We start from the raw sequence: 72,089 nt of genomic DNA, 5'->3' as shown, positions 1-72,089 counted from the left end.
CTGGTAAACGTTTCTAAGCTTAGGAAGGATCAGGAAGAAACCCCCATATCCCTTAAAAATAAGACCCTACACTGGTTAATTGCAAATTTCAATTTCCCAATGGAAGGGGCAAGGGAGATTATTCATACCCAGAGAGTGGGATGGGTAGGTCCGTTGAGGAAAAAGTTTGAGGGGGACTGTATTATTGTAAATTTTAAAAACCCCCAATGGGCGGAAAAAACCCTGGCTAGTGCCCCACCACCCTCACCATGGGAATTTAATACCACTCTGCTCCCATTGGGCTATTTTTATAGACATTTGATTCCCCCCAAGCCAAATATGGCAAATAACTCTGTTGTGCGCGCCCGGGACTTAAACTTAAATTTTGGAGCTGGGAACAGGCCCCCACTGTTTTGCCAGAACTTGGACGTTAATCACCTGAAGGGCCCTGTATTGTGCCACCAGGCCCCAATGTTAGCACAGCAACTGCACTATACCCACTCTCCCACAGTGCCCCAGTATGATCATAGGGATAGATCTTACCCTACAATCATTCCCAACCAGTTCATGTATCAAAATGAAGTAAGGCCATTATTTAATATCCCAACCTATAACAGGTTTGAACAGGCCTTCTCAAATCTAGACGACCTGGATTGACTGGTTACTGGGGCAGGTGACAATACTGGAAGTACAGCTATAAGCAATGATTATAAGGGGTGCCACCTAACAGAGGAAGAAATCACTATCCAGGGGAAATTACCTGGTGTCATGGATGTCAATAGTGGTTACACAGCAGTTGGCAACAGCAACGAGGAATGTTTACTCGTATCACTAGGCAATGCAGATCCGGGAACATCATTGCCTGCCCTGGATGTGAATATACGGAGGAACCCTGGGTCCAAGCTTACTAGGCACTGCGGCCAAAGTGGTCTGAAAATCCTTAGCTGGAATGTTGCTGGGCTAGAAGCAAGGCTTTCAGACCCTGAATGGGTCAAGACAATTGATGATATTGACATTGTTATGTTTCAGGAGACTTGGGCTGTTGAAAACCTTTACATCGAGGGATACCACTGTTTCAGTGTAAAAGCGCCCAAACCCAGCCTTGGCCGAGCAGTGGGCGGTTTGTTTATAGGAATTAAGAGACTGGCTGGCGGCACAATCAGAGACTTGTCAAGAGGGAATCCGAACATTCAAATATTGGAATATAAAATAAAGACCAGGATTTATTTAATTAATTGTTACAATAATGATTTTAATTGTGTACCAAACATAAACTTTGAGGCTCTGTCAAAAACCTTATATAATTTGGAATCTAGCCTACAACTGGATGTTGGGACAGGGATCCTGATTGGGGGTGACTTCAATGCGAAGATACCTATAGATTCTGGGATTAAGGACAGAACCTATTCAGACCAAGCAGAACGAAGGGGCACTGAATTAGGGAATATTTTATCTGAGTTCAACCTTGGTGATGCCATGGAAATAGTCTATAACCCAAGTGTTCCCCATGCTCCTACGTTTAGAGGTAGGGACTGCAGTTCCACCATTGATTACATCTTTATGACGCCCCATCTAATAGATTGTGTAGTTAAATCTACAGTGATGGAGACATCGTTTGGGGATCACAACCCACTAATAGTTACCCTAGATGTAGCCCCTAGTTCCGTCTACTCAAATATAAATGGCGCTAGAGATATTACATCCTCGACTGATGGCCTGAGATTAAAATGGAGGGGGGTCGATAGCGGGGCAATTTTGAACACTGTACAAGCTAATCATCCCCACTTGATTAACTCCTGTTTAACCATGGACGGCAATCATCATCATAGGATTATTGCCGACTTTGGCAAATTATGTTTAGTCATAAAAACCCTTCTGTCAGTCCCTCTACCAAGGGTAGATACAGAACCAAGATGGTTCGACTCGGCCTGCTCACAGGCAAATAGGGACTTAAGAAAGGCACTCTCCACCAACCCTAGGTGTACTACGGCTGTTCAAACAGCCAGGAAACAGTATAAACTCACAATAACAGGTAGAAAGGCCGCATTGCTTTCAGAACAGTGGGATTCACTGGTCGCCAGTGCAAATCTGGGGGGCAGTGGGCCCTTCTGGTCCGCAGTTAGGAAAACTAGAGAAATGGGTAAAAAGTTAACACCAATTAGCTGTAACATAACTAGCAGTGTTTGGGAGGCCCATTTTTCAAAAATGTATGCTGCCGCACCTGAGGAGGCGATGACTTACAGCCTAGGACAGGTGAGTGGCCTACAGATTGATGGCCATGAAGTTGAAACAGCTATAAAACAAAGTCTTGGAAATAAGGCCCCAGGCCCTGATGGTCTGCCCATCGATATTATTAAGCATAGTCCAGATTTATGGGCACCAATCCTAGTTAATGTTTTTAACAGTCTGCCAACAGTGCCCATGCCTGCCACCTGGGCAACTAGCACCATCGTCCCAATTTTTTAAAAGGGAGATAGGTCGGACCCAGTTAATTACCGTCCAATCTCCCTTCTGGATAACACCTTAAAAATTTTGGGACGAGTAATTTATAATAGGGTGCTTGAATGGACTGAAAACACAGAGTTACTAGACCCGTGTCAGATGGGATTCAGGGGGTGGGGACAGTAGAGCAATGTTTGAATTTAAAATTGATAATTGATAAGTATAACATTGCTCGATCATCTCCCATTTACCTTGCTTTTATGGATCTCTCTTCCGCTTTCGATCTAGTGAATAGATCAAAACTCTGGACTATCTTATTGAATTACGGCCTAGATGAGACCCTTGTAAACTCCCTGGCTTATTTACATACTGACTTAAAAGCACAGGTCCGGATTGGGACGGGTGGAGATGTCTCTGGAGCCATTGACATTGGCAGGGGGGTGAGACAGGGGTGCGTTTTAGCACCCCTGTTGTTTATCATCTATATCAATGGCCTATCTGGAACCCTCAAACAAGCTACCAGCGATGTACCGACAATTATGGGGAAACCACTCTCAGTTTTATTATACGCGGATGAGGCGGTGCTTATGGCCAGCACATCAAATGCCCTCCGTTTACTTGTTCAAAGTTTTGTTAAACATATGGAGGGACTGGATCTGCGTGTAAATTTCAAAAAGTCTTTTATCATGTCATGTGGCCCTGGGAAGCGGAAGCTCAATACTATATACATAGGAACAGACAAACTTGATTCAGTCCCTGCGTTCCCTTACTTAGGGTTGTTTTTCGCTGCGAACGGCTCGTGGAGTGGGCATTTGGCCCACGCCACGAGCAAGTTCTCGAAAGCCACCAATTCCATTCTGAGCTTGCCCCGCCCGAAGAAAATAGGTGCCACAAGAGCCGTTTTAAAAATATTTAAATTACAGTGCTCGCCAGTAGCTTCTTATGGAGCAGAGGTTTGGGGGTTGGGAGATAGCGCATGCATTCAGCGGGAAGAAAGCCGCTTCTGCAGAAAATTACTGGGTGCCCCAATCTCATCCTCTGATTTTATTTGCCATAATGAACTAAACCTCCCCTATGTATGTGATTTTATCAGAGCTAGACCAGCATTATTTTGGGTTAAGGTCTGGAGGAACAATTCAGCCACTCTCACACAAAATATTATAAAAGATTGCCTAAATTATGATCGTGGCATGAAGATCCCATGGCTCTCAGGAGTTTTTAAAACACTAAATGTCGTGGGCAAAGGTGATCTTTTCTCCGACCCCTCCAAGATCGAGCTTAATGATAAAACAGAGGTTAAACATGCACTGTATGCACTGTTTAAATCGGAAAGGATGGAAAGAGAACTAACTAAATCAACTGTTGCAAAATATATGGGAAATGAACTGTGCAGATACCCACTCCCGCCCTACCTCACTCTACCCATGACCAACTGGGAGAGATCACTTTTGTTTCGTTTAAGAGCGGGCTCGGTGAAATTTCTGTTGTCCTTCCCTCTGGGCTATCGTCATAGCACTGACTTCAAACCATGCCCGTGTGATGGTGTCAGCATACAGAATGATTTACACTTCCTATTCTTCTGCAAATTTTATTTAAGATATATTAATTGGCTTTTAACTCCATATTTTAGGAAACATCGACCCCTCTCGCTGGAAAAGTCTTATTTGATGTTGGTTTCCTTGTACTCAGATGAACTAATCTTCCGCACTAGCACTTTATTGAGATTGTTAACTCGAGTGCGTAAAATGATGGAAAATCCTTGAAATTTGCCTCATTAGAATTGTATCGTACTGTATCATATATATTTTTAAACTTGATAATTTTGTAATAATGTGTTACGTAAATGTTTTGTTGTTTTTATGTGGTACTTTTATGAATTTTATGAAATTCGAATAAAGGTCTTTTGAACTTGAACTTGAGCGTCCTGCCACTGGCATCACGCCATCAGAAGCAGGGACATTTGTAAGGATTCCGGGGGCCCTGGGACAAAAGGTATTTTTAGGGGCCCTGTTCGGAACAGCTTTGAATTAATGACTTCAGTTTCAGCTCTTTCGTGCCTTCTTTGGCCAGTGCAAAAGTACACACTGGTCCACATTGTAAATCTCTTTGCATGTAAAATTCAGGGATTGTGACATTTCAATAAAGTAATGCAGTAGCAGCTCACTAATATTATTGCAAATATTCATTGCAACCCGCTCCTATTTCTCATATGTAGGGTCCTGCTCTAAAACAAGCTTTTTTTTTAGGGATATTGTATGGTCATATCAGTCACATTAAAAATAAATTAAAGGAAAACAGTATTTAAAACCGTCTGTTTAAGAACTGTTCAAGGTCATCAGAGCAAGAGACTCTACAGAAGAGAGCTGGTTCTATCAGCGTCTCCCCCAGAAACGTTAGGGCCCTGGGCCTGGCCCCACTTTGCCCATGCCTTCAAACATCTCTGATCCGAACACCTATGTAAGAGTCAAGTTCCCAGTCCTCTGGTGCACCAAAGAAGCTCATATATACGGTCAGTATGGGCAGCTTCAATCAAACACGTCAAATGAGAAGCATAGCTAAACTGGCCGACCAAGAAAGTCAGACATGTTATGGCAGATCTCTGCCTTTACCTACATCACAATAGAGAGGAGAGAGGTCACAAATCTCACTATTCCTTCAAACCTTATGCAATATGCAGCACACAAATGGTATAGTAAGCATCACATGGTGGTAAGTTTAATAGGAATCTAATGGCACAGAGAGCACTCTGTTTAGGAAAATGAATCCTCACCCACAACTTGTGGTATGCTTCGTCATTGGACTTTTACCACACCCTAAACACATTCATGTTCTCAGTAGGGGCTCAAGCACGTCATTGGAGCTTGTTATATTATAATTAAGGCTCTGTAGTGGTAAGTGTGCATTGCGCGGACACCCGCGTAATGTCTAAATGTTCTTTATTGCTCACGTGCATGCCGCGCACAATGTTCCTTGCTGTATTGTTATTGTTCAAATATGTGGCTCATGCATGGGTCCGTTCAGTGAGGGTTCTAGCGATGACTGGTAATCACCGTTGGGCTTTCTTCTGGAAGCGCGCTCCTTGTAATGGGTGGAGTAATTTCTTAATTAACTTCTACTTGAATTATCCTGGATTTTCTGGATTTCTGCTGAGGAATTGAATACTTTCCACATCCTTCGTCCATGGATAGAGACTTACCACCCCCGTAAACCCGGACGATCTTTATTTCCTCTCTCCACCAAACCGTTCGATGAAGGTGAGTATAAAGCGACTTTGAGCTGTTTAATGTCTAACTCTCTCAGAAACTTACACATTTTTTGAGATATGAAAGGGGTACCATTATCAGTAATGCTTACTTTAGGGGAACCTTCCAAATTAAAAATCTTTCTTAAGAGAGAAATTGTTGAATCAGTGTCAGGGGCTTTTACAAAATCGTAGTACATCCATTTCGAATAATAATCAACCAATAAAATGATATATTTATTTTCTTGATTTAAGATAGAATAGGGACCAGCAAAGTCAAGACCAACTTTCTCCCAGGAAGAATGTGGAAATTCGGTAGGATGTAAAGGAACCCTCAAGGTTTGCCAGTGTTTGTCAGACAACAGGCACGCTGGACAATCATCAATTACTTTTCTCACCTGGTTGTATAATGAAGGCCACCAGTAGTGTTGTTTTATTTTCATAACGGTCTTAGTGACCCCTAAATGACCCTGATGAGCTTCAGTCACAATTGAGGATCGTAAATGAAATGGAGGAACAAATTTGTCACCTCTCCGCACAATTCCATTCTCTACTGGAAGTTCCTCTGAAATTTGAGCAAATCTACGTAAATCACCTTCTAAGCACCTAGGTTCAGGCCACCGATGTGTAGAATAATCAATGCCTTTATGAAGAATGACATCTTTTTCATAAGCCGACTTCCAATCTTTTTCAGAAAGAACTGAACTAAATTCACACACAGCATCCACAACTGTAACACATTCGATATCCTCAGTTGAAATGTCTTCATCATCATCTTTCAACATAGATAACCTAGAAAGGCAGTCTGCCCGAAAATTCTTTCCACCATGGATATACTTCACATCAAAATGAAATTCCTGTAGCTTGGACACTAAACTCATCAACCTGGCTGACATACAAGAAGGATTTACCTTGTCAAAAATATAAATCAGGGGTTTGTGATCAGTAACCATTTCGAATTTCCGACCCCAAATGTACGTTCTAAACTTTTGTACTGCCCAAACGCATGCTAATGCCTCTCTTTTGATTGTGCTGTACTGGCGCTCAAAGGATTTGAGGGACCTTGATGAGAATGCTACAGTTTGTTCATAACCTTTTACTCTTTGTGTAAGCACAGCTCCAAGACCTGACATACTGGCATCAACTGTTATGATAGACGTACAATCGTCCCTGAAAACATGTAGGACTTGGGCGGACACAATCATTTTCTTGACCTCACTGAAAACTTTGTCGAGGTCGGGAGACCAATTGAAACTAATACCTTTCCTTAATAACATGCGTAAAGGTTCAACTACTTGAGAATAAGATGGAACAAACCTTGCATAATACTCGGCCAACCCTAGGAAAGATCTTAAAGGGTCTTTGTCTGTGGGGTGTTTTGCATCCTCAATGGCCCTAATAACTGAAAATTTAGGTTTGATCCCTTGCTTGGAAATTGTGTGCCCCAAATATTCAAGTTCTTGAACTGCAAACTTACATTTATCAGTACGAACGGTCATATTTTTTTTAAATCAAAAGCACACGTTTTAAAATTATATTATGTTCTTCGATGGATTTTGCAAAAACCAAGATATCGTCAAGATAAGCCTGTACGCCCTTGACTTCACGAAAAAGGGAGTCCATGAGTTTTTGAAAGACGCTTCCGGCCGACGCCAGGCCAAACGGAAGACGTAAAAACTTGTATGCCCCAAACGGAGTAATGAAAGTTGTTAATTCTTGAGAATATTTCGATAAAGAAACTAGATGGTACACCGACTTTAAATCGATCAGCGAAAACCATTTAGCACCGCTGAGATTTGCAAGCAACTCATGGATCTTAGGTAGAGGATGGCAGTCTATGATAATATTTTTATTCAAGGCGCGCAAGTCTGCGCAATGCCTAATCTCGCCAGACTTTTTGCGCGCGACAATGATGTGGCCACCCACTGTGAAGAATCGTTAGGTTCTATAATACCTTGGTCGCACAAATTCTTTAAAGTTTCTTTTAATTCACTCCTCACACTTAAAGGCATAGAGCGTACCTTATGTGAAATAGGTTGAGCCCCAGGAATTATTCTGATCTGTTGTTCGAAACCTTTAACACTGCCTACTGTGTCACTGAACACTGGCTTGAATTCAGAAATGATCTGTTTTAGAACTTTAGAATCTGACTCAGACATGCTACATTCAATGTTACACACTGGTAGTTCCCCAACTTTGATTGGATTTTCGTCCCCAGGAACCAAATACAAACCCATGCGAGTAAGGTCTTTCCAGCCCACTATATTCTTTCCTTTCTCCGCAACATAAATTTTAGTCATAGTTTCCCTTCCAAGACATTGAACTAAACCGGTGAAATACCCAATCATGTTTATGTCTTTTGCCCCAAATGCTTTGGGGTTTACATCAGAGTGTGTGTGCATCGCGCGGACATCCGCGCGATGTCTAAATGTTCTTTATTGCGCCTGCCGCGCGCAATCTTCCTTGCTGAATTGTTATTGTTCAAATAAGTGGCTCATGCATGGAGGGTCTGTTCAGTGAGGGTTCTAGCGATGACTGGTAGTCACCGTTGGGCTTTCTGCTGGAAAGGCGCTCTGTGTACTGGGTGGAGTAATTTCTTAATAAACTTCTACTTGAATTCTCTGGGATTTTCTGGATTTTCATCTTTTAACAGGTTCCCTGTTTTCCATTTTTACTGATTTTTGCAGATGAATACAGACAGAAAAAATGCGTTTTCTTTCTGCAATTATTTTTAAAAGTGGATAAATACAGAACAGTGTGCTTTTAAGTGACTCTCCATACTGGCTTTCATGAATTATAGGCCAGCAGCTGAGTAGATGAACAGCATAGGAAATGAAAAAACAGGATGAAATTTCTTTAAATAACGGCATATTTCAACATACATTTATGGTATAATGCTTGTATTTACCAGTGGATGTATTGTTAGGTAATATTTGGGAGCTTAAATAGCTAAAACTCTACAAACATCAAAGTATGAGTGTGCATCTATCAGATATGGAAATGTACAGTTTTACAACTTCATTTATATGAAAAACCAAAATAAATATGGATAAATACAGATAAAATGGCCCAAAAATAAATATGGATAAATACAGACGAAAATGTTAAAAAAAATAAACACCATAAAACAGAGAGCCCTAATAATAAATAATTTGGGATCACAATGTTTCAGGAATATTTTGGTTGAAAGTGGCAAATGCATAAGCCCGCACCTGCAGTTTACTGTGGGCTACCCTTGCAGGGTTAAAAAGAGGAGAAAGTATGTGGGATAAGAGTCATGCAAGTGGGTAAGATCTGTCAAGTATTTATGCTTGGACATCAAATAAATTAAATGAGTTCTGGATTCAAACAATGCTGACCTCAAATTTTTCTGCCAGAAGTAAATAAAAATAACGTAAGTTGATTAGTCAGTTTTTATGTCAATAATAGATTGTCTTATCAAGATAAAGTTTTAACAGATACAATTTGATTGCGAAAGTTAACAAATGTTTTTGTACCCATACGATTAGAAAAATGGTTATTCAAGTTTTTGTACCCATACAATACAGAAAATGGTTATTCAAGTTGTATTTATCTTTTTGGGTTGAGGGGGTGTCCATGGCTTGCCATTCCACACTGCATCGTTCAGAAGAGCAAAACATTAACACATAACCTCCACAGATGACTTACATCTTAGGCTAAGTCTGGTGTTCTGCTGGGACACTGGGACTACTCAAAATAACGCTGCCCATCAGGGCCGGACTGGGAACCCAAAGAAGCCCTGCCAATTTTGTAGGACTAGCCTCCCTGCAGTGCAAGTGTGAAGCACTGCGGCTTTTGTTACTAAGGGCCGATATTGCAAAATCGTCCCCCAGTAACAAAGAAAAATAGCCACCACTTTTGCAAAAGTGGCCCCCACCCTTCCAGGCTCCCAGGAAAACGCCCAATACCCACTATGGCCAGTCTGGTCCTGCAGCCCATGATATCTGAAAGCTTATAATAACCACTTTCCATGTAGTGAAAAAGCTCAGTTTGTGCTTTTCATTTATTGGCTGGTGGCCAGACAGAAAACTGGCGTCCAGTCTGTAAGGACCATCCAAACAGAGCTTCAGAGCACTATTTAATGCTAAGAATCTGACTCAGTCAGCAACCTGCTGCCAAGCAGAGGTCTGGATTCAAAAGGGGAGTCCCCAGGCATTGCCATTCCTACAGTACCCAGCAGCCTGGCAGTCTTCGCTTTGCTTCTGCTTGTCAAGAGCACAGTGTTTGGGGACCTTTGAAGATCTACCTTAAAGACTTACTAGTTTCACTGAAAGTAGAAGATTAAGCACATTGGCCCAGATTTACAAAACTGTCACGCAACGAAGCAGTGAAAAATGCTGTGACATGGAGAGAGCAGGGGAGCACTATATCTACACAGATATGGGACTATTCTCCCCTCACTCTAGCACTGGTGCAGAATTTTTCTGCAGAGCGCCATGTCCACATCTTTGCACCCTAGAGCAAGGGTGTGTAAGTGAGTCTAGCATTGGTCTTGTACTGGAAGGGTTACCTTCGAGCACAAAACGCTTAGACTTCATTTAAAACTTTTCCTACTTTGTGTGCTGTACATTGCAGCACACATGCAGAGTCAGAAAAGATAAGAGAGATTAAAGCTTTTCTACTTTTAATGCCTCCTTTCAAATGGCATTAATTTTTGGTGCAAAACCCTGTCTGCTATTGTTCGCAGATAGGGTTTTGCATAAAAAATCATGGGTGGTTTCATGGAAACGCCAATGCATCACGCATGTAACACCCCCTTGACACTAATGCAGAGCAGTGCTTCATGCTACTTTGCGTTACTTTTATGCTACTTTCCTATGCAAAACAAGTTTTTTTGTTTGCTTTCAAGTTTTGCACTGGAAAGTAAATAGCAAAATAAACAGGTAGTGTTTGTTTGTGTCACCTTTGTGACACAAACACAGTGCAAAAAGTTTGTAACTCTACCCCAATGTTTGCTATGGGAGACTTCTCACCCTGAAGGTTATCTGTAATTGGTTCTTCCATGGACCCAGGTTGCCTAGTCCAGCAATGATGGGACAACAGTCTTCATCTAGGAGGTGCTAGGAAATGTTCCTTCGAACTGCAGCAGTGAACATTAATGTAGTACAACGCCATATGCTTAGAGAGGGGAACCTTCCGTCCTGACCCACTGAACTCATCTTTAGGTGAGAGGAGGACTGGACTGGCAGTAGCAGGCACCGGGCGTTTCCCCTAGGGTGGGGGCCGATTTTGGGCCTCTGGGGCCGTTTTTGTTACAGGGCCATTTTTACAGCATAGCTGCAAAATCGGCCCCCTGTATCAAAATCGGCCGAAACCGGCCCTGGCAAACAGCTCGGCCGCTCCCAGGGGGGACAGTCGAGCTCTTTGCCAGGGCCAGTTTTGGTTTCCAGTCCGGCCCTGGGTGAGAGATATCTGTCACACTAACAGTATGGTAATGAATCAGCTATGGGGCACACCTCACTTCATGTAATAATAGACACTGCTTGCAGTCTTGAACTTTTCACCAACAAATCCCTGATATCAGGTGTGACTGTTTAATGAGGTCAGTGGAAGGAAACCAAGACTACACCCAGAATGCATTAGGCTGACACATAAAAGCACAGGACTGTAAGCTGTGTCCTTAATGACATGCAATGAGGTGGTCACCATAGAATCAAACTTCAGTAAATGGAATGGTGAATCCTGCAGCAGTAGGTCATAGGTTTAATCTCCCACCATTCGTGGCCAACGAGATCCAACAAAAAATGTATCTGCAAAAAAGCCATATACCTACAGGGTCAGGGGAGTGGCAACATTCCCCTTCTAAAAACGGGTGGGTTGCACAGTTGAATAGGTGGTGCACTATTAACCCAATAACTAGGAACTTAAACTTATTTGTTGGACTCAAGTTAGTCTTTTCTCTGTATTTTCTTCAGCTACCCGTTATTCCACTCGGTGAAGGATAACAGCTTTTATGCAGGCTGGCCGTCATTACAGAACTAATCCAGGTCAAGGCTCTATCATCCAATGCATGCTGAGATTTCAGCCATATTGAATGTTCTTACATAGCCTATCAGAGCAGGGGGCACACTGCGAGGATATCAATGCACTAATCAAGGAGCCCCCAACCTCTAGGGCTACAAAAAAGACTTGGAAATGTGATGGGTTTCCCAAGGAACTGATGGGGTGCAGTTTATATTTCTGGGGATTCCTACACGGCTCTGCCCAAGTTCCTCATGCAACTCCCCCTCAGATAAAGTAAGAATTCTGATTCCACACCTTTCCTTCTCTGGATATAACTTTAGAAAGAAACGCTTAGAATGGACCATATAGTTTAACGGAATAAAAAACAGTTCTTATTACCAAGTTCGAAAACAGTCACCAACCATGGGTATTCTAGAATGTTGCTTTGTTTAGTGATGTCTGCTTTGATTTTAGGAAGTATTGTGACGTTAATCACAGAATGGCCCCTTTAAGATTTGGAGAGAACTGCATAATATGAAATACTCTCTCTTAGAAGATGGGAAGTATCTTTGGTTTCAATAACGTCACCTGAGCGGTCCTGGGGCATTTGTCGGGCAGACTGGAGAGCATGAACCCTCACAGAAGCATGAAGCCTCCAGCGACCTCAATCACGCCTCTTCCAAACACTTTAAAGCCCAAACGCCAGTAGGAAATACAGCTCAGTGCATGCTAGAGTAAAAGCCTTATTTAATAGCGGTTGTGTGTATGATCATTGCTGCTATACAGAGTGGTGATGCCGCTATCTGGTAATTATAGAGCAATAGAGAAAATAAACAAAGGACGCTGCTCATTTACACTGGCACCGGTGTCCCCTTCGGCTAAATGAAACAACCGTAAAACACATCTTTAATGTAAATTAATTAGTTTATACAGGGAGGAAATCACTGTTTTCTCTCCCAGCTCCATGAATATTCATGTCCGAATTTGCATATTTATGAGTATAATGGATGTCAGACCATCTTAGCCCCATTCATTAGTTAATACGACCTGGAAACGGTGCTGGCCCGTTTATCTCACACACAGTTGGAGGGCAGCTTGCATATCTGCAGTTTGATGCGCCTTGTCCATGCTTCGCACGAGGAGTCAAGCTCCTTGTAGCAATGACATCTGGTCACTAGGCCAGAATGGTTTAGGGCCTGATTTGCATCCAAAAACAGGACGGAGAATGCCCATGGACATTGTTTCAGCAAAGTGCCAGGAGTAGTGGAAGTTACATCACACACCTTATGCCCTTAATGACGTCACAGAAAGTGATTATATATTGTATTGTATTGTAAATGCATTTATATAGCGCTTACTGCCCCATACGAGGCGTCAAAGTGCTTTTTCGGCGAGTAGCACGCTACTCCAGGACCCATAGAGGATTAGTGTTGAATTAGAATAGTGAAACATGCAAGTACATTTTAGGTGGTGGATAGGTTAGTCAGTTATTTGGATTCGGAAAGATAGCAGAAGGATAGAAGAGATAAAAAAAAGGTTTGTATTTATATAGCGCTTGCTACCCCTGACGGGATGTTGAAGCACGCTACTCTGGAAACCCATAAAAGATTAGTGCTGAATTAGTATGGTGAAATATGAAAGTAATTTGAGTGGTGGATATTAGTCAGTTATTTGGGGTGCAAAGGGTAGTGGAGGTATAAAAGAGAAGAAAGGTTTGCATTCATGTAGCACCTGTTACCTCTGATGGGTGTTGAAGCGCTTTTCTGATGAGTAGGACGCTACTCTGGAACCCATAAAGGATTAGTGTTGAAAATTAGTATAGTGAAGTATGAAGTAATTTGAGTGGTGGATATGTTATTCAGTTATTTGGATAGAGAAGGGTAGGTTGCAGAATAGAAGAGGGAAAAAGAGGTTTGTATTTACATAGCACTTGCTACCCCTTGATGGGGTTTTGAAGCGCTTCATTGGCTAATAGCACACTACTCTGGAACCCATAAAGGATTAGTGGTGAATTAGTATAGTGGAATATGGAAATTAAGAAGTGAACATATTAGTCTGGTATTTTGATTGAAAAGGATAGTGGAGGGACAGTAGAGTGAGATTTAAAAAAAAATGGAGGTCATAGCAGTAGGAGGAGGCTTTTGGGTGAGTAAAAATGGGGTTTTGGAGGGAAAGAGTCAGAGGGTAGAGTTTATAAAGCTTTGTTTTGGAGGATCGGTATAGTACAAAAGAGGTGTAAGATGATGCAAGGAGGGGTAGAGTAGGAGAGAGTCTAGAAAGAGTTATTTTGGAGATCATAGTAGTGGTATGGGGTTTGGGATAAAAAAGAGTGGATGTAGAGGATATATTGATAGATGTATAGGGTGAGAGATAGGGTAATGCATTGGAAAGAGTAGTAGAAAGAAGTTTGAGATGAGTCAGAAGGTTGGGCCAGAGGATATATTGAGAGAAGTATAGGCTGAGAAATAGGGTAGTGCATTTGAAATGCTAAATTAGAAGAAAGTGATAACTATATAGATACATAAGTACATTGAAATTATATAGATGCATAGAGGAGGTAAGTATATATAGATTAAAGGTATTGATAGAGGTACAGGATGAGAAATATGGTAGTGCATTGGATATGCTTTTTCAGGAGAAAGGTAACAGACACGCAGATCCAAGTACATGGAAGGTACATAGATGCACAATGGAAGTAAGTACATGTAGACCAAAGATGATTTTTATTTATTTATTTATTTACAACAACATAATTATTCTACATGTTTATACAAAGCAATACACAAAGATAGGTACATATCTATAGTGAAAATAAATGCTTATATACAGAGGAAAATGCTGTAAATTTCTGTTTGCGTATGGTACTTATGTAGGGAAGAGCCAACTCTTAAGTAGTTTTCTGAAGATAAGGTGGTTGTCAGTGGATCCTATGTTGGGGGTAAAGAGTTCCATAGTTTGGCTGCTTGAACAGAGAAGGATGTGCCACCCATTGTTTTTTTCTTGTATCTTGGGATTTTGAGGCGAGATGCCCCTTTAGAGCGTAGGTTCCTTTGTTGAATGTGTTTGGTGATTTTATTCTTGATGAAGAGGGGTCCCATTCCATGTATTCCTTTGTGGGTGATACAAAGTAGCTTGAACGTGGATCTTATGGCAACCGGTAACCAATGCAGGGCTTTCAAGGCAGGTGAGATATGGTTTCCCGGTTTGATATGCAAGAGTAGTCTGGCAGCCGAGTTCTGAATCTGTTGTAGTCTTTTCATGGTCGTTAAAGGTGATCCGTGGTAGAGGCTATTGGCATAGTCAAGTTTGGACAGAACAAGGGAGATGCTAGCTTGGACCTTGTGTGGAATTCCCAAATGAGTGAAAATTAGTTGCAGCGTTTTTATAGTGACAAAGCTTGATCTTGCTAGTTTGTCCACTTTGGCATTCATCGACAGCTTGGAGTCCATGGTCATTCTGAGGTTTCTTACTTCCCTCGATACTTTATGTGGTGATCCCAGTTCATCAGGCCAGGCGGCAAGCGGGTCGTAATGTTTCCAATCGCCACACGTGAGTATTTACGCTTTTGAAGCATTCAATTTGAGATGGCTCCAAGTCATCCACTGATCCATGGCTCTGAGACAACTGAACATTGGGGATTTTTCAATGTCTTTGGGGCATTCCAGTTGAAGGAGTATTTGCTTGTCATCTGCCTAGTTATAGCATGTGAGGTGGAATTGATCGATCAGTACCGGTAATGACTTCATGTAAATGATTATAAAGCATGGGCGAGATGATAGAACCTTGAGGGACCCCAGCTTTTGTGGAGTATGGTTTGGACGAAAAAGGTGGGGTATGGATGACATTAGTTCTGTTTTAAAGGTAGGACGCGATCCAGTATAGAGCAGTTCCCTCTATGCCGGCTTCATAGAGTCTTTGTTTCAGAGTGTCATGGTCAACTCTGTCAAAGGCAGCCGAGAGGTCCAAAAAGAGTAGAGCAGCAACCCCGCTGCGGTCAACTGTATTCTTCAGGTCATCCAAGATGGCAAGGAGGGCAGATTCAGGGCCTCTTCCCAGATGGAATCCTGTTTGGAAATCTGAGAGCATGTCATTCTCTTCAATGAATTGTGGCATCTGGGCGAATGCTGCTCTTTCTATCAGTTTTCCCAGCAAAGGTCCATTTGTATTGGGTCTGTAGTTGTCAGGGTTCAGCTGGTCCACGTTTGTTTTCTTCAGTAAAGGGCGTATGTGTGATTTTTTGAGTTCTTCTGGAAATATTCCGGTAGTTAAGGAATCGTTAATGATTCTTCTTACTGGAGTAAATTAAGTTACAATGGGGTAACCCAGTATCCCTAAGAACCTGGGCAGTAAGGCAAATCATAAACAATTGGTTCTTTTGGGTGCGCGATATTTCTTATTCCTTTCTTAACATTTTACAAAAAGCATACTCATTCATTTGGAGATGAATTAATCAAAGATAAATCAATTAATGAAAGGAAAAAGAAGGGAATCCAAACCATATGCAATATCATAAATTACTTTATAAATTGTATTCATTTATAAGTACTTATATTGGAATTTCAAACGTCTGTCATCAATATACAATGGCGCATGAAAGTGCAAATGAGTGACATTTGGTGCTCAGTGAGGGTTGTGCAAGTGTAATATATACAATATAAAAACGGCGATTTCAATTGACAGGGAGGGGAATGGAAGGGAAAGAAAGGGGGAAAGACGGTGGCCAGTATGACAATTTCTCTAAGAGTGGTCTGTAGACCACACTAGTTAGTCTCAACACAGAATCCTTAAACAGGGTCCACAGGTTTTTGTTGTCGTCGTTTCAACCCTTTAACAGCGCTCTTGAAGTGTCAGCGCGGGTCTTCATCGCGACTGGGAAGGCAGGGGAGATGAGGGGTATGTGAAGCTGCCTCAAAGCAGGCCCAGCCGGGCTCTCCTTTGATATTCAAGAAGGGGTAAGAGAATCGCTGTGGCCGGGTTCTCAGATTAATTGGTGAAACTGTGGGTATATTCCGATTTTTTCTTCTGGATCTCTTAACCCAATGGTCCGTGTGCATTCGCTGATACGAATTGTCTTGAAAGTGTGTGGTGGACAGGGGTCAGAAGGGATGCCAGCAGGCCTGCTTGCTTTGACCAGGGCCATAAATCATTTGTGTGAGATGTATTGGAAGCAACGGAAGGCTGGGTTAGAGTATTCTTGAATTGTAGTTTGGTACAGGGGTTAGTGCTGGTGCTGTGTTTCTGTTTTCCGTACAAGTCCAATGTGTCTGCTTTGTCCGTGTAATGGTTTGCCAGTTTGTCTGTGAAATCTTGAGTAACAGGATAAGTTCCTTCTAGGCAATTTGGTTTGCAAAATTCATTGTGTATTTTATAGAATTCTTTATTTGCACATTTAGCATTTTGAATTCTGTCTGAATAGTACCTTTTCTTAGCTTCTTTGATAGCTGACTTGTATAATCTGTTAATTTTTTGTAGATGAAGTTTGTCTTGTTTGGCATTTGTTTTGAGCCAGGTACGTTGCAGCTTTCTAATTTGTTGTTTTATGTCTTTTATTTCTAAGTTTTTCCAAGGCGCTTTTTTAGGTCTCGCACTGCGAACCGGATCGCGAAAGCGATCCGTCGCTGCGAGACTTATTGTGATCATTTCATCTTTCAAGGGCTCAAGGGGAACAGACAGCGGACAAGCAATGTGAACGCGCAGCTCCTTGACTGGGATTAGGTCGCGCGCGTCAACTAAACAGCATGTCAGTTTCAGTTTTTACACGCGACCCGTCAAGTTACGGCTGTGTTCTAGAGGTAAAAACCTTAAACTACAAACATAGGAGTTACTTATTCTCACGAGACCGTTGCCTGAATGTCTCTTAAAGTGTTGTATCTAACGGAACAAAACGTGACAGTTTTCGCTTCACTTTTCCATTTTCCAACTCTGTCAGATTCACTCGGCACTCAAACACTCTGACACACAGTCACTCCGGGGGTCCAACTCTGCTACTGCCCGCACTTACCTGCCCGTCGGAGGTACCGGCACGGTGGTAATACCAGCATTTTAAGCTCTTTCTCCGACCTAGGCGCCAAGTTCCGGTCGCGTGTGATGCGACACTAGCCTGCGCCATTGCGGGGCTTGTGGGTAATGTAGTTCTCTCACTTTTCGACCCCTAAATCTCCCTAATATGTGTGATATTGTATGTAACATGTTGGCTTAGTACTCGATGAGACACTACTTTCTCTTCTGTGTTGCCTCCTGCCACAGGAGTGAGCTAAAATAGACGACGAGTATTAATTCTGATACACTGTGTGTTTTTTTTACACGGACTGTGACGTGTACCCACTATTTTGCTTCAAAAAAACTTTATTGAATTGCACACTCTATTCCGAGCTCGTGTTAGTCGAGCGTTATGACGATTTACAACGCAAGACGTACAATACCGTGATATTTAAAAAGAGTAAAATCCGCATATTCTTACATTGATTAATTCTCGAATATTACAACAAACATGACTGTGTTCGTGAAAAAAGGTGTTTTTCAGGTGTACTTTAGATTTTCTTAACCCTTCTTATTATCATCCACTCCTAGTGCATTTAGTATATACAGAAGGACGATCATGTACCTCACTGCACTACGCAGCTACTTGTTCTTTTATTTTGCGTTCTAGTCGTTGTGTTTTTTTTAATATCCGTTCCCAATGTGGTACCCCCCTCAGCGCTGTAATTACTTGCTAGCGCCTCAGGCTGCCTTTTCTAAGCACGGGTGTGTGTTTATGTCTCCCACTTTTAATGGTGATCGCTTTACTGATCCCGGAAGGATGAAAGGTTGAGTCAGCCTTGCACGATTCGAACTCGTGACAGTCCGATCAAGGGTTGTGTCCGAGGCACTGAGCTCTTGTGTATTCTGCGGGCATCACGACACGCGGGTTGTGTCACACGGTGCATGTCCTGGAGCTGTTGTGTCACTGTTGCTTCAGAGCTGCGCCCAGAGGCCGGCAGTTTCGAGGCACTGAGCCCTTTCTGTCCCGGCGGGCTTGCTTGCTCGTTGAAGCCCTGCTTCTGGCCGCTATCTGCACCGATCGCCCGGATTCCAGTCGCGTCATATTTCTCGCCTTGATACGGAAATATGAACTTACCCGATGCGACAAATAGCGCCCAAAATGAGGCATAACATCCATATTTCGGTGCTTTCCACACCGAAAACCGCAGGCCCTAAATTTGCAGGTTATGTTCGCCCCTGCTAAGGTTACTGAAGGCCTGGCCTGCCGAAGTTTACTGGGGTAACTGGAAAGTGGGGTTCTTACTGCACACATTGTCCTTATTCGATGTGTGCAATAACTGGAGATATTGCACGTGTCCTGGAAACAACACAGCCTTCAGAACCGGGACCAACAGGTCTCAAACTTCTATAAATGAATGGACCCGCGTCCAGCCTTCCTTTGTTTTCCTATAACAAGAACTCCTTGTCCCTCTGTCTTGATGGAAGTCTTCACCCCGGCATCAAAGTGTGACTGTAGCGGAGGGCAGGTGCGGGGATGTTCACCCCTCATCCTTTCAGAATAATTTAATTCAATGAAGCACAGGCCTGTGTACCAAAGATGCCATTCGACCAAAGGGGAGGGGTCAGAACGAACCTTTGTTTTACTTTATAGTGCACTCAACTCGTCTTCTGCCCACACAACCCCTGTCTGCTCCCAAGCCCTCCTCCCACCCCCCCCCGCACAGCCTTCGGTGCGCTATGCCAGCCCAGGCACGGACTGTGGCTGCTGACAGGCGCCCACCTTCAACTCTGCGCTTCCAAGGAATAGACCTACAATCTTTGCAGATACACAAGCATGCTGGCGGTGTTGTGTTTCGTTACTGAGCATTTGTAAAGCGTAGTGTTTGGCTTCTTGGCGCTTTCCTTGGGTTTTGGTCGGTAGTGAACTTGGGCTATATTGTAGTGCTTCTACTGGCTTTGCTACTCTAGCGGTGGTGAGGAGCTGGAGGCAGGCAATGGTCTGGCCTTCTGACGTCTTTATTAGGTCTCGCCTGTCGATGCGCATGCGCATCGAGCAAGCGAGACTATAGGGGCTCATCCAGACTTTATCTAACTTGCAAGGAATCGTGGCGATTCCTTGCAGTGCCCGTGACTTTTAAGCTCAATGCGCATGTGCATTGAGCTTAAAAGCGCGTGCACATGCCCCCAGCCGCCTGCCTTGCCTACTCTCTCTCACAGCCTCCCCCAGCTCCGCCCCCTCACTACTTGATTGCACGGCCGCTAGGCCGTGCCTCCCCTACTCTCCTCCCCCCTCCTCCTCTCCTCCCCTGCCTGCCTGCCGCTAGGCCGTGCCTCCCCTACTCTCCTCCCCCCTCCTCCTCCTACTGCCGTGTCGCACCTCTCCCCTCTCCGCCCCCTCCCCTGCCAGCCGTGTTACGGTGAAAGGCTTGTATTCTCTCCCTGCTCGTCATTTCTAGCATGTTTCCGTCCCCACCGCCATATGTTCACCTCCTCTCCCCCCTCTCCATCCGCCCTTCTCATCTCTTTCTGGCCTCACCTCGCACCTTATTTTCTTCAGGACAGTCTGGATGCTTCACAGCTCCTCTGGCCTCCCTGCCCCCTCCCCCCATTTGCTCCCGAGCCGCATTTCTCCGCCCCCCCCTAATCACAGCAATGCCAAGAGCTTGTTGTTTACAGGAATCCTCTCTACAAACCAGCACATTTATTGCAGCCAAAGCAAGTATCTTTACTTTCCAGGAGGTTCGTAATGTTCATGTTTGTAATCGTACTCCTTGCTCTACTGAAAATACTTGACGGCAGAGAGCAAAACAAACTGGACTCCAGGAATTTTACAATTCCTAAAGCGGACTTCATTTACTTATTTATTTAATGCGCTTTTATATAGCGCAAACATTACCCGAAGGTGTCCTTCCCCTCCCTTGTTCCTCCCCTCCTTCCCGCGTGCACCATGCAGTCCTTCCGCGGCTCACTTCTTTCCCCACATTTCTACCTGGGCTGCTTCTAATCCTGTGACCACCCTCTCCACTTTGCTGTCTCTTACTCCACGTGGCCTGTCTCTTTTCACTTGTTCTCTGACTGCCTTTGTCCCAGTGCCTCCTGATGCACACCACCACACACGTCACTCTCTTGACCTCTCTGCGCAGTCTCTCGTGCTCCTTCACTCCTTCCGCTATGCCACTTCCCCTCACCATTCCATTGCACCTACTCCTCTACCCCCCCCCCGCCCCCAATCTCTGGCTACGCCTCACTTCTTCCACATCATTATTTCCCCAGCCCTCCCTTTGCTCCCTCTCACCATCTGTAAGCATCTTCAGGTGCATTCTTTGCATGCCCTGTCCTCACTCTCCTCGTGTACCCTCTAGAGCAGCACTCTCTTTTATAATGTTCTCTCATCCATTTTCTTCACATCACTTCTCTTTGCCTCCCATTTCTTACAATATTCCACCCTAGAGTCCTCACCCGTCACTCTTTCTTTCCTACCCTTCTTACGCATCCACATTTCATTCTTGTCTCTCTTCCCTCTGCTTCTCCTTTCTCTTCTCCCCTCCACTATTCCCTCAGAATCTTTTTCCCTCCTCCTTCCTATGCTCGCTCCCTCACCCTTCTCCCGCCCTCCATGCCCTTCACTTCTCCAGCCTCCTTCCCATCCTCTCATCCTTATCTCATTGTTTTCGTCCCCTCCGCCATCGTCTCTTCTGTATCTCGTTATCTTCTCCACTCTTGCCTCATTTTCTTTATTTTCTCTCCCTATGCTTATCCGTCCTCATCTCCTTCTGTTCTCCCCACCCCTCTTTCTCATCTTACGATGTTCTTTCCTCGCCTTGCAGCGTCCTACTTCCCCTCTTCCTTCGTAAACCCCTTCTCTTCCCCACATCTGTTTTATTCTCTCCCTGCTCGTCATTTCTAGCATGTTTCCGTTCCCACCGCCATATGTTCACCTCCTCTCTCCCCTCTCCATCCGCCCTTCTCATCTCTTTCTGGCCTCACCTCGACCTCGCACCTTATTTTCTTCAGGACAGTCTGGATGCTTCACAGCTCCTCTGGCCTCCCTGCCCCCTCCCCCCTGATCTCTTTCTTGCTCCTCTCCTCTCCAGCCTCCTTTTCCTCTATAGTCTCTTTCCACTCCCATCTCTTTTGAGTCTGTCTCTTCCACCTACATCCTCGCCCTTATCTCATCCACCCTCCTTTCACCACCTTCCATCCTTTTCTCCTGGTCCTTCTATCCAACTCTTTATCCTCTCACCCCCATCTCTTTCCTGCCCACTCCCCATGCTTCTCCATTTCTTCTATTTTTTGTGCCTTCTTCTCCTCTGATTGTACTCGTTTTTCGTGCCTTCTGCTCCTCTGAAGGCACTCATTTTCTTGCCTTCTGCTCCCCTGATTGCACTCGTTTTTTTCTTGCCTTCGGCTCCCCCACTCCATCCATCCATCCATCCATCCCCCCCACTCCATCCATCCATCCCCCCCATTTCATCCACCCCCCCACTCCATCCATCCCACTCCACCCATCCATCCCACTCCATCCATCCACCCCCCACTCCATCCATCATCCATCCATCCCCCCACTCCATCCATCCATCCCCCCACTCTATCCATCCATCCCCCCACTCTATCCATCCATCCATCCATCCATCCCCCCACTCCATCCATCCATCCCCCCACTCCACTCTATCCATCCATCCCCCCACTCTATCCATCCATCCATCCATCCATCCCCCCACTCCATCCATCCATCCCCCCACTCCATCTATCCATCCCACTCCATCCATCCATCCCCCACTCCATCCATCCATCCACCCCCCCCACTCCATCCATCCATCCACCCCCCCACTCCATCCATCCATCCATCCCCCCACTCCAACCATCCATCATCCATCCCACTCCATCCATCCATCCATCCATCCATCCCACTCCATCCATCCATCCCACTCCACCCATCCATCCATCCCACTCTATCCATCCATCTATCCACCCCACTCCATCCATCCATCCATCCCCCCAATCCATCCATCCATCCATCCCCCCACTCCATCCATCCATCCCCCCACTCCATCCATCCATCTCACTCCATCCATCCATCCCCCCACTCCATCCATCCATCCATCCATCCCACCCCATCCATCCATCCACCCCACTCCATCCATCCATCCATCCCACTCCATCCATCCATCCCCCCCACTCCATCCATCCATCTCACTCCATCCATCCATCCATCCCCCCACTCCATCCATCCATCCATCCATCCCCCCACTCCATCCATCCATACCCCCACTCCATCCATCCATCCCCCCACTCCATCCATCCATCCCTCCCCGCCCCACACTCCATCCCTCCCCCGCCCCACACTCCATCCCTCCCCCGCCCCACACCCCATCCCTCCTCCGCCCCACACTCCATCCCTCCCCCGCCCCACACTCCATCCCTCCCCCGCCCCACACTCCATCCCTCCCCTGCCCCACACTCCTTCCCTCCCCCGCCCCACACTGCATCCCTCGCCCACACTCCATCCCTCACCCACTATGCGCTACCACAGCATCACTGAACGCCACAGCATCACTCGTCGCCGCCACAACATCATTCAGAGCCACCACAGCATCAATCTGTGCAACCATTCAACAACAACTGATTCAAATATGTTCTCTCAATGTTTCAAACTTTATTACAAATGTCACAAAAAAATGTTAATATTTCACTTCTGTTCTTGTATTTTCATCACAATAAAATACACTAAACATAATCTTCCAAAAAGTTATTTGCAAAAGTTTAAGCTATTGCAATTAGAAATGACAATAACTTTTATTTAAGTATTAAATATTGGAAAAAATACAACCCATTGTTATTTTTAATATTAATACATCTAAGTCATGTAAATACAACACATATTGCATTACAAATGCTATAGGTGTCACGTTTGCAAAAGTTAACACTATTGGCATTGTAAATGACAAAGTTATTAATTTCGTTATTTTCAAAACAAAAACATAAATAAAAAATTTGTCATTTACAATACTAATACCCCTAACTTTACTAATGCGAGCCCTATTGCATTGCAAACGTATTATTTATAACATTTTTAAAAGATTGTGATTTGTCAGATCAATACATGTAAGACAGGGGAAAACTAAACATGTACCTTTACTAATGCCATAGATGTAACATTTGCTAAATGTATAGCTATTGGCATTTCAAATAACAAAATTAATACTTTTATAATTTGTAAAACATAAACAAAAATTAAAAAATATTTACATTTACCACACCAAAATCTTAAACTTTTCTATTGCGAGACCTATTGCATTTTCAATGCTTGTTCTTTTGTGCTGTTGTGTGGTTTTGAGTGGTATCAGCATGTCAAAAGCTTCCTGTAGCCACTCATATAGATTTTGAACCAAAGTTATTGTTTCCAGAATTGTACTTGATGTTAGTTGTGTTTCTAAGTGTTCCAAATTGAGTTTGTTCCACAGCCGATAGGTGGATGGATGTAGGCTAGTTTTAGGTGAGTCCCTTAGGGTTGTTTTATGTTGGAAAGCAAGCAAGTAGTGGTCTGACCATGGGACTGGAGTTATAGTCTGAAAGGTAATGAGTTCAGTATTAGCAAAAATGACATCTAGGATATGTTCAGCGATGTGTGTGGGTTTGTGGACAATCTGATGCAGGTTCAGTGCGTCTAGGCCAGTGATTATTGATTTTGGATGGGTCATATTGGGCTTGTCAAACCAAATGTTGAGGTCACCCAGAATGCATAAGTTGGAGTGTATTGTTATCAGGTTTGAAACTGTGTCTAGAAGTGCATCTGGGAATGTCGCCTTGCTAGGTGGAGGTCTGAAAAGGAGCAGGATGTTACAGAATGAAGACGGTGTATTATTGCATCTTGTTAGAAGAGCCTCACAATTGTTTATGGAGATGTCATCAACTTTAGTGATATGTAATGTTTGACTGAATACAACAGCTAGACCACCTCCTTTTTTGCCTATACGATTATGGGTGATCATTTGATAGTCTAGAGGAATGGCTTCATGCAGGACTGGAGCCATATCATCTCCCAACCATGATTCAGTTATGAATAGTATGTCTGGTTTTGCATCTGTGAGAAGGTCGTAGATGTGATGTTTGTTTTTTTATAGAGGGACCGAGCATTTATTAGTAGACAGTTTGGAGAATGGCCTTTGGTGATAGTGAGACTTTGTTTTGTAGTAGAGTGAACAATAATGTGTGTTTGTAGCAGGTGTGTTTTTAGTGCTGGTATTAGCTGTATTAGGATAGCAATCGTGTACCTGTTCTGTGTCATGTTCCTCATCTAGCATGCTAATAAGGCATTTTGATGGGTCTGCATGTGTATGTGGTGGAGATGGTGTTTGAGAGTGAGTTGGTGTGCTGTGTTGTTTTCGTGGTGTAACACTGTTGTGCAGTAGACATGGTGAAGAAAAGTTGTGAGGTTTGGCACGTTGCTTATGTTGTTTGCGTGTGTTTATGGCGGAAGGTGTATGAGTCAGGGGTGGTGGTGCAGCATGTGGGCCATGTAGTAAGGTTATAAACTGTCCAATAGATGAGAGGCGGTTAGAAGCGAGTTGCTGTGTTGCTGTATCTGTGTTAGGTGTGGTAGAAGAGAGAGAGCTAGGCATTGGAGTTTGTTCCTTTGTGTGGTTTGAAAAGTGGGTGTACGTTTGTATTTTGTGATGGTAAGTATTTTGAGGTGTTGTGCTTTGAAGATCTTGTTGTGCTGGTGCGATTGATATGTTTTGTTTTTGAGGAGTAGTAAAAAGGGGTGCTGGTGTATTTATTTCATGCAATGGATTTGGTTGTATAGTATTGTTTGTGAGAGGAGGTTGTAAAGTAGAGGGGGTGGTGATGTGTTTATGAGTAGAGTGTATGTTGTGTGTAGGAGGGAATGAAGTAGAGGTAAGAGTGTTTGTCTTAAACTGGTTTGTTGCAAGAGTTAAAAAGTGTGGTGGTGTGCAGTGTGTGTGTTGTGCGTTAGTGTTATTATGGTGGTAGGGAGAGGGGGGTGTTGGTTGGACAAATGATGGAAGGATGAATATATGTTTGTTAGTGATAAAACGTGGTCTGTTAGGTGTAATTAGACCAGAGAGCGTGTGTCTGGATGGGATATAGTTATGTATGGTATTGAATGGGGTTGTGTTAGCGATGAGTGGATTGGTTAGTAGTATAGGATAGAGTTGTGTGCTGTTTGTAGGTGATGGTGGGTATATGTGGTAGTTGGGATAGAAGGGTGTATAGATATGGTTTGGTTAGGTTTGTGGTGCATGCTGGTATATTGGTTCATGCATAGGGTTGTGTGTGGTGTACATTTGGTGTGAATGTATTACTATGTTTGTGGATGGTGAGGGTTAGCTATTACTGAATGTCAACATGGGCAGTATTTCTGGCCCTAGTCCCGACCAATCTGGAACAGGTTCAAACAGGTAATTGCCCTTGTCCTCTCCGCACTTAGCCTCGATGCACGGGCTGAGACGCCCAAGCCCTAACCCTATCCAATCACAACACTAGCCCTAACATCTAGAACCAATAGGAGACAAGGACCTTACAGCCAATCTCAGCCCCAGTCCAAGCACCCAATAACTTTAAAAAAACTGATCCGTACGTCCAATAGAGGCCCTAGCCCTACCAGTAGTCCCTACCCAAGTCCAAGCAACCAATGGCACAGGAAGCCCTAGTCCCTATGTCCAATAGAAAGCCTAACCCTACTCATAGTACCACACTTAGTCCAGCAACCAATCACACCAGAAGTCCTAATTGCTACTTCCAATGAAAGGCCTAACCCTAGACCCAGTCCCACCCTACTCCCAACAACCAATAACACAGGAACACAGGAAGTCCAAGTCCCTACTTCCAAAAGAAATCCTAACCCTAGCCCCAATCCCAACCCTACATAGATTGAGTCACCGACCCAGAAACCAATCAAAATCCTCAAATACCCAACCAATTAGGACACTAACCCTAACCCAATAGAAACATCAGATACACCAACCAATCAGTGTATACATGTACCAACCACTAGCAGACTATAGAAGGTCCCAGCGACCTCAGACAAGGTTTTCTGGCCAGGGAGTTGGGAGCTGATTCTCGTGTTCAGAATCTCCTAGGAGACAGACAGGCTCAAACCACCCTTTGGACTTCTGCAGGTAAGGGCCTAACTTGTTCTCTTACAAAAGGGTTTGTATAAAACTTGACTCCCTCTCCTGGCCAAAAAACGAAGTGCACAGTCACTATTAAACACAGTTTAAACAGCACACAGAAGATCACTGCTGCCTCAAAGCACCCTCTGATGTACCATATCCCTGTTGCTGGGGGGCTGGTTTCACTTACTTGTTAATACAAAATGGTGGCTGGGGGTGCACTGCTTAACATACAGGTCTTAGCACAGAGACAAGGGGAAATTTGGAGGAAAAACTGATATTCACGGGGAATGAGAGGGAAATACTACAGAGAGTTAGGACTGCAAATCCCACAATTCAACATGTTAAATGGAAGCAATCATGGGCAGGAAAAACCACAAGTTTGAACACAAAACAGGTGATTAAATATGCAATCACGGGCAGGTTAAAACTACAAGTTTAAGCTGTAAGAACCACAGGCAAAGACAGTAATCAAAGATAAGGAAAATCATTTTTTTTAACTTTTTTAGGAAAGAGACAGCACTAGCCTGCCTCCTTACCACTTCCTGGACTCTGCTCATTGCAATCTGGGGCACAAGTAGGCTGCAACTCACAAGATGGAGGAGAATGATTTAGGGTGCACCCAGCAAAGCCTTAAGGGGCCTGGGCAGATGTGAGGGGAGGGCTCAGAGTTGCCTGGGAGCTGAATAGCCAAGCACCAGTCCTAGGTCTGCTGGCCTGGGGGTGGGGACTGGGACTGGGGAGCTGCTTCTCGTTCAGAATCTCCTAGGAGACAGACAGGTTCAATCCACAGTTTGGACTTATGCAGATAAGGGCCTAACTTGTCCTATGACAAAAGTGTTTGTATAAAGCTTTACTCCCTCTCCTGGCCAAAAAAACAAATTGCACAACCCCTATTAAACACAGTTCAAACAGCACACAGAAGATCACTACTGCCTCAAAGCACCCTCTGATGTAGAATATCACTGTTGCTTGGGGTGGGGGTGGGGGGGTGATTTCACTGACTTGTTAACACAAATATATCATATATATATATATATATATATATATATATATATATATATGATATATTTGTGTTAACAAGTCAGTGAAACCACCCCCCCACAACCAGTCGACCAATTATTTCGGCTATCGCAGGGGTGGCTGAACATGTCACTGAATACATAGATTATTTCCTGCAAGCCTTAGTCCAGGACCTGCCTACATATGTGAGAGACACAGGTGATTTTCTTGCTAAAATACAAAACACCACATGGAATAATGATATGCTCATGATTACACTGGACATTGAGTCGCTCTATACGAGCATAGAGCACAGTTCTGGACTGAAGGCACTGGAATTCTTTCTCGGCAAAAGGCCCATGAACTGTTATCAACACAACAAAGTCCTTATTGAACTAACATCTTGGTGTCTTAACAATAATTTCTTTCTATTTGGCAGTGATTTGTATTTGCAGAAGCGTGGGGTTGCTATGGGGGCCTGCTTCTCTCCCAGCTACGCTTGTTTACACGTGGGCTGGTGGGAGGAGCAGGTCCTCAGGGGACAGCACGCTGGAGTTTTTTCTGATCATGTTTTGCTTTGGCTCCGTTATATTGATGACGTTTTTGTGTTATGGCAAGGTGATTGTGACAGTGCAGAATGGTTTATTAATTCCATTAACAACAACAAGGAAAATCTTAAGTTCACGAGTTCTATCAGCGACAGCGAAGCCGACTTTTTAGATGTTAAAGTCTTCATCAATAATGGCCAGCTAGCCACTAAACTACATCGGAAAAGCACTGCTGGCAACAGCATTCTTCATGCCAGCAGTGCACATCCTCGACATGTAGTCGACAACATTCCTTTGGGTGAGCTCTTAAGAATTAAGAGAAGCAGTACAGATTCTGATCTTAAAATCTGTACTGATGAAGCTCTGAAGAGGTTTCGAGAAAGAGGTTATCGTGAATCAGTGTTAAAAGTAGCAGTGGATAACACCAAATGTAGATCCCGTATCTCTTTATTAGAGACAATTAACACTGGTACACGTTTGGAAACGTTGGATGATAATGCCACGTCGCCCAGGTTCATAACCTCTTACAGCAGGCAGGCCAGACAGATAAGATCTATTGTAACCAAGAGATGGCCAGTCCTTAAAACAGATCCTGTTCTCAAACCTCAACTTGCGGATGTCCCTGTGGTGACCTTCAGGAAGGGCCCTTCACTGAAGTCCCATATTTGCCATGATTTTCCAGAACTGAGGAAAAAACAGGAATGGATGAAATCCAGATCAGGCTTTAAACGCTGCACCTCTTGCAGGGCCTGCAAATTTGGTAAAAGTACACGGCAGTATTACACGCCTTTTAGTCCTGACCCAATTCAGATCATGGGTCAATACAATTGCAAAACGGAATTTGCTATCTATGTTCTCACTTGTACATGCTCGTTGAGATATGTCGGCAGTACACGACAGCCGGTGCATGTGAGAATCCTCCAGCATTTACGAGCGATCGTAAATAATGACCCAGCTTACCCGGTGGCCAGGCACTTCAGGGCTGTTCATAACAACAATTTGGAGTGCCTGTTCTACTATGTTATCTCTGCAATAGAAAAACCAAGAAGGGGCGGAGATAGGGAGAAGATGCTAAGGAGGTTGGAATCCCAATATATCCTTGAGTTGGATAGCAGATCCCCTAATGGACTAAATAATACAGATGACTTACATGTGTTTCTGTAATTTAGTCCTGTACTGGCCTGTCCTTATAACTGCTCTATATTGGAGTCGCGGCGGTTTGCCGCCCACCCTCACACACTATGTATTTTAAATCTCCTTAGTTGGGTCCTGCACTTAAATCTTTTCTCTTATTGTGACTCATGGTGATTTATTATTATACAATTGTATTATTTTGCATTACTATTTCTTTTGGGTTAGCACTGTTTTTTTGAGGACATAGACAATAGGCATTTATGGTTACCCAAAATATATTCGGCATTTGCAAGGATCACAATTTGTGACTTTTTATATTATGTAGTTCTTGCCCTATTACTATGCTGCTATAAGTCATATGTTTACATATAGCGTGAATTTGCACATATTATGACGAGATGCAATAAGTGATGTTTACAGTATTGCGTACTTTGCACATGCGTATTTTTGCACATACATTTGATATTTTATTGCTTCTACATGGACATTGATTTTAAACTATGCATCAAGCACTTTATTGCGTAGTTTTGCACTTTGATATATGCTAGGGCATCAACTGCTAGTATTTGAGATAATGGAATGTAGGCATTTTAGGCTTTAATTTCCCTTCCATTATTTCTATGAACTGTATATATGTATATATTTATATATGTATGTATTTCTTCATTGTCACAATTTGTTTGGATTTTATCCTTGCATTTTACCTCAATTTTGGTTTACCAATCTGCAATTGTTTTGAAAACAGACTATAATATGCAGTATTGATAGTTTGTCCTCTATGTCAGTTATCACGTGGTACTGAACAAAAAAATGAAAAAAATGCACTTTCACTGTGGGGCATAGGATATTTAAATGGGGCCATTCCCAACACTGACTGTCTGTGAGCAAGGGTGGATGCCCGAAACGCGTCAGATTGTTTGGTTCAGCTCGTAAATAAACTTGTGCCTACAACAAAGCTGTGTTGGATCCGCGTGATTTTCCTGGGTCGCTACGGTTGGAGCCTGGGAAGTGCACTTGTTTGGATATATATATATATACTCACACACACACACACACACATATATATACACACACACATATATATATACACACACATGTATATACACACACATATATATAATACACACACAAGCACACATATATACACACACACACACACATATATATATATATTTATATACACACACACATACTCATATATATACACACACGCACATATATACACACACACACACACTATATATACACACACACACATATATATATGCACACACACAGGGCTGGCCCTGGGGCAGTGCGGCCGGTGCAACCGCACCGGGTGCTGACCTTGCATAGGGGCACCTGTTTGCTAGTTTATATTGTGCTTAAAAGCACCTGCTGCCCGTTCCTGGCCTCCAGCATTTTTCAGGCAACAATTAATATGTCAAGAAAACTCAGGTGATTAATGTTCTTCCAGGCATCGGAGATTTGTCTAGTAGAGGTTTTGACTCCTGGAAGTTTTGATTCATGGTAAGGTAGAGCAGAGGGTTAATACGCCTGTTGCAAAGAAGATGTACAATGCAGATCACAAAGTGAATGTAATGTTGACAGGTCAGTGAGTTACTGCTTTTGTCAGTGACTTCCCTTTGTTAGTTGCAGTTTACAGTGAGCTATTAGGTGTCAAAGAACTGTGTGCAGATTTCAAAGTATAGATTAGAGCGTTTGGATTGTTTTCTCAGACTTTCATTATTCTAATGTTGCAAAAAGAATTCATTTGGATACAAATCAGTTCTTGTTATTGAAGAGAGCCCCAATCCATTGTGTTACCTTTTAAATTCAGAGTTTGGGCTTCTCCAGACCAAGTACTGTTCAAATATACTGCCTACCTGTATGGATAATATGTGAATCCACCCCTTGTTGTCCTCTGTTTTATGTACATTTCCTATATACTGATTTACGCACCTATGATTGATAGTCTCTGTGTAATGTGTGTGTTATGTAAAGTGCTTTGACACTCTTCACCTTTATGAGTGACGCTATAAAATTAATTAAATGCCTCTGAGAGAGAGTGGTTATGGAGACTGTTAAAGGGTGGTGGGGAGGGAATCCGTGGTGGAGTTGGTCATTGGGGGGCACCAAAAACATTGTCGCACTAGGTGCCACAAGTGCTAAAGCTGGCCCCGTACACACACAAATATATACACACACACACATATATATACACACACACATATCTATACACACACACACACATATATATATACACACACACATATATATATACACAGACATACATATATATATATAATGAAGATGTACTCTAGTGACATTATTTATTCAATTGCTTGGAAAATAGTGCACTATGTAACGGTCTAAAGCAACATGGTGTTGTCTAGGAAAAACAATTTTCCGTTTAGAACCGAATTTTGTATATTTACAGAAAACCTTCTATGATTTAACCACTTTTTTCTTACAACATTATGAGAAAATATCATTTACAGAAAGATATAATTAATGTTTTTGCAAAGTAGGAACGTTTTATTTGTGTCAAAATTGTAAAACTACATATCCCAAGATGCTTCATTATGAGCTGATTGGGAGTGAGATTATAAATAATGGAAAGTGAAAATGGACCGGTGGTAAACACTGTGAACAAGACCTGCGGTCGAAACGCGTAGGTGAATGGGGCTCCTTGAGTCTCTTGAATAAACCCCTTTAAAAAAGCAACTGGACGTGTGCAGACATATTCATTTTTGGTGAAAAGATTTTGTGTAGGGATACGTTCATCCCTGCTGTCTGGCACCGACCGATATGGCGTGCACCTTCTAAAGAACGTATTGGTGGCAAATATATATATATATATATATATATATACACACACACATATACACACACATTTATATACACACACACATATATATATACACACACATACACCTTTAACTCTGCATCTTCTGAGGATGTGATGCCACATGGCCTTAACTCTGTTGACAGCACAATACCTCATGTTGCCGAAGTTCCATAACTGCATAATTAACATATCAACACAAGAGAGATAATGTAAATTTTAGATACCACCTATATTAGGGGGCTAACATGATACACCAGAATTACATGTAAACGTATGTCGTTGTCTGAAGTGGATCTAGTACCAAAACAGAAAATACACTGGGAACCTAAATTATTCATACCATAAACTGTCATGATCAAATAATTCACCTAGTTTATACTACAATGATAAATCTTTGGGAAATGATAAACGACATTAAACACCGTTTTAGTTGGGTCCACATGTATTAATTGATACAAACCATATACTGACAACGAACTACGTTATTTGCTTAAATTATTCCTTATTGTTAATACATTTTGATTCATGATAATTTGCAAGACGTCACTAGAGGTGAAAATGTTATTCAAACATATCATTTTTCCTGTACTCTCAATAATGCAAAATGGCAACAACTTGTTTAAAATCGGTTTATTTTTAGTTAATGTTTTTCTTGGAGAGTGCACATTGCACTACTTTATTTATTTTACAAAGCCTAAAGTGTAATGTGTCCCAGTTCCCAATGCAAGCTGCAGAAAGGGGGTAGTTCTTCATCTAAAATATATATTTTGTGTTTGATATAGCATGGACCTAACTTTAAAGCTATACAAGACTGATGTGCAATACAATAGGAGGTGGGAACAAAAAGCGAGGGCAAGTGAGACTTACTGCCAAATGAAAGAGGCCGTTAAGTTAGTGATCAGGTGGGGCTAGTAAGTAATCAGTGATTTCTTCTGAGCAGTCACTTGCTTTTTTAAGTTTAAAGCTTTATTGAAAAGTAGTATTTATGTATAAATGAGCGATGGTTACATAAAATGTCTTGCGTTGAAATAATAAAGAGCATTTCAAACAAAGACACGTATAGAAAATTCATATGATAGGACAATGTTTTCCTTGGCGATGGTGTATGAAGACGGGTGAGGCTACCTATGAAAGAAGGGGTTGCACGTGAACATGTGTGAAATACAACAACTGTTTTAAAGGAAACTCTCCGGTGAAGGGCTTGATTTTGATCATTGTACACATAAACCAAAGCGTGCTTTTATGTTGAGATTGATGTACATTTCTTATGATTTTAACTAACATTGCAATAAAGATTTGTTTGAAAAAAGGAACTCCGGAAAATATGTGCTCCAAGCCTTCAACACTTTCAACTGTTCTAGTGGGTTGCATATTAACTATGGTTGGGTTTTCGGGGATAAGTACTGGATGGAGGATGTGGGGAGGTCTGGGGGGATAATTTCTGGATGGAGGTTGTGGGAAGTGTTTTCAAAGGGAACTGTGCACCCATACCCTGTCTGCCTCTACAGTTTGGAGAAAAAAATGAGTTGTTGGAATATCCCCCTCAATAAGGATACATTGGGAGAGAAAATTCCATTATTTGATTCTCCGCTGAATTTGTGACATGCTTTTTTTGGTAGTTGTATAATGAACCTCATGAAATATTCCAGTACTGTAAGATCCAGTTCATCACACAATGTGCATTGTTTTCTCCACAGCAGAACCTCGCACATAATTGTCCTATAAGAAAATGATGTACTTCTGTGTGAGTAATAGAGAGGCTTTCACTCCTCTCGGCCAATCACTGTCTCAACAATTTGAATAAGTGCCACACCAAAGCTGGGATCGTGTGATGGACAGGGAAGGTCTCAGCCATAGACGGCCTATGTATGATTCTGGAAGGCAGCAATGCCAGTGGTTTCATACTGCTGGACCTGTCTACCACTTTTGAAAGCACCCATCAAGCCATCCTGGTGCATAGGATATTTAGGATCACTACCACTGTGCTCAGTTGACTGACGTCCTCATTGGAAGACAGATTCCAATCCATTAGTTTAGGACCTTATTTGTGCCACTGGATTCAAGCTCGCCTGGCTGATTAGGGGTGTTATCGAAATACCGCTCCTAGGATGCTTCTTTCCCATCCAGGGAAGACCTGGCTTGGCAGTTCGGGCTGGACTTTTCCCATGCGATCTGTGACTGGGGGTGAGTGTCTGAAATTTTTCAGCGCCCCGTCCATCATCTCCTTGTGTTTTCTTTATATTGAGTTAATAAACAGCTGTGGTTGTGCTAATCCCAAAAGTCGAAAAAACAGCACCAGCATGTGGCAGACTGTCATAAGTGCTGATGCTGACAATTAAGTGCCAACGCCCAGCACTGGAAACCACTGCCTCAAATTAAGCACTGGACTCTCAAGAAAGATACAGGAATGGAGGAGTGGTTGTGAAGGGCGAACAATTGTAAGTCTGCAGTATAAGTGTACTTCTGAGGTTCCTACGCAAGCTACCATAATTTAAATACATTTTGGCCTATGGAACTCTTTGACTTTTTGGCTCATGTTTCAGAATAGTTCTGATTTTTCTGAAGGTGAAACCATATTTAAAGGGTTTCAAAACTTTCCTAAAAAAGGATACGTTCAGGGTAAAGGGACAGAGCAATGTACTGAGGGCTCAAAGTGAGGTGAAGACATTAAGTGTCATCCTTATGTATTTGGTGTTCCCCCACCATGTGTTGCTGGACATCCTATGGTGGGGAATGGCATATCAGGTTCTTGAAGATATGATGAATCCCACACAGACGCTTCCTTGTCTCTGCCGACTGCACTGGGACCCACACAAGGAGGGTGCCACTGAAAATGTATTACTGGATTTAATGAAAGGAACACTACAAATTATTTGCTCACTCCACCATTATCCATGTACTATTCTTACAAGCGGCCCCCCATTCAAACAAGCACTGTGTCATAAGTTTTCATTAATTTCTTGCCTTGCACTCCGGCCTTAGCGGTGGCCACACATTCAGTATGCACTTTGTCCTATGGTGCATCAGAGCATAGAACTCTTTTCAGTATGACAGGCAGCATATGGCCTGGTCCAAAGACAGTCTAATTCAGTGCTTAATTTGTGCTGGAGCTTTCAGGTGCTAAGCACGGCACTTTTTTAACAGGGCCAAAGCTATTGGATTTTTCTCCCCAGTGAGATGAGCCCAATATTTATTAAAAAGAAATGTACCTACCTGTCCTATGTCCTGTGCCGTCCTCCTTCCTGCAGGATGGCGCACCCAGGTCCAGGCTGATGACTGCATCATGTTAGTGATGTCAGTAATGCACGCCTGCCTTTAAAGGAGCATTTTCTTTCGCATTAGTTAAGTATTACAGTTGAGGGCAGGCTGATGGGTGAGCTGTGGGCAAGGCAGACTGGGCCCTGGAAAGTTCCGGTCTCGGCAATAACCTTAATACGACATTGTCGAAGTAATAAAAAAGTGTGTAGCTGCTTTCTGTTAACAACTCACATGCACGGAAATGAAAACCCAGCAGAAGCAGGCCGTAAATTATTCCTTTTGACTTATCAGTTGCATTGCATGCTGATGCTCTTGGCCTGGGCCGGGGGCCCACCAAAATACATTATTTGCCAGCGATCCACTGGAGCCAGTGTCAAGGAGACTGCAGGTCACAGGTAAGCGAGTAGTAGATAGTACTACAACAAGTTGCTATTAACCCCTTCACTGCGGGGGTTAATTTCCCGCTGTGCTGGGGGGGAGGGGGCGCGCACGGCGCCCTCATGCTCATGACGAGCTGAGCTCGTCATGAGGCACGGCGCTCCTGTGCTCATGACGAGCTCAGCTCGTCACAGGTGCATTACCTGCCGTGGAACGCTCAGCACAGCAGGGGAATTATCCCCGCATGCGAGCGTTCCACAGCGAATGACGAGCTGAGCTCGTCATGAGCACCGGAGCGCCGTGGCTCATGATGAGCTCAACTCGTCATGAGAAAGAGGTTAATTAATCTGGAACAGATTCACTATTGTGTTTCCTCTTCACCACTTTCTTTGCAGCAAATAAATGTATAAGTTAACTGTCAACACTGCTTTTTCAAGCTCAGCACCTCATGACTCAACGGACCCTTTCCTCTGCCACACCTGACCTCCCAATTTAAGGGTTTCCCCTAAATTGCCAGTGCCAGTGCTTTTCTGCATATGTAAACCGGCATGCTTTTTTTTGCAGAATCTGCAAATGTAAAAGGGCAGGTTACAGCACTTGTCTGCAGCTGCAGTACAAGTTTTAAGCAGAGCCCAGTGACACACGTTTGGACAGAAGTTCCTGCAGGTTATCTATGTTTGTGTTTCTAGCGCAAATTGGTCCACTATAGGACCCCTGGCTCTAGCATCTCCATTCTTGTAGTAACCTTAGATGTAAATCACGCAGTTGAATGATTATCAGACAGGCCTTGTGTGTGAACACTCACAGCTATTTTAAATTTGCGCATTCGTCTCAAAGGCCCGGACTGTGCCATGTTTCATGTGGCAGTTTCCAAATGAATACTACACTCTTCAGGCAAGCTGCTTGGAGAACCTCCAGGCTCCATGGCTCATGGCGACTGATGGTGTTAAAATAAGATTGACTTTTTCCAAAAACAAGAGGTAGTTTTAGATTGAAAAATTGTTCTTTTGAGCTTGAAACTAATTAAAACAGCAGAATGCAAACAATGCACGCTATAATATTTGTGTTTTGGCCCAATAGAAAAATACCACTATCACTCTTGCACACACATTTTTCGCACACACTTTGTGCCCCTTTCACGTAATTTACACTAGTGCACCCACCGTTATCTTCTGGCTGCCTAGCCACTTCATCGTTCGGCAAACGGATAAATTGGCACTCATTCTGTTTGAAGTAATTTGTAGCTGCTTAACTTGGGAATTTCTCAGGAGGCTGGAAGGGAGAGGGTTGGTTTGCTGTTGCCTTGAACATTCATCACCACTTTTTCTCACAGTTTACCCGATTTGAAGCTTGGAATGGTTAGAAGAGACTGGAATGTTTTGTTTATGTCCATATGGAGTAATGCTAAACAAAACCGGACATTGTGTGGCGATAAACAAATTAGAGGACCTTATTAAGCAGGAAATTAGCAAAAAGAGCTCAACTGCAACTTTTGTCTATGAATTATTGGTGCGGCTCACCTAAAAATTACAGATTGTATAAATATTATATATAATATCACAATTAATCACGTCTTGTTCTCTGTGGTAGGGCCAAGGCTGGTGCTGTATTTAGGGTGCAGCGGTTGCAAGACATTACGTTATGATCCAATATTGGGACTGCGAGCCTGCATTCCTGAGTTCCTGCAAGTGCATTGCATTGATTGATGCTTCTGTTTTGAAGGGTCAGGTCCGGTTGCAGCTAGGTGGTGTAGTCAGGTGTGAATAAGTGACATTCCAGAATAAGCATCATCAAAAAGGAACAGCAGGGCTTTAATTTCAGAGTTTACCCGGTTCTGCTCGCTGCAGCACTGGACTCCAGACAGGAGCTCTGTCCTTCGCATGGCCCTCTACCCACTGCCGAGCACCAGCAGGGGTTCTGCAAGTCAGATCCTGACAGCCTGTGTATACAGGAGCTAATGGGGCCTTGATGGGCTTCCTGTGGGCTAGTGATGTGGAGGGGGGATGTCATGGGTGTGTGGTGATCAGTCTTCCACCTCTCTGGGTGGATGTGTGGTGTTTTCAGACTTATACCCCTGTGGATGACAGGCACCTCCTCAGGATCTTGCTGTACCACAGCTTGGCCCATCTGTGCTTCGATGACACGTGGCTAGTGACTGACCCTCAGCCACAGGTGCACAGTACAGGGTATAGACTGTCCTGTAGTGCATCCTAATGGCGATGCACATGGCTCATTTCCTGACCTTTCAACCTGTAGAATTTGGTTCAACCCTTGTTATAGCACGTTCAGCAATACTAGTTCTGGGTGTGGGTGGGTGAAGCCAATGGAGGAAGTGGGTGGAGTCAGTGGAGTGAGTCGGTGGAGCCAGTGGTGTGTGGGTGTGGCCTCCTTAAAAAATCTGAGCACCTGCACTTAATATTTTACAAATTAGGCACTGGTCTAATTCCTTCTGTGTCTAAGGGGGGCCCTGGAATGGAAGAGCTGGAGATCAAATTGAAGCATAGGTGGAACAACAAGCCTTGCAACCACATTCAGCAGCCTATGAGGAGAAACAAATAAACCCCCTGAAACATAACTTCACAAGTTGATAAGACATAAATAGAGATTAAAAGCGCTTTTCACTTTTTTCATCCCTGGGACTATATAAGATGTAGATCTATGCACGTTGTGTGTAGAAATACCAGGTATCATGCAGCCGCCTTAATTCTGTGCCCTGTGGGTGTTAATATATATTACAGGCCTTAATATGTGTCAACAGGGACTTTGCGTATCTGAATGTGTCATATATGTCATAATATACGGCCTAAAAATGAGACCTTGGAATGGATGTGGTTTATTTGCTTTGTTCTTGCTAAGCAAGTAGTATGTGTTTTTGTGTGCAACATTGCCACGTTTCTGCGCCTTAAGCCGAAGAAGTGTTTCCATTTCTTTGCTACCCTATATTTCCAAGGGCTGCAGTTATTAAATACGTTTTCCTCCAGAATACCCTTGCTAAAGCTTAGGTTTCCATACTAACAGGGTTATGATGAAAGTAAATCGCTGTAACACTTCCAAATGCTCCGAAGCGTTTAGTGGTTATTGCAACATAGGATTCCGAGTACGAAGATCCCCTCCAGCTCCATAGAAAAAAAAAACAATGGAAGGGACGGTATATAACGTCTGCCAAGCTAGATATTGCAGGGTTTAATTTGTGCCGGAGCGTGTTTTTGAGAATCCACCACATGGTGGCGCTGCGTGTGTATTTTTAAGGAAAGTTTGTAAGGGGAGCATGTAACTTTTAAATACATCTAAAAATAATAATAATAACAGCCTTAAACCTGAAGTTTAAAGTGACATTTGGGTTGTGTTAGCTGCAGTGGACCTGTGTTAAATACCCTGGGCCCTGGAACTTAATGTTTTTACAAATTAAGCGCTGCTAGAGAAGACTGAGAAAGGAGTCAAATGCTGAGGAACACCCTGCCCGTCGGGCATTTAAGTATAGACCCTCCAGTCCACAACACGAATGTGCCGGTACTACTATGGAGAGCATTACAGGACAAATTAATATACTGCTGCAAGGTGGATATGGAAGTCAAACCTATTTAGATAGGGACATATGATAAACAATGTTTAGGGTCAATATCTTCTTCACCTTCCTAACATTTGATAATATTTGTGGTCGCTGAGTTATCTATTATTATGGTCACAATAGTAATTGAAATTATTTACATAAGGGGAATAAATGGCATGAATTATTACAAAATACCAAAGCATATACTGATACGAGGCTTCGGCACAGGATACCCATCCATAATTATAAACTTTTCTGACTAGTTGAATTCTGTACACGCCTTCACTGCTGCAAGTATAAAATTGGGAAATACAAGTCAAATTTCCTTTTTTCCAAGGAGGCAAGAACCACTGTTAGGGATTAAGAAAATCGACCCATCTGTGACCCAAATAATAGGAGGTTTTATAAAAGTAATGTAACATGTGTAAATGCTCGAAAAATTTAAATCTATGTGGCACCAAATACACGATTTCTGACTTATGTCTTGTAGATTTCATAGAGGCGTTTGAGGCAGGTGCATAGCTATGAACTATATTTCTACGAAATAACCTACGACCTGAAGTCAATAAAATGATCACTACAACAATAGCATTAGCCTGCTCAGCTATCTTACAATAAAATACATATATGCAGCCTACACGTATATGCTGTGCTCTCCCACAGGAACATTAACCCTCACAAATCCCTCCAGTGTAGTATTTCAGTATTTATATAGAGCTTACTACCTCTATGTGTGCGCTGAAGCATTTGTCTACATGTGTAGCAACCTAAACCGTAACCAGAGCTATTTTGCTGGTAGTATACTCTAGAAGAGGAGTCTCCAACTTTTGCTACAGTGAGAACTACTTCTGATGATTGAGAACTGTAGTAAGTCACTGCATAATAAAAGATTCCATAAATGTACATAGAGGTCATTTAGCTTAAATACTGCCCCTACAGTACTCCAGTCCTACTACAGGGAACATATAGCATTAATGGCACAGGAGCTGCATTGCAAAAGGACTAAAGAAGGAAAAAACTGTGAAAGAATGAAGTCAATAAGGAAAGAGATAGGACAAACCAAAGGAAGGAAGGGAAGGAGAGATATCAATAAACAGTGGATGGAGGAAAAATAAAAAGAGAAAGGAGAAACAAAAGGGAGGAAATAAGAAAGAATGAAAGAGCGAAGGAAAGAACTATTGAGAGAAAGAAATCTAAAGAAGAAAGAATTAGAAATAGAAAAAAGAAATAGAGAAAAAAGGGGGAAGAGGAGTAGAAAGTAAACAGTAAGGAGGGAATAAAGAGGTTAAAATGGAGGAGAAAAGGAGGTAAAAATTAGAAAAAAGCAGACAAAAAATAGAAAAGAGTAAAATAAAGACACAAACAAAAAAGCCTGAAAGAAACTAAAAAAGACACAACAAAGAAGGGGGAAAAGAAAGAAGTAAGGAAAGAAATTTGCAGTGAAAAAAGATAAGAAGAAAGTGAGGAAGGCGAGAAAGAAAGACGGAAAGCAAGAAGCAGGGGATAAAGGAAATCAAGAAAGGAGAAAAAGACATGAAAGCAAGAAAAAAGAAAGACGGAAGGAGAGTCAAGAAATCAAGGTAAAAAAGAAGTAAAGAGAGATTTATTTTAGAAGAGGGGAGGCAGCATTATCCTGAACTGTCAGTTTTTAGCCCTCACAGAAACCAGTATTTTAAGTAGTGGCCTTATCAGGGCGAGGCTGAATAATCTCAAGCATTTTGACAGGCAATTATGGAGTGCAAGCTACACAGTGGCAGCCTGCGAGCTATTGGTGGCTTACGATCTACCCGTTGGAGACTCCTCTCCTACAATTTGTTGGATAGCTGAAGGGAGTATACAGAAGATGATTTAATTCCCGACTCTAGCTTAAAATGCAGCCTGTTTCTAAGCAATTATCTAAGCAACTAATTAACAGACTCTTGTGCAAGGTGAAGGGAACCCACTTAGGTGAGCCCACCTTTTTGTTTTTTTCCGGTCGCAATCTTCAGTTTGGCTCATGACAATCAGGTGCTGAATCCTCACAATTCGTAGTGCGTCCGTCGTGGGTACTGCAGGATAGAGACAACCCTGCTGTGCAGAGCAACACTCTGCCCAAATGCTGTGTCTGGAAAGCTGCCTGGAAATTAAACCTAAAAGAAGAACCACCTCAAACTGGTTCTGACAGTGTAGACATTGGATCCACATATTCTGTCTGTTCTGGCCCACTTGTTGTTCCAGTTCCAAGTTCTCTTTGACCAAAAAAGGGAGTATTTAGAGGACTGCAGTGCAACCAGAGCCCCTGTCTGTCTGGCAGCCAGCTTCACAGAGGTGAAGGGACATTGGCTGAGTCTACCCCTTGCTATAAGAGCTATTTACCTGTCCAGAAGCACCTAGAATCCAGCCAGCCTGCTAAGAGAGGGAAGGAGCCTGCCAACTCTTCAGGAGGAAAGACTATCTAGGAGGTACAAGGTGGGGCCTACCAAAACAGGAAAACTGTGAATTGCGATCTGCATGCATAGTGTCAGTGGGCAGCAGTCTCTTCCCCTGAAATTCCTGGAGAGAACCATGTAGCGTGACTGAAGATCATCAGATCCTAATCAGGGGTGCAATCTTCGGCGGTGACCTGAAGTGCTGCACCAGAAGAAAACATGCAATGTGACCTCAGCTGCTGTATCACTCAAAAGTTGCAGCATGATCTGAGGTGCTGCACCCAAAGCTGAAACCATGGTGTGCCTGTGCCACATTTGCCAGAGAGTGAGGTCTATGCTAGGCCTTGCCGTCTGGCCGAGACTGGTCTTTGAGTGGCGCCCCACCCTGAGACCAACCTGTGTGTGATTGCACCACCCGGAACTCAATTAGCCCAAATGGGGCTATAAAAAGCGTTTAGCTTCTACTAACCTAGCCTAGAGACACAAAGTCTCTGAACAGCCATCCCTGTCTCATTGATGTAACGAAAATTGAGGGGGGGGGGGGCTGCAATGCACATGGAGGGCGACTCCTCCAACACACTCAGGAGCTCTCAGGCCAGGGGACTGTGCTGAGGGCCCCCCCTGGAGCTCGCGGCCCCCGCACCACAGGGGCTGCAGGTGCCCTTGTTATGCCACTTCCGTGTCTGTGAGATGCTGCCCTAATCACTGGAGGACATAAAACAGCTCTTTAAAGATGGGATTGCCTGAAGAGGCTCCGGCAACAACTTCTGGCCCATACTTTCTGTGCAGTGGGAGGAGAGGCGATTGGAGGAAGAGCGGAAGTGCCCAGCTCCGAACATGCACTGAGAAACGTCACTTGATAAGATACAGTGAAGTGTGAGATAGACTATGCACAATGACAGAGGACTGTGGTAATCCACGCCTAAGCTTAATCAGTGCTTCAAATGGAAAAATAAAAGTGCAGGTGCAGTATTGTTTTTCATGAGAAGTGAAGGTACGCTCCCTCTGAAAATAAAAAAGTGCTGGTACTCAGTACCGGACAGTACCAGCCCATTTAAAGCACTGAGCTTAATTAATCACGCTTCGCTTTGACAATGGGAGAAAACCTAATCGACTATGAGGAGGAGGCTGGCACATATAACTGCAAGCACCCAGGTCACTAAGTTGCATCTTATTCATGTTGTAGGTGTAGTATTTAGTTCTAGTGTGCATTAAAGTACATTTCTTCTTGAATGTAAAGTACTGGGGTGAAAAATTATTTATATATATATATATATATGACGCTCAACTCTTCGTACGTTGCTTCAAAGAGGCAGCACTCACAAGCCAGGAGGTGTCCAAGTTTTTAATTCAGGAACAGAAAAAGCACAGACGCGTTTCGGCGTTAGCCTTCGTCAGTGTGTCAATTGTTACTCTCAAAACATCTCATACAAATACAAAATCTGCAAAAGTTGACATGAACATAGGACTGTAACCCTCTGTGCCTCTATGGGCGCCATATTGTAAGGGTGTATATCCAAATGTTGGATCTAATACAATTCATCCCTAAGTGCTAAGGTAAATTGAAAATAAAGCTTTGGATCGGCTATTGTCCTATGTTGGAAAGTAAATGTCATATTTACAGAAAGAACAGTGCAAAAGATAGTGCAATAAGATAGTGCAAAAAGTGATAATTGCACAGAAAAACAGAAAAACAGAAAAATCATTCAAAATGTAAGGACGTAAAGGAGAAAATTACATATGTAAGTACGATGTATCCAGTGTGTTACAAACAACTTAGTGCTGCTATTCATTACTCATTACTCTAGTTATTCAAAACCCATAGTGGGGGGCAGCAAAAGGAACAAAGTAAGAAGGAAACCTACTTCTCTGTCCTATCAGGTTTCAATTTGAACCAATCACACTCCGTACAAACATATTTCCATACATTAATTATATACATATCTACATAATCACGTTCCTACTTTAAATTGAAGTTCCAGCGGAACGGGTAAAGCGCAGTCAAGTGGTCTTCTACAAGGAATACAGTTGATACAGTTAGTTTCATATCTACATCATTTCAACAAGGAGAGTTGATATTTTGGGATTTCGTATGATGTTGTTTAGATTCTATATTTACACTATCCACAAAATATACAAAGTATACATTTTACAGATTTTACAAAATGTACAGATGGTCTTCCGACTGGTAATAGACGGGGTACTTGTCATTGGTCCTATTACAGGCCCTAGTGCTATTTCCCCAAATGACATGAAAGCTCCTCGCCGCTATTCATCCCTCCCGGATGTTTAGCTGAGAGGTCTACGATATATCTGGACTCGAGTCTACGGAGTCTCCTTAAGCGGTCACCTCCTCTTGCATTTGGTGGGACAATGTCCAATCCAAAGAATCGCAATTTCGTGCGATCTTTGTCATGCTCCTCAGCAAAGTGCCGAGCAACCGGGTGTGTTATATCTACTTTCTCGATTGCTCGTTGGTGTTCAAGAATTCTCAGTTTGAGTTCCTTTATAGTACTGCCAATGTAGCTTAGGCCACACGGGCAGACTAGGCAGTAAACTACAAACTGTGTGCTGCATGTAATGAAGTGCTTGATTTGCACTTTCTTACCAGTGTCTGGGATAGTATATGATAGTACACGTTTGCTACCACTGCAAGCCTTGCAGTGACCGCAAGGAAGGAAGCCAGCCATCTGTTTTAAGGAGTTGGTTTTCGGAGGAAGTTTGTCTAGATGACTCGAGACTAACATGTCATTCAATGACCTTGCCCTACTGAACGTAATTAAAGGATGTGCAGGTAAGTCATCCTTTAATATACTATCAGTCTTCAGTATATGCCAGTTTTTGTTAAGCATGGCCTTCAGATCTTTTGCTCCCCTTGAATACGGAGTGATTAGTCTGAATTTTCCACTCTCTTTGTTGATGTCTCTATTCCTCGATACATTAGGATCAGCTGTGACCAATAAAGTATTTCTCTGTATCCTCCTTACCTTATTCAAGGTCTTTTTCAATAAGGTATTCCCATAGCCCCTCATTGAAAATCTCGCTAGGCACTCCGAGGCAGCCGCCTCGAAGTCAGAATCTTTAGAGCAATTCCTGCGGATTCTAAGCAATTCTCCGTAGGGAATGCTATTCTTTAGGGGGGTAGGATGGCTACTGCTGGCAAAAAGTGTGGAGTTACCAGCAGTTGCTTTTCTGTACAGAGTAGTCTGTAGTAGTATATATATATATATTCTCACACACTTTGCCTTGTCGCAGGGGGAGCTCTGTTAAGCTGGTGCCATTCACGGGGTCAAGGCAGTCTCCCGTTCGTATTCAGACACAAATGTTCCAATATTGATGGCACTCCACTCGGGGATAGTTTTGCAAGATTATTTATTTCAATAATTGAGATCACCTTGCAAAACTATCCCCGAGTGGAGTGCCATCAATATTGGAACATTTGTGTCTGAATATATATATATATATATATATATATATATATATATATATATATATATATATATATCCAAATATATATATATATATATATATCCAAATATATATATATATATATATATATATATATATATATATATACATATATATATATCCAAAAAACACAAGGTTGCCCTATTTCAAGAACGCCAGCACAATTGCGAGTTACTGCCTCCTTTTATTTCGGTCACAAGCACAGCATGCTGACTTCCCCATGAACAGCGCCAAATGCATTTCGGGCTCCTGCCCTTTCTCAATGGCTAAACACAAAAGTCCCGGCAGCTGTAAAGACTTATACCATATTGTCCCGCCCAATTTGGGACTTCGCATATGCAATGTGTGATGGGACTGGTAGTCCGTTTATTTTCCAAGTGGTTGCATACTCGGGTTTTCATGCCAATTTCATTCCCCAAGTGGGTTTCCATGGAGAATCGGCTCGTCTTGTGCTTGAGAATGTCACATACCGAAATACTGGGCACTCACAACTCCAACGGCACTCGAAAGTTCATGTGCCAGGTCCGCTATGATATTGCAGCAGGGCATTCTTACGACGAGACGCGCCGTTAATTAAATCCAAAAAACACAAGGTTGCCCTATTTCAAGAACGCCAGCACAATTGCGAGTTACTGCCTCCTTTTATTTCGGTCACAAGCACAGCATGCTGACTTCCCCATGAACAGCGCCAAATGCATTTCGGGCTCCTGCCCTTTCTCAATGGCTAAACACAAAAGTCCCGGCAGCTGTAAAGACTTATACCATATTGTCCCGCCCAATTTGGGACTTCGCATATGCAATGTGTGATGGGACTGGTAGTCCGTTTATTTTCCAAGTGGTTGCATACTCGGGTTTTCATGCCAATTTCATTCCCCAAGTGGGTTTCCATGGAGAATCGGCTCGTCTTGTGCTTGAGAATGTCACATACCGAAATACTGGGCACTCACAACTCCAACGGCACTCGAAAGTTCATGTGCCAGGTCCGCTATGATATTGCAGCAGGGCATTCTTACGACGAGACGCGCCGTTAATTAAATCCAAAAAACACAAGGTTGCCCTATTTCAAGAACGCCAGCACAATTGCGAGTTACTGCCTCCTTTTATTTCGGTCACAAGCACAGCATGCTGACTTCCCCATGAACAGCGCCAAATGCATTTCGGGCTCCTGCCCTTTCTCAATGGCTAAACACAAAAGTCCCGGCAGCTGTAAAGACTTATACCATATTGTCCCGCCCAATTTGGGACTTCGTATATGCAATGTGTGATGGGACTGGTAGTCCGTTTATTTTCCAAGTGGTGGCATACTCGGGTTTTCATGCCAATTTCATTCCCCAAGTGGGTTTCCATGGAGAATCGGCTCGTCTTGTGCTTGAGAATGTCACATACCGGAATATTGGGCACTCACAACTCCAACGGCACTCGAAAGTTCATGTGCCAGGTCCGCTATGATATTGCAGCAGGGCATTCTTATGACGAGACGCGCCGTTAATTAAATCCAAAAAACACAAGGTTGCCCTATTTCAAGAACGCCAGCACAATTGCGAGTTACTGCCTCCTTTTATTTCGGTCACAAGCACAGCATGCTGACTTCCCCATGAACAGCGCCAAATGCATTTCGGGCTCCTGCCCTTTCTCAATGGCTAAACACAAAAGTCCCGGCAGCTGTAAAGACTTATACCATATTGTCCCACCCAATTTGGGACTTCGTATATGCAATGTGTGATGGGACTGGTAGTCCGTTTATTTTCCAAGTGGTTGCATACTCGGGTTTTCATGCCAATTTCATTCCCCAAGTGGGTTTCCATGGAGAATCGGCTCGTCTTGTGCTTGAGAATGTCACATACCGAAATACTGGGCACTCACAACTCCAACGGCACTCGAAAGTTCATGTGCCAGGTCCGCTATGATATTGCAGCAGGGCATTCTTACGACGAGACGCGCCGTTAATTAAATCCCAAAAACACAAGGTTGCCCTATTTCAAGAATGCCAGCACAATTGCGAGTTACTGCCTCCTTTTATTTCGGTCACAAGCACAGCATGCTGACTTCCCCATGAACAGCGCCAAATGCATTTCGGGCTCCTGCCCTTTCTCAATGGCTAAACACAAAAGTCCCGGCAGCTGTAAAGACTTATACCATATTGTCCTGCCCAATTTGGGACTTCGTATATGCAATGTGTGATGGGACTGGTAGTCCGTTTATTTTCCAAATGGTTGCATACTCGGGTTTTCATGCCAATTTCATTCCCCAAGTGAGTTTCCATGGAGAATCGGCTTGTCTTGTGCTTGAGAATGTCACATACCGAAATACTGGGCACTCACAACTCCAACGGCACTCGAAAGTTCATGTGCCAGGTCCGCTATGATATTGCAGCAGGGCATTCTTACGACGAGACGCGCCATTATTAAATCCAAAAAACACAAGGTTGCCCTATTTCAAGAACGCCAGCACAATTGCGAGTTACTGCCTCCTTTTATTTCGGTCACAAGCACAGCATGCTGACTTCCCCATGAACAGCGCCAAATGCATTTCGGGCTCCTGCCCTTTCTCAATGGCTTAACACAAAAGTCCCGGCAGCTGTAAAGACTTATACCATATTGTCCCGCCCAATTTGTGACTTCGTATATGCAATGTGTGATGGGACTGGTAGTCCGTTTATTTTCCAAGTGGTTGCATACTCGGGTTTTCATGCCAATTTCATTCCCCAAGTGGGTTTCCATGGAGAATCGGCTCGTCTTGTGCTTGAGAATGTCACATACCGAAATACTGGGCACTCACAACTCCAACGGCACTCGAAAGTTCATGTGCCAGGTCCGCTATGATATTGCAGCAGGGCATTCTTACGACGAGACGCGCCGTTAATTAAATCCCAAAAACACAAGGTTGCCCTATTTCAAGAACGCCAGCACAATTGCGAGTTACTGCCTCCTTTTATTTCGGTCACAAGCACAGCATGCTGACTTCCCCATGAACAGCGCCAAATGCATTTCGGGCTCCTGCCCTTTCTCAATGGCTAAACACAAAAGTCCCGGCAGCTGTAAAGACTTATACCATATTGTCCCGCCCAATTTGGGACTTCGTATATGCAATGTGTGATGGGACTGGTAGTCCGTTTATTTTACAAATGGTTGCATACTCGGGTTTTCATGCCAATTTCATTCCCCAAGTGAGTTTCCATGGAGAATCGGCTTGTCTTGTGCTTGAGAATTTCACATACCGAAATACTGGGCACTCACAACTCCAACGGCACTCGAAAGTTCATGTGCCAGGTCCGCTATGATATTGCAGCAGGGCATTCTTACGACGAGACGCGCCATTATTAAATCCAAAAAACACAAGGTTGCCCTATTTCAAGAACGCCAGCACAATTGCGAGTTACTGCCTCCTTTTATTTCGGTCACAAGCACAGCATGCTGACTTCCCCATGAACAGCGCCAAATGCATTTCGGGCTCCTGCCCTTTCTCAATGGCTTTACACAAAAGTCCCGGCAGCTGTAAAGACTTATACCATATTGTCCCGCCCAATTTGTGACTTCGTATATGCAATGTGTGATGGGACTGGTAGTCCGTTTATTTTCCAAGTGGTTGCATACTCGGGTTTTCATGCCAATTTCATTCCCCAAGTGGGTTTCCATGGAGAATCGGCTCGTCTTGTGCTTGAGAATGTCACATACCGAAATACTGGGCACTCACAACTCCAACGGCACTCGAAAGTTCATGTGCCAGGTCCGCTATGATATTGCAGCAGGGCATTCTTACGACGAGACGCGCCGTTAATTAAATCCAAAAAACACAAGGTTGCCCTATTTCAAGAACGCCAGCACAATTGCGAGTTAATGCCTCCTTTTATTTCGGTCACAAGCACAGCATGCTGACTTCCCCATGAACAGCGCCAAATGCATTTCGGGCTCCTGCCCTTTCTCAATGGCTAAACACAAAAGTCCCGGCAGCTGTAAAGACTTATACCATATATATATATATATATATATATATATATATATATATATATATATATATATATATATATATATATATATATATATATATATATATATATCTCTCAGAATCCCGACAATAAGTAAGGAAACAGTACTCACGGGTCATAAATCACTGGTTTTCTTTAATCAGCCAAATAGACACGTTTCGGCGTGTAGCCTTCCTCGGTGTTAACAGCACACCGGGAGGACGCCATTTTTAAAGTCACGTGTCACGTGTTGCCTAGTTACTATAAACAGAGTTCCTTTCATTTTTGGTACGGAGGGAGCGTCATATATATATAAAGGGTTGCTGGGTAAATGACATTATACTCCATATCTCGCCCAACATGCCGCGCCCATGATGAAGGTGTTCGTTAGCACCGAAACGCGTCGGGAAAGGCAAGAATTGTTCGGGCTGCCTTGCCACTTTTGAAATAAAGGTTCTGTTGAAATCCACCTGCCTGGAGTGCTGCCTTAAAATGTGGGGAAACTCTGAGGAATATATATATATATATATATATATATATATATATATATATATATATATATATATATATATATATATATATATATATATATATATATATATATATGTATTTATATATGTATGTATATATATAGATACCGCTCACCTGATCCGCAGCATCCCTTACGGGGAGATGCTGCGGATCAGAAGAATCTGTAGCATAGAATCGGATTGTCTTAAAGCACAGAAGGAATGTTGGATGAGATTCATTGAAAGGGGGTATAGCCCTAAGGTCATTGACAGTGCGACCAGAAGAGCTAATGCAACTGGTAGGACACAGGCATTAGTTACTAGAGGAGTAACTAAAGACACTCCTATCGATGAACAACCCCTGAGACTTATACTGACATATAGTGATCAACATCAGGCTATTAGGAGAATCATCACCAGGAATTGGCCGTTGATCAAGAATGACCCGACCTTGGGCGAGAAACTGACACGTTCCCCCAATCTGACCTTCAGAAAGGCCAGCTCTATGAGCAACACCCTGGTATCCAGTAGCCCAGAAATCAAATCTTCTCCAGATTGGCTGATGAAAAGCAAGGGTTTCATCAAATGTGCCACATGCAAAGCATGCAGACAGGGTATGAACAAAACTGAATACCTAAGCCCCTTTCATAGTACACCTAGAAAAATAGATAAGAAACTTACGTGCAAAACTGAATTTGCGATATACGTATTAGAGTGCCCCTGCGGATTGAAATATGTAGGTAGCACTAGACCTCAGTGTCATAAGAGAATTCTACAACACCTTCGGGCCATTAAAAATGGGGATGAAGCATACCCTGTGGCTCGACATTTTTCTGCAGTTCATGCCAATGACTCTGAATTGCTAAAATACTACATAGTTGACTGCATTCCACCCCTGAGGCACGATGGGGATAGAAATGCTAGATTAAGAAGACTAGAAACGAAATATATTCTAGAGATGGACACTAAGAGTCCGAATGGTTTGAATTCTACGGAAGATTTTTATACGTTCTTATAATCTATATATGAAATAGAAGTTGTTTTAGAAATTGGATATATCTTCTGAGTCCATTTACAATGAATGAGTCTGTATGCTGCACTTAAAAAGAATCATTTTTAAGTATTTAACGATGTCACTAATTGTCACTATGTATTTTGTTTGGTTTTAGGGAGTCAACACACTATTCCAATATACACTTTGCTTATAGATGATTAGCAGTATGCCCACTATGGGCTTTATTATTGAGTAATCACTCTATTGTTACTGCGTGGGTCAGAGGCTGAATAAAACTCTGCCCAGTTTCCGGTCACGGATGTGACCTAAGACTTCGAGTAATATACACTCATTAGTTATGCAGCCATAGAGGACTTTTTTAGCATAGATTTTAAATCATGTATATATTTTAGAAAGTTCCTTTTATCTGGTTGATTTTAATAATGGGATGTTTTTATCATGAATAATGATTACAATTATTTATTGATGTTTTTTACTCGGTTTTGTAAATATTTATTGTGAATGTTTACAACAATTTGCTATCTTTGCACCTAAACTTGGCACGTTTTGCACTAGGATAGTACTGTATTTAACAGCGAGATTTGCACAGGAAAAACTGTAAAGCGTGTAAGTTAATTTGTACTGTATTTTACAGTTAGGAATGCATTTATGCAGGAACAGAGTCTTTCATCCATATCTATCATGATTGAAATTGCACTGTCACTTTAAAAGGTGTTGATCTGCCCATGTGATGTGTCATGTGATCAAGGTCCGAGAGGGACTGAAACGCGTCATGGCGGTGGTGTTGGGCGAGTAACTGAAAATAAAGAAATATTCAGCACGATTTGGGTCTGCATCGTCTCTTGGGATTCGATTCCTGTGCGCTAGAGGCAAAAATCAGGATATACATATATATATATATATATATATATATATATATATATATATATATATATATATATATACAAGAAATCACTCCCTAGGCCACCTCCAAACCCTCGGACCGGGGAGGCAAAAACAGGAGACGGACCACAGGATCTGGCCACAGAGATAATTTACTGGCACAGGTAAACAGCAATAGCAATGACGCGTTTTGGGCTCGTAAGCCCTTTGAAGAACTGTAATCTTCATTCTCAGGGGTCTCACTAATACAAAGAACTTGGCACAGAAGCTGAAATATGAAAAGACATCTTTATTAAACTTAATGAAGTGAGACTACGTCACACAGGAGCCTTAACAACTGAATGAGGCAGTCTAAAGAGTACAGAACACAGAGGCCTTTTATATGCTTAGGGTTACAAACTCAGCAAAAAAAGAAAGGGGCAGTCCTAATATTGACATACAAGATCTGCAAAATATTAGCCAATAGGAGAACATTAAAAAAAAAGCATCATATAACCAGAACGTCCCCCTTACGTCTTGTTTCTGCCCAACCCACAAGTAAATTAATTACAGCACCTATAGGTCAATCAGTAATGGCAGGACATGTCTGTATGCAGTTAGGCCAGCTGGTGTCTGAGATTGATTTCAAAGCAAGGACAGAGGGGGGTTTTCAACACGTTGCAGTCCAAAGGGCAGAGACACTTCATGAATAGAGCAGCCTGTGTAAAGGCAACACAAAAATGACGACAAATGTAAGATGGAGTCAAAATTAAAGAACCTCACCTTGATCACATATATAACTACTAAGCCCAGAGACTGTTCACCATCACTATCACTGACAGTCAAAAGCTGAAGGGGATGGACTTGGCCCAGTTTTCAGAGCCATAGTAGGACGGACCCCAGGACATCAGAGGCAAACGGCCGCAGCCCCTGGTTGAGGCCCAGTTTCCCATACTCCAATGGAACAGGGTTGGACAATATGTAACTGGGACAACCATTGGTATTTGCACACAATAGTGTGCACTTGAGGACAATGCACACAATAATGGCACACTAGACAGTATTGCACACATTAGTGCAATATTCCACATTGAACGAGTGTACTAAGGAGTCGCCGCTCCCCTCTTCCCCACCCAATCCCCCACTGTTTCTACAAACACATGCAAATCCTGTGTTTAAATCCCCGCACAAGGTTGCTGGCATGATTACCGCTGAGCAGTATTGGTCAGGCATGTGTCAACGAATCAACCACTATAATTCTACGAGCTGTACAACTTCTTGGGTGAACATTTACTCTGACATAAGCACTCAGAAGAAGAAGGACTTTGAATATTTAATATTTTTAGGCTTAGTTAGCACAGTACAGCGGTGAAATTCATTTTAATTCCAAATGACAGCTTCGAGAAATAGACCTTTTATTTTATGCTGCTCCCAGGTGTCTATAGCTCGTTTATGACTAACCAATGTAGCACAGAACCCAGGTACCTATGGAGGCTTACCATAGCGCGACATGGAACAAGTCGCATGATATATTTTGAGTGGCTGTTGAGGGAAGCATGCTTGTACTTGATGTTGAGGATCTTTTTTCAATAATTCATTGAAGTGGCGATTTTTAATATAGGTTGAGACAACTTTTTCACCTTACAAAAGCAAAAATAATATATTTACGTCGCTTCATTGTACACCGAGAATTCTTTTGTATTCATGAAGGACATGTCACACTGTTAACATTTTTTAAGTCTTTTTGTTTGTCATCCCCGAAACCTCTCTAGATTGGTAAGCAGTGGGATACGTGCTCTGATCCCCAGATCAGAACACATATCCCATCACTTGGACATTCTACACTGGCTCCCCTTGGCAAAACTAATTACATTCAAATCTTTGTGTCTAACATATAAAGCGCTCCAGGGTTCGGGTTCATTATTCCTTAGAACTCACCTCAAGCCGTATGTCCCCAAAAGTGAACTACGCTCCAGCCAGGCAAAACTAATACAGGTTCCCCGGTTCAAACAAGCTAGGTGGGGAGGCAGAAGTTTCCTACTGCATGCAGCCAAGGACTGGAACCGATGCCCCTATAGCTATCAAAAACAGCACCTCCCTGTTGTCTTTCAGGAAATCAGTAAAAACCTGGCTGTTCAAATCCAGATAGTCTTGCCCACTAGCTGCACTTGGCCACACGTCCTTTTCTTCAGCGCCAAGACGCCCATGGGCATATGAGCGCTTTATAAAACCACAAATCAAAATCAAATCACTGACCATACCTGAGGAGTTTTTGAAGTAAAAAAAGTTCACATCTACCTCTCTACCCTCATCTATTTCCTTGGCCACTCACTCAAAAACAATTTACATTTGTCATATTTCGCCAGGGCAATCCCACTGCCCTGGTTCACGGTGGCCTTTGTTTTTAACATTTTCTTCCTATGCAAATGAGTCCATTATTTTCCCCACCGTATATGACAGGGTGACTGATCAGTGCTTGCCAGCCCCTTACTTCTCCCATATTTGTGGAGTGGGGCAGCATCTGTCTTTCCTTTCCCTAGCAAGTGATTAAACGGGGTTGTCAATAGTGCTGCGATTTCTTTTACGCTAATTTAACACCCTAATGTATAATACCTCTTCCTTTATCCGCATCAATTTTTTTTTTTATCAGGCTCGTTATTTGCCAAAGTAGAACGCATCCAATCAGCCCACAAATATGCATTTATAATTTTTGTAGCTAAAATGTTGACACAAAATCTGTTGTGCTTATTGTTAAAAAAAATCTGATTTTGCTGTTCCTCAACTTCTGTAAACATCTCCAGTCAGCAGCATGAGCTCAACCAGTGCTTCATTTTAACTACCATTCATTAATGAGCATTGGCAAAGCTAATAAGTATAGCCTCGGCAAATCTACAATCTTTTATTAATCTTAATGTGTGGGAAACACATGCAATAAACATAATTATAAAAGTAATAAAAAGTGAAAATGCCACCATCTTGATGCTGTTGTCTGTAAAGAGAGCACCAAGCAACTCCATGTAAAGGCTGAAGATGGGTTTAGACAGTGTGGCTCCAAACGTGATATGGATCTTTTATGACTCGGAGGGGCCTATGTGAGTAAATTGGTGCTTATAGTAAAGGTAGGAGGAGAACCAGTGCAGGACATTGCTGATAAACCCTATTCACGACTCGAGGGTGCGTATGAGGGTTAGATGGTCGAATAATACATGCAATAAAATAGGCTTTCTAATTTGTCAGATCACAGAGCATTGCGTAGAAGATCTTTTGGATCAGAAAAACCAGACAACCAGTCCACTCAGTGATGATATTAATCATAGGGGTTGAATGGTTGCAATCAACAGTAGGCGTGGCTTCTGCGAGAGACAAAGAGCCTATAGAACAGGCACAAATTACCTACCCATCCTGGGCCATTCCTTGAGCAATGAGCATTCCCCACCTTCCCCAGACCGCACCTGCATTCAACTGTCTATGTTTGTCTCCTATGTCTGTGTCCCTTAACAAACCTGTGAAGAAAGACAGGGTGTTCAGTACCTGCATTTTGTTGTTCTTGCACCGGTTAGTAGCCTAGGTTCCGTAGGTTCAGCGCTCCTTTTTAAAGCGAGTTGCTGATACTAATTACAGCACTGCATCCAGCACTTTTTTGCTTTGCTCAGTATAATGCCATACGTAAAATGAGAATGCCTAGACGTGGGCTCTGCAGCTCAGTGTGCCATAGGACTCAAGGTATGCCTTACTGATGAGGCCCAACAAGGCTGAAACCACTCACAGGTTGGTCGTGATTCCATTTAGAGGTGCCTCGCAGTTCAGGCTGAAGTGTTCCTACTGGAGGAGGAGGACCAGAGCTGATGAGCAGATTGTTGCTCCTTGTATGGAATGGTTAAAATGTGATGGACGGGAATGTTCCCCTGCATACATACCAGAGGCTGAGATTAATTCAACCCATCACTTCCTTTAGCATTTCACAACTTGAAGACATATTTTCTGACTCAAAATCACTGTAGCTCTTTACGTGCAGGTGATTCTCATTAGTAAAGCTAGGGAGAGCAGCAGTGGCGGCTCCTCCTCTGCTAAGACGGCGGAATGTCACCTCACTAAACAAAAGTGAAAAATAAAATGAAAATAACTATTATTATTATTATTTTATTTTTCCTATATAATTCAGTGGCTCTCAGGCAGGGCAGGAAGTGATGCAGGGATTCTTCAAAAACACAGAACTATGCGTAGGATTATGGGACCTTAGTCCATAGGGACTGAGTCATCTATCACCTTAGTACCGTGGAGCCCAGGACCGACTAGCTATGGTGTCTCACTTGCTCTCCTACTCACTCACAGAGAGACAAATGATTAGACACCCCAGAAAACAACACTCCCAACTCTCTCAGGAATCGCAGTTGCAAGACACGCCCTTTTGCTCGCAATATTGTACTTGTCCATAGTAAGATCTGACAGAGACACAAACGAGTTTAAAATATTTATTTTAACTAACATGCTCTAATATTCAGTATACGTGCCACAATAAGCAGGAAAATGCATAACACAAATTTGGGAAGTATATAAATTAGTCTGTAAATCATGAAAGGAGCTATCATTATAAAAAGACAGCATAGCCTAATCTCCCTCTCCTTGTATAGAAGCAACATGACAGGATGTTTCAACACTAGGAATGGATCATTCATTGGTAGTGTGAGTTTTGGTGCTTATTTAAAGACATATTGAGGTTAGTCATAATATATCTTCTGCTTTTTCTAAAGTTTAGCATGGTTAAACATGTATCATTTCCGCTCTTAGCTTTCTTTCTGCTCCTTACTCTCTAGGCAATCTGCTTTAACATGTGAAAGGGAACATGATAATAAAATACATTTCAATCCAGGCTTTAGTAACAAAAGGTATTTTAAATTTAAGGAGCATGGGGGCTACCTGCCTGCACGATGAGGACTCATGATAAAAAGGTAAGGACTGTGATGCGGAAGACTGCTAAGGTGGTAATGACCCAATTGTTTATGTCACGGATACTCAGCATAGGTCCTGGAGGGCTGGATCCATTGCAGGCTTTCAGATTCATCTTTTTCTAATGTTCAAATTAGAACTTCTAAAACAGGCTCAAGAGTTGCTGCCATCAAATTTAGTTAAGTCTGAAAAAGAAAGAACTATAGGAACAGAACAGAACAGAACAGAAGGTTTCATAGCCAGGTCCAAACAGAGCACTGTGTTTGCATCGCCTGTTCATTGCGAGCTAGCCAATTCTTTAAATAGTGCCAGATGAATCAAACCTGAACGAGGCTGGTTTCAGCATTCACAGAAATCCTACCTTATTGATGGCCATGAGGCAGGATTTCCTTGTTGAGGCTTTTTAACCAGCTGCAAATGCAAAAAAAGAATAAATTATTCAAGGGAGAACAGATCTCCTTCTCTGCATTCACATTTGCCAAATTCCAGTATCATGAGTCTAGTCTAACAGATGGAATGGGATAATGAGAGGAACAAACAGTGGCTCTCTGTCGATGTCCGCAGTTATCATTACATTTTGGAATTGGCTTCTTATTATGTACTTGTATTTTCAATTTTATAAAACCTATTACATGACGCCTGCGCAGGTCATTGATGTGACTAAGGGGGTGTGTGTGTGTATAATACATAGAGGTTTCTGCTCAAGTATCGTCTGATCTCCTTGTCCAAAGCCGGATCCCATTTCCTAATAATCCTTTTATTATTCGTTTTAGTAACATTCAATCTGTAATCCTATAAAGCGCAACTACTCACCTGTGGTGGTATCAAGGCGCTAAGTAGGGGGGCGGGATTTGCGGTTCTTAGAACATATGAGCAACATCAGATGCAAAAAAACAATGACAAAACTGACCACACATTACCTTGAAATGAGACACTCGAAAAAGATCTCATGTGGACAGTTACAGATAAGCCCTATAGCCCAACAGATATGAGAGGTGCGACCAGCTTGCTGTTCAATAGGGAACACAGATGAGTGCACAGACTTCAGAGCAGTGACAAGGGACTGAATGATTCCATACTCTGGCACCACCTGAATAATATCTATTAAAAGAAGCATGGTCGCATGCTGACTGACCCCGAGCAAGGAAGTTTGGTTTTTTGAGGTTGGCTTATCAGTCCACAAATGAAATCCATAATGTCTCAAGGAACACTTATAGGTATTCATCTATACAACAAGGATCGTTCAAGGAGACCACTGGATAGGAATGTAGCCTAGGGGTCGAAAATCATGAGACTTGAAATGATTGGGGTAACTGAATCTTATAAGAGGACTCCGTCTACACAGACTGGCACACCAGTTATATATAATTTTCCTCGTGATATTTGTCATTTAAAGCACCAAGAACTTCAATATGGCCGAACGAGGTCCAAAAAGGAAGTTGTGCTCTTAATAATCATTAAGTTTAAAGGTTGAAAATCAGGATACATGAAATATTGGGTGCAACTATATATTACAAGAGGTCTGAGTCCCCACAGACAGGCACAGAGGTTATGCATTCGTTTTCTCATTTGAAGACTGGTGGATGGAAGCAGAAATAAAGATATTGGAATTTCTGGCACACCATAGCCTTTTGGACTTTTTACGTTCTGGACTATATTTGAGCATGTCCTTTGGTATTAGTATTTTCTTTGACACCAATTCTGGCCCAGCCTCCTCGCGGCTGATAGAGTTAGGCACATTTAAGTCATACAATAGGGGACTCTACAGCAAGAGCGTATGTAGGTTGCATACCACGTGCACATCTGAGCTGTTTGGAGTGCGAGCTCTGGGGTCTCAAGATCCAGGTGGTTGGTGAAGTGGGGGTGCATCCGGACCTTGTCCACGTGTGGCGGGGGCACATCGAAACAAGCTCACAATTGGCACTGTAGGATTACAGGGAGTATCTGGCACGGGCCCATGCAGATGGGGATCGGGCGGGATGGTTATTCTCAGAACTATTGCGAGTGGAGGGTGCAAATGGCACGATTACAGCCATCTGCCACCCAGACGGCCACTGTGTGTACAGACAGGCAGATATAGTGGCTGTGTTCTCTGAGAACTAATAGACTCTGTATGGGCCGGCAGAGGGGGAACCAGAGGAAAGCCTGGCCTCCTTCCTGGTAGATAGTTAAATAATTTAAGTAAAAATAATCCTCAGCCGCTGGTGCAATCAAGACACTATCAGCCTGATTCATCAAGCTAAATTGCACTTGCAAAGGGCAAGATTCTCAGAATCTTGCCTTTTGCGAGTGCAATTTTTGCATTTGGGATTCATCATCCCAAATGCAAAAATCGCTATTTAAGAATTCGCATATTTGCGAAGAATTGGATTTAAGGAATCTCTAATAGAGATTCCTTAAATGCAATTCATCAACCAATTAGAAATAGCGAAATCGCAATATTTGGTCTCAATTTACCACCAAGTCTGACTTGGTGGTAAATTGCGAAAATAGTGTAAAAAGCACTTTAGTGCATTTTTTTCTTTTGCATGTTACACACACACATGTCCTTTGGACATGTGTGTGCGCAACACCTGTTCAAATGTGCATTTAAGGGGTGCTACAGGGTGTCCTTTGGACACCCCTGGCACCCTTAAAATCGCTATCTTATTTGCGAGTAGCAAATTGCTACTCGCAAATAAGGGATACTCCCCATTCATTCCTATGGGCCTTTTGGCCCATAGGAATGAATGGGGAGTTATTCCTTATTTGCGAGTAGCAATTTGCTACTCGCAAATAAGGAATGTGTAGGAATCGCTATTTATTTAGCAATTCCTACATGAATACCGTTTTGCGAGTCCTCAATAGCGAATCGCTATGATTCGCTATTAGGGGCTCGCAAAACGGGCCCTTGATGAATCAGGCTGTATATGTAAAACAGCCGCTGGTGCTTACACGCACAATTTCTCGGTCAAAATGTGAAATAAAAGAAATACCTCACATTCCACGAAGTGAACGCTGTCTTCAAACTTCAAGAATTTTACTCCCACTTGTAGCCGATATGTCGAGAAGAAAGTAGACTCTCAACCATAGGTTCCAGTTGTAGATTTATTTCCAGAAGATAATGGACAGCTTAACAACCACTTATGTCTGGCAGCTAGCTCAGTCAGACTTCAACTGATTCCCCCAGAACACAGAGTAATAGAACAGACAATAACATACTACATTCTACTGCCTACAGCCTACATACAACATAATAAGAATACCACAACCCCCATGATCGCACTGACCCTAGAAGAGAGTCAGCAACTAGATGGACCCATCATGGAGTGAGAAATAAGACAGGCAATCAAACAGGTAGCAAGTAGGAAGACATCAGTCAATAAAGGTCTCCCATTGGAATTTTATAAATGAGTGCAAGCGGACCTGATTAGGCCCCTCACTAAAATGTGTGCTGCTGTGTTTGAGGCTGGATTGCTCACGGAGTCCTTCAGAGAAGCGATTATAGTCATGACCCCGAAACACGAAGGGAACCCGATGGACAAGTAAGCATAGAGATCGTTGTCTCTCCTCAATGTAGACTGCAAAATACTGTGGAAAATAATAGCAAACAGAATTCTGCCGTGCCTACAGACCCTGTTTAACTCGGACCGGTGCAGCTTTATACCCAGGAGATGCACCGCCATGATTATCAGGTGTTTTTTCCACATTATGGACACCTATAGCTATGGCTGAGCGGTAACATTGTCAGTGGACATGGAAAAGGCCTTTGACAGCATATTGTGGGCATACCTTCATGAAGTTCTTTGATACATGGGGTGGGTTTGGTAGTGACCTCATAGCCTGGATACAGGTCTTGTATTCGGATCTTAGGGCGAGTGTTCACATTGGCAGTGAATACTCACAACAATGGCTTATATACAGTGGCACCGGACAGGGCTGCCTTCTGTTGCTCCTACTATTTGCATTGGCTATGGAGCCGCTGTCCTGTAGACTGCATACGTGACATTTGGAATGGGGAATAAGACAGAATGGGCATACCCACATCGTCTCTCTGCAAGCAGATGAAATACTGATATACCACTGCGATGCCGCCACCGGACTCCCATCCATCATGATTTATTTATTTATTTATGGGTTTGTATCGCGCCGGCCTCACACCCGAAGGTGTATCTCCGCGCGGTGCTATGAAGTGAACAGGTCGGGCAGCGCTGATCCTAGAACAGAGTTGTCTTTAGGCATTTCCTGAAAGCTAGATGGCTCGGGCACTCTCTAAGGGAAAGTGGAAGATTGTTCCACAGACGAGGGCCCATGATGGAGAGGGCACGGCCTCCCTGTCTGGTCTTATTATGTCTGGGAATCTGTAGTAACAGCTGATTGCTGGACCTCAGATTGCGGGAAGGGCGGTGGTATACAAATTTTTCGGCCAGATAGTGCGGCCCTAGGTTGTGGAGACTCTTGTGCACCACACAGCAGATCTTAAATTCCACCCGTTTCCGGATGGGAAGCCAGTGGAGGGCTTTGAGGAGGGGCAAGGATGGCGTTCTGGGGGGGGCATTGGTCACCAAACGTGCCGCGGTATTCTGAACAACCTGAAGTTTGTTAAGCACTCCTTCATTGGCTGCTAAAAATAGGCCATTGCAATAGTCCAGGCGGCTCAGAACGAGGGCCTGGACCAAGGTCTTTCTTGTGTTGTCAGGTAGAAGGGGGAACACTTTCCGAAGGAGGCTAATAATGTGAAAGCAGGATCCCGCCGTGGTGCTGGCATGATGAGCAAGGGTGAGGTCATGGTCTAGACGGACCCCCAGGTTTTTCACCACCTGTTTCGGGGAAGGGGCCCGACCCAGACTGGTGGGCCACCAGTCAGGGGTCCACAGGATTTTTGCCTCTCCAAATAGCATGACCTCCGACTTTCCCACATTACACTGGAGAAAGTTCTTGGCCATCCAGCTGGCGATCGCAGTCATGCCGTTAGAGAAAGCTTGTCTTATCTCCGGGGTAAAGGTTTTAAAAGTGAACAGCAGCTGCGTGTCGTCAGCGTAAGAGATGGGCATAAACCCGAAAGACCTCATAATGTTGGCCAGGGAGGAGACATATACGTTAAACAACGTAGGACTGAGACAGGAGCCCTGCGGGACTCCTCTGATGATGCTGGCAGAGGTGGAACTAAAGGAACCCATATTCACCTTCTGGGTGCGCTCAGAGAGAAAGCTGGTGAACCACGCCAGGGCAGATTTGTCAATGCCAATCTCCTCTAGTCTGGTTAGGAGAATGGCGTGGGATATGGTGTCGAATGCTGCGGACAAGTCCAGCAGCACCAACACCACAGACAAACCTCTGTCCAGGGACATGCGTATAGCATCCGTGACGGAGAGAAGAGCCGTCTCGGTGCTATACCTAGGCCTGAACCCCGACTGAGAGTGGTCCAAACTGCCGGTCTGCTCAATGAAGCTGGAAAGGTGGTGGTTGACATGCTTCTCCATCAGTTTGCCGACAAACGGCAAAAGGGAGATTGGCCTCAGGTTGGTCATGTCTGACCAGGGGATGGAGGTGTTTTTCCTGATGGGCTTGACCATGGCCTCTTTCCACTCCCGGGGGACCAGTCCCTCGGAAAGGGAGCGATTGATCACCGTCTGAATGGAGGGACTGAGGACACTCCCAATGAGGTGCATGACACGGGCGGGTACAGGGTCCACTGGGCTGCCTGATTTAATGGTCCCAATCAGAGAGTTGACTTGGTCCAAGCTAATCTCAGGGATAGAGGACAGCGCAGCGGGGGCAGCTCCGACTGTTCCGGGCTGAAGGCTAGGAGAGGGGTCCTTATCATCAACAAGTGAGCTTGACTGGGCAATGTTTCGATAAATAGCATCAATTGTATCGGCAAAAAACCCAGCAGTATCCTCACACAGTTTTTGGGACAATGTCTCTGGGCTGTCGCAAGCGACGGGCTTGGTGAATGTACAGAGAACCTGGTACAGCAATTTAGAGTCATTACCAGCCTCAGAAAGTTGGGAGACAATGTGGGATTTACGGGCAGCTCTGATGTTCCTGTGATAGAGTCTCATGGCTGAGCCATAGCGGTCTTTATCGGCAGCACTGCGTGAAATTCTCCAGGACTTCTCCAACTTTCTGCATGCCTTTTTCTCCGCACGCAGTAAGTCCGAGTACCATGGTTCCTGCCTGCGGTTAGAACGCCGGTTGCAGAGTCTTAAAGGGGCAATGAGGTTGACCGCAGTGTTCAAGGCACCATTGTATTTGGACAGGGCCAAGCTGGGGGAGTCAGAGGGGAGAAAGTCCGGAGGTATGAAAGCAGTTTTAAAAGTGTCTGCGGACACCTTGTGCCACTGCCTGCGCCATAACGGGAGGGGAGCAGTTTGGGGGTGTTCTTCAATGAGAGTGGGGAGGGAAAATTTAATTACAAAATGGTCGGTCCACTCCACCTGCATTGGAGGATAACAGGTCAGGAAGTGCGAGTTGGACAGGATTATGTCGAGGGTGTGACCGGCCCGATGGGTCGGACCTTGGTTGCACTGTTTGAAGCCCAGGGCAGATAAGTCAGCCAGCAGGTTGCGCGCTTCTGCATTGTCAGACAGTTCATTGTGGACATTGAAATCTCCAAGGAGTACAAAATTAGTCCCTATGCTGATATGTGGAGCTAGTGTCTCTAGAAGGAGGGTCGAGGCCTCGGCACAGGGGCCAGGGGGACGATACACCAATGCTCCCTTCCAGCAAGCTTGTAATGTGGAACCAATTTTGAAAACCAGAATTTCAATGTCACTAGTACAGCATTGGTCAAGAATGGTAACAGTGAAAGTGTCTTTGTAAATAACGGCGACCCCGCCGCCGGTCTTGACAGGGCGGTCCAGCCTAAGAATCTTGTACCCCAAAGGGATCCCCAAGGTGATAGCAGGGACCAGATGGGGTTTAAGCCAGGTCTCCGTACAGAAGCAGTAATCAGGGCGGGCAGAGTGAATTAAATCCCAATTACCTTTGAGTGGTTCGGGACTCTGTCAGGCCTGCACATGAACATAGCAAAGTTATGCCTTTTTCCATTAATGGAATGGTTCTTGTCCATGAGCATGCCAATCTCCACGCACACCTTCCGTTATTTGGGGGTGCAGATATACCGAGACCTGGCAGATGTCCGGGAGGGTAACTTGAGTATGGTTGTATGACTTTACGAGCATCCTCAGCGTTCTGGCAATCATTGCCACTGTGTTTCTAGACTTGAAAAGCTGTCTCTCTGAGCTGGTATATGCCAGGAGACAGAGACGTGTGGCTCTGAGAAATTATTCTGTCCCCTGGTGGTAGGGGGACTAAGAGCTTCCGACTATGAGTTGTATTGATTGGCCAGTCAGCTGCAGTGGCTGATTACGAGGTTTGTGCGCGAAGTAGGATACCTTTGGCCTCGGGGAACGTGGGGGACACCCTTGAGGGTGTGATAGGGAGAGTAGCATGAGAAGAGCATGCCTCACCATTGATTCGAATAGCTTGGTACTGCTGGCACTGAAATCAGTGCAGATGGCGAGGAGGGACGGCTTGCTTGGCTAAGGAAAAACTGTTGACGCTTTCGAGCCCGTCCAGGTGTCTTTAGGGGTTCTCCTCAGCACTCAGAACAAAAAGAGCTCTTCTTTTCATTCCACTTTCTGTGTGACCTCTCTGAACTATCAGCCATGAAACCTCTCTGTAGCCATCTTTATTCTTATGCTCATTTCTGAAATCAAATTCACCTATTTTGCTGTCAAAATTTCTGTCGTCGGCTCAGCGGCACCAATCCGTCTCGGTCTGTCTTCAAGTTCTTGAAGACAGATCGACGGACAGGTTTGAAACGCGTCAACAGTTTTTCCTTTGCCAAACAAGTGTTCTGTGCAAAGTATACCACTGTAGCTCAGGTGTAATTAAACCATATAGACTCATAATTAGTATATGAAAAAATATCTTTTAAACTCAGTAGCGTCGATGCTTGGTGCTATGCCCTTGTAAGAAAAAACATCAAACATTTTTTGTGGATGGTACTCTACAAGGTTGACAACTATAATTTTTTGTATTGTTTAATCTTAATCTTTATCCGTACAGAACCAAAGAGAAAAACAAATAATTGATTGGTTTTTGTTGTTATTGTATTGTTTATTGTAATTGTGAATTGTTCAGTGTTCCATGTTTTATAAGTGAGTTTGTCTCTGTATATTGTAAGGTCATTGATTTCGATGAAATGTGTATAAATCGATGAGTATTGATGAAAATAATGATTAACAAAATAATTTGAAAATTGAAAAATATGGTTGGAATACATTTAAAAGATCAGGATCGTAGTATTTAGAGTATGTGATCTTTAAGATGAATGATTGAGTGAAAGATTATCAGTATATGCAATTGTTTTGTTGATTAACATAGTATATATGGCCTAGCCTTCCTGATTACAGGCTAAACCCTTGATAGGTTTAAGCAATTTAATTATGTACATCGCACCTACCTCAACCCGGCACGCCGACACAAGATGTTTGTGGAAAAGGGCAGAGCAGGCTGACTTCTACCACATGACGTTGCAATGCATGGCAATGCACTCCTTTTGAACGGAAGTGTGCACACCCCTAATGCGCTGGATGGGTAGACAGCACATTAACACTCCAAGACCTGTTTTATGTGCTTGATGTTTCGTAAAAAAATGATAGGGCCGGAAGTAGGCTCTTGGATCTCGCCCTGGCACAATGCTTTGCATTGGAAGGCAACCAAGCTCCCTCCCCGGTAGCACTGTGGAAGAGAGATGTCCAGAAATGGGCATGGGCCGAGAATGGTGCCTTGCAGTGCCTCCACAGGCAGGCAGCAAAAGATGCACAGATGACGGGATGGGATGTTATATTGTTGGCGTTAGAGGGGAAACAAAACTTAAGACCCCCACGGGGCGGAAGGCACTATACGCAGCGAGGTGCACCTCCAGGAGGGATTAAGGACACTGGCAAGTTTTCATGTGACACTACACCCCTACCCATGAGACACATAGGCTAAATGGCAGCTGCATACTTGGGACAAGTTGCATAAGGTCTCTCCTGTGGTCCATGCATGATTATGTAAAAGACTAAACCCTTTATTCACTGCTTTTGCAATATTTGTTTCGGGAAAAAACACAATAAAGATTTTTTTTTTTTAAAGTGAAGTCAGAGTCCAGGCCAGCTCCAGTCCAGTGGCGGCTCCTCCACTAAGGCAGAAGAGCGTCGCGTGGCCTCACCGCTCCGCAGCAGGAAACAAAATTATAATAACTTGCGTTAAATAATCATTAAAGGAACAACAAATTATATTCAAACGATTTATTTAAATGATAATCACTAACAATAAAGCCATATTTAATTGCTAATACATATAACATTGGAACATAAACCTCTATATCTCAAAATATTAATTTACTAAATACCAGACCTGTTATAAATTCTTTAATAAATAACATGAACATCAACAACATAATTTTAAAATTCAAATGACAACAAAGCGAAACCAAATTGAAGTAAAAAATTATTTTGAAATATAATTTGATAATTACAATCCTACAAACACTACAAACAATATATTATCTGATTTAGGGGAATTTTGCTATTGTAATTCCAAATCAACACTGAGGAAAGTATATATATTTCAGGGGCCAAATTTACAATTCTTGAAAAGTGTGTATTTGGAGTGAGCTAGATTTACTATTCTAACTCCAGTCCTATTAACATAGGGGAATGTGCAAACGGTGGTGATCCGCCCGTGATCCGACCCCACCTGGGCCCATGGCGGACGGAAAGACCGTCCTCCGCTTTTCCGCCCGGTCAACGAGTTGACCGGGCGGAAAAGGGATTAATATGGTGGCGGTGTCTGTTAGACACCGCCATCCGTATTACTATGCAGGCGGCGCACTGTGGCGGGCGCATCCTAATTGCCCCCACGGGACACCCGCCCTCATGGCGGGCGGTTCCGTTTCCCGGTAGGGTGGCGGGCGGATAAAGTCCGCCCGCCATCCTAATGACCCCCGTAGTATTCTAACTTCAGTCCTACTAGGATAGGGGAAAATGCATATATTTTGGAGTGCAGGAGTTTTAGTTGTACACTTTTGACTCCAGTCCTGCTCACATCCGGTGAACGTGTCTAACAAAAATAGTATAAATTGTATTTTTAATCATTATAACTACAAAACTTACATAAATGAAACAGCCATATAAATCAAACATTCTTATTTTAATGAATTAAAATGTTTAGGTTAATAGATTTGTTTATTTAAAAACAAAACATAACAATCAATATTAAATAATTCTGAAGCCCGAAATATTTTATTTAAACTTATATAGGTGCCTATATATTGATGTACATAAATTGATATATATTTAATAAATAGTTAATTTGCATTCATTTAAGAAAATATATTTTAATGATTACAAAATTATAAATGTATCACTATAACATTCCACAAATCTACAACTTGATATTCCCAATAATAATAAATTATCCATCCAATTAGCCCAAACTACATATATATTTTTTATTAATAACATACAAATAAATGAACTTCAATATTAGATTAAACGTTGTATCCATTATCCTAAATCATTACATTCATTAATAACAATAGTTAAAAGTACCCATCCAAATATCCAAATACCCCCAAACCAACAAATCTGAAACAAATTACAAATATAATAAAACAAACACGAAATATATAAAATATTAACAGTTACAATAATTATCAGAATCAAACAAATACTGCTTTCATATTAATTTGTTTTTAAAAAAAGGACCCATCCTGTCCCCCACCAAACTCCACGATACAAAAAAATTAAATATCTACAAAATGATAACATTATAAGCAATACTTAATAGGATCTTTTAATAAAATCTATATATAAAATCTATTGATAGCTAGATAGCTAGCTAGCTAGATAGAGAGATAGATAGATAGAGAGAGAGAATAATCAATATTAAAACCAACATATTTCAATAGGCAATATTGTAAACATTAAACATTGATATTATTGTACAACAAATTATATACTTCCCAGTGGCGGCCGGTACAGTTTGGGGGTGGTGAGGAGGGAGAGGGGAAGGGGCTCAGAAAAAAATCACGTACCTGATTGTCGCGTTTCTCCTCCATTTCTCCCATGTCGTGTCTCCTCCTCTCATCTTCCAGGAAGCACCCATTCTCCTCTGAGCCAGTCACAATGCAGCAATGCAGCGTTGTGATTGGAAAGCACCCAGGCTCCCCTGAGCCAATCTCTATGCTGCAATGCCGCCAGACCCGTCCTCGGCATTGAGACTACATCACCCAGCACCTACGAGTGTTCCACTGGCTCCCCGTTGAGAAGAGAGTGACCTTCAAGCTACTCACTCACGCATACAAATCCCTCCACAACATGGGACCCCAATACCTCAACAAAAGAGTCTCCTTCCATGCACCCAAGAGAAGCCTCCGCTCCGCCTACCTCGCCCTTGCCGAAACCCCCCGATTCACAGAGCCAGAACAGGTGGAAGAGCCTATTCCTACATTGCAGCAAAGACTTGGAACGAACTCCCGATCAGCATCAGACGCTCACCCACCCTGCAAGCCTTCAGGAAGAGCCTCAAAACCTGGCTCTGCGAGTAATCCGTAGCTGCACGACGACCCCCAAGTGCCTGGAGACCCTCACGGGTGAGTAGCGCGCTTCACAAATTTGTGATTGATTGATTGATTGACCATGTCTGTGATTGCTTTTTAATAAAGCATTTTTTTTAATGAAGCTCTTTTTCCTTAAAAAATATGTGTGTAACAATCTCTAAGGGGAAGGAGTCCACAAGGGGCCCCTTCACCTTTCTGAATGAGTAAAGTATTACTTTCATGCGACGGGAACTTGATTGCAAAACAGTAATACATATCATTCTGATTCGGTATGTGGAAGGGGTGCCCCTTCTAAATACTAAATAGGTATTTGGTAGCAAATTACGATTCGGTAACTAGTTAATGAATTGCATTTTGCTTTTTGTATAATGTAAAAAGCTTTTTTGGTCACAAAAGGCCCATTTGTGAATGCAAAAACAGCTTTGTACATCTAGACCAAGGTCTCATGTGTATTGTTATGTTTGCACCCTAGCGGTGACTCGGATTTATGATCATTAATTTATTCCTTTGGAAGAGCTGAGTGAGTGGAATAGCAAATGGTTTAAATCTGTCAGTGTCTCATAGGACTGAAGACTATTTCTCAATATGCTCTTTGAGTTTATAATTTTCAATATCCTTAATGGTAATTCAGACCGATTGCTGATTACCTTCTAAAGAAGCAAGTAATCCTATCTTTTTTTGCTCCTCAGTTATTATTTTAGCACAAGTTTTCCACCCTTTTTTTTGTTGCAATTTTTTATAACGTGAACTCGACCAGAAGGTATTGGAGAGCTTTACATGAGCACCACTTACATTAACTTTTGGTAGGCACAGGGAGATGTAGTGATTTGCCCAGAATCCAAGGATGTTGAGCCGAGGCCATGGTTCAAACCTGGTTCCCCAGCTCCAAATTTAGCAGCTCTGGCAGTTAGGCCAAGTCCTCTCCCCGGCTTCTCCATGTAGTGCTACGTTTCTGTGTTGTTCTGTAGACTACTTCCTACCACTGTGGTCATTTCAACCAAACTCATCCATTTCGTCTTTGATGTGACTTACGTAAGTCTTCATGATGTGAGTGGCAACATGATCACATGCAATTTCATGCAATGCTAGAGGGAAGGTGAGCTGAGCAGAACAGCATTTCTTCCTCCGGTACCTCAGACCTGGTCAATACAACCTGTCATTTCTTCAACACCACCAAAGGAAGCCTGTGATGTTGTCTGAAGTTTCTGCAGTGAGGCTTCCACTTCCCTGTAGCCGGGCTGCCTTGTAGGTGTAGGGTGGAAGGAGGGAAGTACATGCCGATTGTTGACTGAGTAACTCGTAGAGGATTCGATGGCCACAGCATTTACAACCTCCCTTCTTTCCTCCACTTCACTCTCTAGAGAGCAGATCCAATCTACTCTCCTCGCTCCATGGATTATTACTTTCTGGCACTTCCTGGTAATTATATAATGATGTCATTGAATTTGGATGGTTGTAGTTCGACAAATGTATTTCTCCATTTTCGTCATAGAAGGTAGGTGTAAGAATAGGACGTCAGGGTCCAGGTAGTTGTTAGTCTCTTGCTGTAGCAATATTCTTCATATATCAGCAGAATTTTTCAAATGCAATGGCTATAAAAAAAACTCAAATTCAACATACAGTTCTGAAGAACTCTTAGGTTTTGAGATACATTGGGCTCTGATGCAGAATCATTATTTCTCAACAGCACCGAACACAGTATGTATGTTTAATACATTTGTCGGCTTCTCCCTTGGGGCTGCATTCATGGTCTATTGTACGGAAAACTCTTCAGGACACCCAGCCCTGAATGCAACTCCCTTACTCTCATCCCACCCATACGATCAGTCTAGTTTTGGCTTAAATCAACACTCCAGATCCTATGTGTATGTCTGCATACTCGGGTGCCACGGTTGCACCCATGTCTTGGTGTGTGGGCATGAACAGATGTCCATATGTATACATACCGCTCTTGTAGTGGCTGCTACAGCAAAACGAAAGTGGGGGCTGGGAGGGGGGAGGACGGAACGAGGATTTGAGGATACAAATAATTATATAAACATTAAAAATTACCTATTGCTGCCCCAATGCCGACATCCGGCTCGGTGCTTCACTCCCGGCAGTCTCTGGGAAGGCACAAGCTCTCCACCCAATCCAGACCGTGCTCTCATAGCATGAGAGCAGCGCCAGGATTAGTCTAAGAGGTCTGGTCTGCCGCTCAGACACCGCTTGGGAGCCTGCTACTTTTCTCCAACCCGGCTGTGAACACAGCCTGTTTGGAAAAATAAAGGTGTGCATGCCTGTTTGGCCGGCCTAAAACGGCTGGCCAAACTTACATGCACATTTCTAAGTGCCGACCACTCCTGCCTGTCAAGGCCTGGCCCCGTCCACACGCGTGCACCGTCAGCCACAGCCCATCACAGAAAAAGAAAATTATATTATTGTTTTAATATAATTTTATTTTTCTGTGATTGACTCTGACTCTGACCAGTGGGGCGACACTCCTCCGCCATTACGGAGGAGCCGCCCCTGCAAGTCTCTTGAGTATCCGGGTTGTGGGGGAGACTGGATGGTTTTGGGGAGGTTGAACCCAATCAACAGAAATGGATCTTGGACAGTGAAGGAGGTTCGCAAGGTGGGTGATACCATTCATCTCAAGAGGAGGCACCTTGCTTGTTTGGAAGGTGACCATGAGTCCAGACTCCAAGGAAGTTGGATCCTTCCAAATGACATTGGGTTGAGAGGTGCTTTCTTGTCTGCGGCCCGGTGTGGGCCTCTGGTCTCATCTGCCTGGGTCCAGAATCCCCCCTCTCCTCCTTCCTGCCGCCCAGAAGCTGAGAGTAAATAAGACAGCAGCACTTGATTCATGAGGCTTGACAGGAAATCTATAGCTTGTGGTGTTTATAATCTGCTCGAGACTGCGTAGCAAAATGAAAGAACAACCGACCAATTACTCGCTCCGCGCTGATCCCGGGGCGCGTCCTTCAGCGGTGGCTGGGAGCAGGAGGCAGCTCCGAGGGGGCGGGGGTGGAGCCCGCTAACCTTGGGAGGAGACGGGACCTTCCGCCGTGCTGCGAGGCGGAGGCCTCCATGGCTTCTCAAAGACAGCTCTGCCGTAGCACAGGGGGAAGCGCGTCTCGGTTACTGTAAGGGAGATGTGCTGTAATATACAGGAAGCACCCGCCGTAATAACTCTCACGGTCACCCTGTGCTGCTGTAATAAAAGGGGACCGGCCAGAGCAAGCATCTCTAACCCTGCTGTGCGGTAATTTTATAGAAGGCGAAGGAAGATCACAGGCCATGTAATCCTGCATATCTTCAACAGGAATATGGAGACCTCAGAGAGTGCTGTAATACAGGGAACAGTGACCCCACTTGCATCCCCTCAAACACTGAGAACGCGGGCTCACTCAGAGACGTTTTAAGGCATAGACAAAATGGGCTCTGGCCCAGGGCCCCACCCTTACAGGGGCCCCTGATAGAACCCGCGCTGTTCTGCTGAGAGTTTTGCTCTGATGCCCTTGAATAGTTCCTAAATAGATTGTTTTAAATACGATTTTCCTTTCATTTAGGTTTAATGTGGGTGATGTGTGAGAGTCTATTACAGACATATTTGCAGAGAAATGTTGGGTTTATGTTTCATGCAACATCCATGAAACTTTTCTTTTAGATCAATACATGACCTCCCATATGAGAAAAGGGGAGGTGTCACAGAGATTATCTGCAGTCTTATTAGTGAGATGTTGCTGTTACAATGTTAACAACACGCCGCTATCCCTGAATGTTAGATGTAACCAAATGTAGAATTTGTACGAATGTGCCTGTGCATTGACAGTGACCTGCCAGAAGAGGGCATGAAAGAGCTGAAATTGGATCATAAATTTAAAGCTGTTC

This window comes from Lissotriton helveticus, chromosome 9 (genome assembly GCF_964261635.1).
Source record: "Lissotriton helveticus chromosome 9, aLisHel1.1, whole genome shotgun sequence".
NCBI lineage: Eukaryota > Metazoa > Chordata > Amphibia > Caudata > Salamandridae > Lissotriton > Lissotriton helveticus.
The sequence above is the reverse complement of the archived record's forward strand: the minus strand, read 5'-3'. Positions refer to the sequence as shown.